The following is a 72,089-nucleotide window of genomic DNA, read 5'->3' as shown; positions in this document are numbered from 1 at the left end:
TTATGGATGAAGCTATAGGAATGATTAAAACGAGAAGGTGAAGAGTGAGAACCAAGGATAGAATATCGAGATAACCTACCATTAATCACCCACAGTCACATACAAATAGGTGTTGGAAGCAAAATATGAAACCTGATTCTGATTTCTAGGTCTATGTACTTTTCACTGAAAAGGAGAGAGTGTTATCAACATTTCAATAGTTCAAGTACCCTACAATGGTCAAATAAAATGAGGAGTGAAATACGTTCACTGAATTAGTAACTTGACATTTGTGACTTGGAAATAGCTATAGAGAGATGGAAAGAGTTGGAAAGCTTAGGTGTGAATGGTGTTTAAGGAACTGGATACCCAAAAAAAGGAAATTCAGAGTAGTGAACTAACTAGCCTCACTCTTCCTATAAGAAAGCCCAAAATGATTTTCTAACCAAATCTCTTAAATTCTTCCCAACCCTAAGTGTCCTGGGGTATAGAGATTCCAGGGGTGAAAGCTGGGAAAACAGTTTGCAGGAGATAATTTTTGAGAATGAAGCAGGGACCAGATCATGTAGCATCTTGAAACTCACAGTAAGAAGGCTGGATTTCTTTTAATTGGAATAAAAACACATACATAAAATTTGTCATTTTATCCATTTTTAAGGACACAGTTCAGTAGTATACAGTGTACTCACATTATTGTGCAACCAATCTCCAAGACTTTTTCATCTTGCAAAACTGAAGCTCTATACTCATTAAACAATAACCCCCTATTTCCCCTTCCCCCAGCATTTAGCAATCACCATTCTACCTTCTGTTTCTATTAATTTGACTACTTGGGATACTTCATAAAGAATCATAGAGTATTTGTCTTTTTGTGACTGGCTTATTTCCCTCATCACAATGTCCTCAAGGCTCATCCATATTGTAGCATGTGTCAGAATCTCCTCCGTTTTTAAGGCTAAATAATACTCCATTGTATGAATATACCACATTTTATTTATTCATTCCTCTATGGATACTTGGTTCGCTTATATTTTTTGGGTTTTTTTTTTTCTACCTTTTGGCTATTTAGAAGAATGTTGCTATGAACATGGGTGTGCAAATACCTCTGTGAGATCCTGCTTTGATTCTTTTGGCTACATACCTAGAAGTAGAATTGCTGGATCATACAGCAATTTTATTTTTAATTTTCTAAGGAACCACAATACTATTTTCCATAGCAGCTATATTATTTTACATTCCCACCAATAGTGCACAAAGATTCCAATTTGTCTACATCCTCACCCACATTTGTTATTTTCTGTTATTTCCATAGTAGCTACGTTCCCTGCTCCTTAGAGTGCTTGGTGCATCAGGGAGTGTTTTTGGTGTGTGCTGTGTGCCCTCTGCTGCTGCGTTTGGGCTGTTCTTTCCGTCAGGTCAGTCCCCTGCAGAGTTTCTCTTTGCGTGTCGTGGATAGTGCTTGGACTTTGTCTAGTGTGTGGTGAGTTTTAACTAGGTGTGCTCTGGTCTGCTTGTTAAAAGAGGCCTGATCCTACTTCCACTAGAACGGAAGCTTTTCAGCACTCATGGTCAGTGGCCTGGGTGTGTGCGGTCCGTGCTGGCCTTCTGAGGGAAGGACCCACTGCCTCTCTGGCTCTCAGGCACACTTGCCCTCGCTCAGAAGGACCTGCAGAGAGGGATTGATGTGAGTGGCTCAAGCCTCCACCGTGAGCCCGTGCTGCTCACAGAAGTCAATCTGGGAAGGTGGGGAAAATAGCGCCAGCACTCCGTCATCTGTGGAGAGGGGAGTCCACAGCTGCTACTGTCTGGAAAGCTCTCAAAGGAGAGTGAACAGCCTCCCCTCATTGCCCCAGGCCTCCCTCATTTCCCTGCCTCTATCCTGTGTTGGGGCCATCTGCCTGCCCTGCAGCTCAGTGCATCTGTATTTTATTTCAGGCACACTAGCTGAGTTTCGAAACTCCAAATTTTAGGTATCCAGTGCATTGTGGACCCTCGATGATCCTCATGGGGAGGGTCTCATTGGCTGTGGCTGGTGCCCATTTGTCCCAGAAGGGCAGCTGCACAAACACACAGGGGTTTGGAGTTGAGAGTCAAACACAGCAAAGCACCAGCATCCAGGTTAGACGCCCTCAGCGGGTGTCTCTGTCCCTATGCTAATGAACAGGGCAGCACAATGGCAGCCCCTGGCTCTTTTGTCTCTTGAGAGGCAGTGCCACCTCTCCCAAACGCACTCCAAGAAGGGAGAACCTTCTCTCCTGGTGCAACTCAGGGGTTCCTCAGACCATGCTATGTGCTCTAGGGCCTCTGCTCTCCTCCATGGGAGCCCCGCTGTGCCTGCCTGCTGGTCTCTACATCCTCTGTGGCGTGGACTTCTGGACTCCAGTCTTTGAGCTCCACTGATTGTAAACACTCACAATCATCAGACCCTCTCACTCCCAGTCAAGTGTTTCTCTTGTGCAATCCCCTGTGTGCCTTCCCTCTACCAACCCCCCAGGTCTATGATCAGGTCTCCCTCCCCCCACAGCACCCGAGATTCTTTTCTCCTGCAAATCACATCTCTGCAGCTCCTATCTTCCCTGATGTGACAATTTTTCTACCTCTAGACATGCAGTTTTGTTCTCTCAGTCCTAGATCGACTTCTTGGGCATTCAGAATGACTTGATATTTACCTAGCTGTCTCGAGGGATGAGGCAAGCCTAGGGTCCCCCTGCCACTCTGTCACCTTAATTCCTCCATCTTCTGACAGGAAAAACCAACAGAGGGTTTTAAACAGAGAAGTCACATGATTAGATCTGTATTTTATTTTTTTATCTTTATTTATTTTTGAGAGAGAGACAGCATGAGTGGTGAGAGAAGCAGAGAGAGAGGGAGACACAGAATCCGAAGCAGGCTCCAGGCTCTGAGCTGTCAGCACAGAGCCCAACACAGGGCTCGAACTCACGAGCTGTGAGATGGTGAGCTGACCTGAAGTCAGATGCTTAACTGACCAAGCCACCAAGGAGCCCCTAGATCTGCATTTCAAAAGATCATTTTCATGGCAAGACAGGAAGGGGGTGACATCCCTGGCAAGCCCAGCTAGGAGACTGCTGCAGTATCTGGTTAGTAAGAGCAAAGCAGTACGGAGTGTCAAAGACATGACGGAGATAAAATCGATAGGATTCAGGGCAGATAGAAGATAGTGACCGTGCAGGAGGAAAGAGTCATGGGTAATCTGCCAGATTTCTGGACTGGATTTCTAAGTGGACAGAGCACGTCTGAGGTGGAAAAGCAATGGTTTTATAAATGAATGCACTAAGACTTTTTAAAAAAATTTTTAATGTTTATTTATTTTTGAGACAGAGAGAGACAGAGCATGAGTGGGGGAGGGGCAGAGAGAAAGGGAAACACAGAATCTGAAGTAGGCTCCAGGCTCTGAGCTAGCTGTCAGCACAGAGCCCAACGCGGGGCTCAAACCCACAAACCGTGAAATCATGACCTGAGCTGAAGTCAGAAGCTTAACCGATTGAGCCACCCAGGTGCCCCTCTCTAAGACTTTTAAAGTTGAATCACATGTCAATCAAAGAACATATCTCTTCACAACTGTAAGTTAAGGCGTCTGTGGATTAGCATCTTCTGGTAACTTGAGAAATAAGATTTCCATCCCCTGGCTAGGCTGATACCAGCCTGTACATTTACACCCCTCATGCCCTCTAACCAAAGGCAGCCTCACTTATTTAGATCATCTACCTGCCTAATTCCTTCTCTGATCTGATCCCTTTAGGTTCCCGTGAGGCCTAAAGCACAGTGAAGCTCCCCTTACCACTGCCAACCCCCATTTCACTCCACAGTCACACAGGGAAACCTGAAATCATTTAAGAATAAACTGGTACCAAAAGGAACATGAGGTGGGCCTTTCCATGATGGTCTAAAGAGGCTGCAGATTATCTCACACTGGATCGCTCACACATTCTGAGATGCCTGGTAGTATAAAATGCCAAGAGGGAATCGGAGTGGGATTAGGAGGAGGAAAACAAAAAACAGCTCCTGGATTAGCTGCTCTTCCAGGTCTTAAACTAAAGGGCTAAAAGGAATTCATGAAGTTCTCCTTGGTCACAGAGTTCATCTGGATAAGACAGCAGACAGGGTTTGAGGCTGAACCTTGAGGAGTATGCATTTCTCCTGTGTGTATCCTTGGGTATCTATCTTCCTGGAATAGTGTTCATAAGGTGTTAGCTGTGAGAGATAAGTCAATTTTCACATTAAATCCTTTATGAAGAATTCTCAAAAGAAAGCGTAAGAAAAGAACTATATTTCCAGGGGTAAAACACATGCACCCTGTGGCAGATCTTAAATGGCTACAAATTATTTAACATTCCTGGTATCAACAGGTAAAGTCTATGTCCTCTCTTCTCAGTCTAGGCTGTCCTGTGACTGCTCGGGCCAACAGAGGTAAATTGCAAGTGACTTATGCCATTTCCAGGCCTAGTCTTTAAAAAGACTGGCAGTTTCTACCTTCATCCAGACAATGGCCAGACCATCTATAAAAACAGATCTCTGGGGCACCTGGGTGGCTCAGGTGGTTTCCGCTCAGGTCATGATCCCAGGATCATGGGATTGGGCCCCATATCAGGTTCTACACTGAGCATGGAACCTGCTTAAGATTCTCTTTCCCTCTGCCCCTCCCCCACTCATGCACTCTGGCTTGCTCTTTCTCATGCTCTTTCTGTCTCTCAAAATAAAAAAATAATAAAACTCTGAACCTGAAAAAACCTGACCAGGAAACCAACCCCTTATCTACATAAACCACCCAGAAAGCCAGCCTGCTATAAGTTAGATTTGTAGGAAGTCAGACAAATATCTCTAGTAACAATCCACTTGCAAATCTAACACATGAAGAAAACTGAAGAAAAAGCTGAAAATCAAGTTACTAACAGGGAGAAAAGGCTTAAAATAATCCTACTGAAAGTGCAGAAAAGTGACAGAGAGATTAAAGTTACTAATGAGAAGTTTAAAGATAGGAAGACAGTAGATAAACCTTTGGCGAGAACCAAATAAATGGACTAGAGAAAGTGTTCAGAGATATACAAAAAAGAAAACTTCCCAGAATGAAAAAATTGCTAGATACCAAGAAAGGGCCCATCATACAGCCAGAAAAAATATCGATATAAAATGACCAACATGGAGACATATCTCAATTAAATTACTAGACTTAGGGAAACCTGGATGGGTAAGTCAGTTAAGCGTCTGACTCAATTTTGGCTTAGGTCATGACCTCACAATTTTGTGAGTTCGAGCCCCATGTCCAGCTCTGTGATGACCCTGCAGAGCCTGCTTGGGATTCTCTCTCTCTCTTTCTCTCTCTCTCTGTCTTTCTCTTTCTCTCCCCCCCACCCCTCCCTTGCTTGTACTCTGTCTCTCTCAAAATAAATAAATAAACTTAAAAGAAATTACTAAACTCAAAAGTTAAAGAATTTTCCAAACCTTGAAGAAGAAAAAGAATATTTTCCCAAGGTACAAAGTCAGACTCAAGTTTTGCTACCCAAAATTCAAGGCCAGCTGACAGCAAAAGCAGCATTTGAAGGAAAGTGTGATAAAGAACGTAGTGCCTCGCCAAAGTCCTTCAAGTGGCAGATGGTCTCAAATGTCACAGAGCTCAGAGTAATGGCATCCGTGAAGCTATCAAACATATAAACCTAAAATATGAATTCCAAAGAATTAAAAAATGGAGACAGTTTAATAAAAGGCTAACAATTATGAGAATTATTTTTGTCAATAGAATATAAATATTAAAAAATCTTAACACCTAATATAATTATATATAAAAATAGAAAAAGAATAAAAATGTGTACAGATTCAGACGACAGCATATAAAACAAAACAACATATATGTGTATATACACACATGCTGTTATCTAAATCTGTGGACAATTTTACCTTGCTCTTTCATTGGAAAGAATAGGAAGGAGGAGAAAGCTAGGTGACAGGAAGTAGAAAATTGCTCACAATTAATCAAGCCAATTAATACGGTCAAAACTTGAAACACGTAGTGCTTTAAAACATAAACTGCCGCATCTCAAGATTTTTCATGATTCTTTTTCTTAACAGTAAAATATTATTCAAAAAACTATGATCCCTTGTGATAAAGAAATATTTATCAGGAGGCCAGAAATTATTCCATTTCACTTCATTTTCTTTTCTTCTGGAAATTTATGTAAAATTAAATTTAATAACTTTATTTTAAATAGTATGAATATAAGATCTCATCTTTCTCATATTTGCCTATATGTCTATTTGTCTATTATCTATCAATGCATCCATTTTGTATATAAGCAAAGAAATATGCCTAGAATGATAACACTAGTTATTTCTATGTCGTGGAATGTGAAGTAATGTATTAATTTCTTTTTCATAGTTTTCTTCACTGCTTGAACATTTTGTAATATCCTTCTTAATAAGTAAGTAGGCAAGTCACTATTCCTCCCTATAACAAAAACAGCATATTAGTACATTTTTTAAAAGCACAGAAAGGCTCTAGACCAGACAGGATATGGTGGAGGGGGCATAAAGATAGGGAAAAGGAAAATTTTCTGGAGCTATAGCTAAACAGTGTTAAACACTAAAGTCCCCTGAACTCTCGTTGAGAGTCCCCAGCAAAGACTATAATTACTGTTACTGTGAGTTCATGCTAAGACTGGACAAACTGGAGCAATAAAATGTTGTTGTTTTAGACTGGTAGCCAGCAATTCCAGACCAACAATGACACATCTAACACTGGTAACAGAAAGCTGTACCATTAGCATCGAGGTCAAAGCCAAGTATTATTCATTAGTAACAAGAGAAAAGGAGTGAAAAGCATAAAAGTCATCCCCCTCTTGGTGAAGAGAGTGCAGAAGAGGAGGAATGGAGACAGCGGGGTCACTCCAGGGAACACAAAGGGATCAGGTGAGGAACAGCACCGGTCAAGCCCAGGTCATTCACGGAACAGAGAGAGTGAGTGAAACCAAGTTTAGTGCAGCTTGTTGAAAGTCAAATCCTCTTCCTTCAGGCGGTTTAGGAGAGAAGAGCATGGAACTGGCTGTCTGGCTTCTAGGAGTGGCGAAGGGAAGAACTCTAGTGTCCTGTCTGGACTGGACATCAAGGGACATGAGCCGAACTTTCCTCAGTCGGGGATGTTGAGGACAGAAGAGTTTAGCCTATCTCCAATCATTCACTGGTGATTACAGCCATTCTCCACAGTAGAATAAATAGATGAGAAAGAGATGGTGATCCAGGATTTACAGAGGACAAAAAATAATTTTTTTTTTTTTAAATAAGAGAGGATTACTCAGTCACCAAGCTATGGTCAACATAAGTTTCTTGGCAAATAAAATTCTCAATTGCAGCCTTTCTTATTAAGCCATTTCCATGTTCTCCTAACTAGAAACAAAACTAGTCCAGTTTAGGTTGGCACTCTCAATAGAGCATGCATGCAGGAAGGTTGTCTCCAGTTCTGAGTTAAAAAAGAAAGGCTTCATAGAAAACAAAAAACAAAAAAAAAAACATTGGCTCTGATGATTCTGGCAGAACAAAAAGGAGGTGAAACTAACTCTGTTTTTAGTTCATAAACAAGTATTTTATTAAGCTCCAATTATTTGCAAAGAGAATTTGGCTAGCCTTTCTAATGTAATTTTATTCTAAGGGATTAGGTATTTTGTAAGTACCTGAGCTTCCTGGGTGAAAATAGTGGGGGGAAATGAGAGAAAAATTGTGGTAAAACTAAAATTTGCCAGCCTACCATTTGCCAAGCACTGGACACAGAGTCAAGACGCTCATTTCTCTTGTCAACTACTTTCTGAACAGCTGAATCATACCACTTTATCTTTTTTAATTTTTAAATAATTTAACTTTAATCTGTACATCTGATGTGGGGCTCAAACTCACATGCTCTACTGACCGAGCCAGCCAGTGCCCCTTAACACACTTATTTCATTTGAGATTCAACCAAAAATCTGTCTAGTCTCCAAGCTAAAATTTCTGACTTTTTGAAGTGTTATAAATTAATCTTATAATAGCTGGTCACAATTCTCCAAGGACTTAGAGCTACAGGTCTCGATTTCTGATTCCAGAGTCCAAAGCTGCACCTGTAACACCCCGTAGCACATTCCATTACAGTGTTTTATGATATGTTGACTGCTTGCTATATGCCAAGCACCCTGCTGAGGGTTATACATGGATTAACTCATTTAATCTTCATAATAACCTTGAGGTAGGTGCTGTTATTATCTGTATTTCAGAGACAATTAGAACATAATAAGGTAACTGACTTGCCCAAGGACATACAGGAAGTAAGGCTGGGACTAGATTTTACTCCCTGGCGGTAAAACTCCAAGACTTCTATTCCTGGCAATGTGTAATACCGCATCCCTACACAACCCAGGAGCTGGGTCAGGAATAGAGACTGTCTACAATCATTGTCTGGCCTTCAGGACTCAAAGGCTCTCGAACTCACTGACATGTCCTATGGGCCCCTGAGTTCAAATGAGTAGGCTGAAAAAATATTCAAATTAAACAACCAATGGTGAATATTGTGACTTACTGCTTCTCTGCCTTAACTTCATTCTTTCCACATCTTCTTTTGGAAACATAATAGGTTACTTGCCAATAACCAAATAATCATTTATTGTTATGACGAAACAATATGCACTGTGGTTAAATTCAACATGCACTGTGGTTAAAAACTCTCAGCAAACTATGAAGAGGACAGACTTGCATACCTATATTAAGCAAAACACATGTACAGAAATGTACGCGGATAGTATCACCATTTGCAACAGTCAAAAACTGGAAGCCAACCAAATATCCATCAGCAGAAACAATACATAATTTGTGACGGGTTCATATAATGCGATAAAACAGAATGATGAAAATGAATAACCATGGCTATGTACAAAAACAGGCAAAATTAATCTACAGTGTTAGAAGTTAGCATAATAGTCTCCTGGGGAGTCAGGAGCATCTGGAGGGGGATACAACTGGGGGCTTTCTGGGGGTGCTGGTAATGTTCTGTTTCCTAATCTGGGTGTTGGTTACATGGATGGTTCACTTTGAGAAAATTCATTAATTTATACACTTACTGATTTGTGTATCTTTCTGTACATGTATTATGCTTCAATAAAAGGCTCATGGAAAAAAATAGGAGCTTAGGCTGCAGAGCACAGGTCAAGAGGTAGAATCCCTTGCTCCTCCTCCTTGCTGTCCCTATCCTTCCCCCAAAGGCTAACTTGTATCCCTCCTCTCTGCTTCCTCTCTGAGGCATTCTCTGACCATCTGAGAACTCCTTGATAATTACTTTCTAATTCTGCCTTCAATTAGATTAGATTTCAGTGCCCTGAATGCTGAGGACATCAAGATGCCAAAAGGTTTGAGGCACAAAATAAAGTGGACACAGAAAGATCATGAAGTAATCTTAGGGTGAAAGAGAACACTCCAGGATGGTGGGAAAGCTTAAAGGGAGACAAAAAGCACCTGGGAATTAGGTTTGGGACGCTGACCTCTGAGGGTCTTGACAGAGAAGGAAAGAATAACCAGAGATTGAGACCAGAAAGAAGGAAGATTAGTGCTCATGGAGCAGAGCGGGCTGCAGGTGCAGGCTAGAGCTGGACTCAGAGGCTCCAGGACCTATAGATACACATTCTCCTGCTAAAAAGTTCCTACACACAGGCCTGCAAAACCCCAGCCAGGTACTTAACTGTGCCCCCCCACCCACCCATGAAGTCTTGCTGAATATGTATAATGTGACTTTAGATAGCAGATCATCTTTCATTTGGAGGAAAGAAAACACAGGCCATCTGAAATCAGGGACAAAAAGAAGGAACAAATGCAAATTTTTAGTAGCATAGTCATGCCCACCTTCCTCTCATTTCTCTACTACTATTCCTCCTTACTATGTTCTTGGCTCTCTTGCTATGTTTTTCCAGTAAGGCCTTCATTCATTTGCATCTGAAAATACAGAGGAAATCAGATTAAAAGCAAAAAGCACTACTTAGAGGAACTCAACTCAGAAGCCACAATTGCCCTGAAGCTGTGCTCCGAGAGACAGAGAGACCCATGGTGATCTCTGAAGTTTAGAGAGGGGAAAGGATGGGACCCAGATCACATTGTGTCCCTGCGCCATTCCTCACGGGGACTCCAGAAAAATAACCTTCAAAGGGAGAAATGCCTTGAAAAAGGCATTTACATTCTCAGATCCCCTCTTACTGGAAACACACACACGTACACAGGTGCACACAGTTAACACAGCCAACATCAGGTTGGCACCTGAACTCTGATATTAGAGAACAATAGTATCTATGAGTTTTAATATAACTGAAATGTTAGGTAATGTGCCAGATATCTGACATAATTAGCTTATTTAATACTCAACAGCCCTTTAAAACAGGCACTTTAGCCTGATATTAATGATGAGGAAATAGACTGAGAGAGGCTAAGTAGCTGCCTGAAGTCACACAGAAGGGAAGGAAAGAGCTAAGAGCAAACCCAGATAGGGCCGACCCCAGAACCTCTTATGGTCCAGGCCGGCTCGTGGCCAGGTCCACACAAGACGGGCTCCACTGTGGTCCAGGCCGGCTTATGACTGGGTCCATGCAAGAGGGGCTCTGCTGTGGTCCAGGCTGGCTCGTGGCCGGGTCCACAAAAGATGGGCTCCAATGCAGCGACAGGTATGTTAAGTCAATTCCATCATAAAAACCTTCCTCAAAAGGCTCCTTATGAACAGGAATTACATAAAGAAAATTAAAATATTAAATGAAATACAGCTGTAAGATATACAAATTATGTGTAACTCAGCAAAAAATATTTTGGGGGACAGAAATATACTGTGTATGAGCACTAATAGATCCAAGAGAGAAAAGGTAAGAAAAAAGTGGGAGCAAAGCTGGGTTCCAGGGAACGGGTCAAACGTTTTGAACAAAGGGAGGGAGCAAAGACCATCCCAACTCCCTTGAGGAGTACCCCAGGAAGGAAGGGAATTCACCCTCAAGCAGTCAAGAGTCAAAGACCTGGGTCCCACACCGTTGCCCTGATATGCTTCTCGCCACTGAGCACACCACTAAAAATGTCAGCTCTGGCCTCAAGAGATTTTTCCCAGGTTGCTTAGGACACTCTAAAATAGAGAAGATGTCCTAAAATAGAGAGGGGTCCCTGGGAGATGACAGGACACTGGGCAAGCAACCACCATGAAGAGAGGAGGATAAGAGAATCAGAAAATCCTGACAGAGAGACTGAGCCAGGCTTCCCCATGACAAGACCTGCACTAGTTGATCAATCTACAGCTTCAGCCTAAACATGCCCTGTTGTTGATGTAAGGCCATCCTCGAAGGACTTCCAGAACTCCATCTCCGTAGTACTCGGGCTGTAGAGTGATTCACAGCTCGGGATACTTTTTGATACTTATTGTCATTGTCTCCTGAATACTCTCCCCCAAGTTATACGTGGGCTGGCAAAAAACAAATAATATGCTGGTGACTCCGTATAATCGTCACAAACTTTATCCTCCTCTCTCCACCTATTTCAGGCCTCCTGACTAACCCTATCAACCCGGGTGAGAACAGCAGACTTTGTCTGGCAGAGACAGAGTCCTAGCAAGGCCAGACCCATAATGCTGATGATCAGGGATGAAACATCTGGCAGAGTCCAGAGAATGGCTGGGGTAAAAGGCTGTAGAGGATAATGGATGAGAAAATGGTAAACTACCAAGAGGCCAACAAGAGTTCACCAGAAAACCATGGTTCAAAGTGTGAAGATTCTTACAAGGAGAGATAGGCGGGGTGGCGGAAAGGGTGCTAGCAATGAAAGCAGAACAAAACAACACCCCCCACCCCCAGTCACCTCAGACAGCATGGCACACCCACATGGAATACTAACCAGCATAAAAAGAAATGAAGACATTCTTTATGTGCTAGTACAATTTCCAAAAAGTATTATCAAGTGAGAAAAGTTAAGTTCTAGAAAAGGATATATGCCATCATTTATAGGGGGTAATGGAAAAATATTTTCATGTAAGTATTTACTTGGGTGTCCACAGACTATCTCTGGAAAGTTACAGATAAAACAGTATCACTGATTGCCTCTGGGTAAGTAAAATCCAGCAGTGACAGGCAGGAGTAGGAATGAAATTCATCTCTGTATATCCTTTTATGCCTTTCATAGATATTACCTATTCAAAAAAATTTAGCTTCATTTAATTTTAAAAACATTTCAAGTCCTGTTTCACTCTGTGAGGTACCAGATAACCTTAAAATTCCTTAGGATGATGTCTGAGACCTTTCTCATGTGGCCTTGCCTGCACATTTCCCACATTCTTTCCCACACCGTCAACAGCCTCACTCCACTGGGCTACCAACAGTCACCAACACTGTGAGAATCACTGCCCTTCTTAGGATGCTCCCCCTGCCTGGAATGCACGATCAATAGTTAATTATTGAATACTTCTACATGTCCAGCATTCTTCAAAGCACTGAGAACACAGTGAGGAGTGGAAGAATCTAGCAAACAAGGGTCTGCTTCTGCAGCACCTCTTGGGAGATGTTCCATGATCTTTCTGAGAAGAGCGAGTTACTCCCTCATCTGTCATTCCACAGCAATTTGGAAACACCTGGATTAGATTCATTGCCTCATATTCCAGGTGGTTGCTGCATGTCTACACCCTGCATTAGATTATGAACTACTTGAGGGCAGAGGCCATGTCTTCTTCACACATATAACCAACCCAATGACTAGCCTGGTGCCCTACATGAGGTAGGCCCTCAAAAAATGCTTATGTTTTTTTTTAATATTTTTTTATTTATTTCTAGGAGAGAGAGAGAGACAGCGTGAGCAGGGGAGGGTCAGAGAGAGAGGGAGACACAGACTCCGATACAGGCTCCAGGCTCTGAGCTGGCAGTCAGCACAGAGCCCGACGCGGGGCTCGAACCCACGAACCGCGAGATCATGACCTAAGCGAAAGTCGGACACTTAACCGACTAAGCCACCCAGGTGCCCCAAAAAATGCTTATGAATGAAATAAATGATGACCTCTGGATACTGAGATTCTTCTCCTAGATTGCACTTCCCTAAGTTACACAGAACTAAATTCACCCTTCCAGAACATGGTTCCTCCAGGGTTTGTGAGGGAGGCAGGAGAGTCCTTCATGAGGTCTAATTCTTCTTTGTACTCTTCCCACCTGCCTCAATAGCCACAAGGAGGTATCTGATATTTAGCCATAGAGACGTCCTCCCAAAGTACCACTTTCCAGTCTTTCCAACCATTCCTGGTAAGAACAGTCAAATCACATTCCATGGTCTCCTTCCATGTCTCAAGTGATGGGGCAGTGAAGAAAAATATTGAATGTGTTGAGTGTTTTGCCAGCTTATGAAATCTCCTTGCCCTAACCGGCTCATTTTCACCTTGTAGAGCAGAGCACCACCTAGCAAATCAATACTTACGAACGCAGAGGGCAAAGACACCAGAGACAACTTTCAGTGTGGGGACATCATCCTGCCCAGACTAAGACACACTCTGACCTGGGTTATTTTTTAACAGACACTGCAGCCAGTAGTCCTGATGGGTGAGCAGGACTATGGGCTTCAGCTGTGAAATGCCAAAAAGTATTTCACCTGGAATACCAACTTCAAAATCATTCCTCCTTAAATGGTAACAAATAGCTTCTTCAGGAAACCACTCAACAAAAACCGCAACTCTCCTTCAGTCCTATGATTATGGTTACACATCTCAAAGGGCATTTCCCATGACCAACCATGACTGGCCTATGTCAGCATCACAGAGAACTTACAGAAGCAGAATGGATATTACCTTTCCAGCTCATCAAGCAGGAAGACTACAGAATTGCTAATGGGATGACCACTGTCTGAAATTATATAAATTATTATTTGTCACTGACCTCTGCCTTTGGAGAGTTTGCTCCCTTTCACCTCTTACTAAATCTTGGCCTCACTGTGCAAGTCAATGTGACTAAGGCACACCTGTGCCACTCTGTCTGGTTACAGTGGGAAGAGAAAATCTTCTCAGTTCACTACTCCAGGATTCAGTCATTTAAATATCTAAGTAAAAGGGTGCCTTTTACTTAGCTCGGTCGATTAAGCTCGGTCGATTAAGCGTCCGACTCTTGATTTCAGATCAGGTCAGAATCTCATGGCTTGTGAGCTCGAGCCATGCACACTGCACTGCTTATTATAATACAGTCACTCTCTTGACCTTCAGTATCCTGCCTGCTCCTTCGGTCCATACCCTACCTGCATCTTTGGTAAACTAGGTAAGAGGGAATCCATCCAACTATTCCTACTCAGTATAAACCAAAGTAGAAATCTAAAAATGTGCTCTAAGGCATAACATAAATCCATGCTTAGATTATTTTTATTTACTCTGTTATCATAAGAGCCTGTATAGAGGAAATTGGGGACAGAAATGTGCCTTCTCTGAGATTGTTCTACACTCTCTTTGCATTGCTGCATTATATAGCCCTAAAATGTGGTAGGCCAAAAAGGGTCAGCATTGTTGATTTCTAGAGAGTTTTATGTAAATATCATATAGCTATTACTGTGGAACACATGAGTCATACTGCCTCCTGCACTATCAAATCTAAAGATACAGGAAATTCTTGTGACCGCCTACTCCTTTTGGCTATATGATAATTTAGACAAGTCTTCAGTGAGCTAGAAGCTGATCTAAGGAGACCAATTCCACGATTCTCTATTATCGAGATAAGCAATGACTAAATTCTAATCCAATGATTCATCTAATTCTAATTTAATGATCCCATTATTCAGGTAATATTTACTGAGTTCTACCATTAAGTGAGTACTTTGATACATGCTGGAGATCCAAAGATCAAAAAGCTGTGGAGATATAGAAAAAAATATATTGCCTTCACAAAGATCACTCATCACATGAGATAATCCCATAAGTGGCAACTATAATTTGGTATATTACCTCCTATATATAGAACAATATGCTAAGCATGCAAAGGAAACAAGTGAACAATGTGCTAAGGAATATCCAAGAAGACTCTACATAGATAAAAATATTCATTTGTTCATTCATGCAACAGATATTGGTAAGTGCCTACCCATTATAAGCAAGGCTCTATTCTAGCTTCTGAGTTTATAGTAGAGGATGAGACAGACAAAATCTCTCTCTCAGAGAGCTTATACATTCTGTAGGGGGAGACAGACACTAAACAAATTTCAAATGGTAATAAATGCTATAAAGTTGGGGCACCTTGGTGGCTCAGTCAGTTAAGTGTCCAACTTCAGCTCAGGTCATGATCTCATGGATCGTGAGTTCGAGCCCTGCGTTGGGCTCTGTGCTGACAGCTCAGAAGCTCAGAGCCTGGAGCCTGCTTCAGATTCTGTGTCTTCCTCTTTCTTTGCCCCTCCTTCATTCATGCTCTGTCTTTCTATCTCTTAAAAATAAACATTAAATGGAGGAGGGCACTTGTGGGGATGAGCACTGGGTGTTATATGGAAACCAACGTGACAATAAACTATTTGTAAAAAAATAAAATAAAATAAAATAAACACTAAAAAATTTTTTAATTAAAAAATAATAAAAAGAAAAAAAAGGTTTCAGAGTATCTAGTTAGGTAGGAAAGTTACTTATATGAGGCATCATTTGAGCAGAGACCAGAATTACAAACAGAAGTCAGCAATGCAGGGGCACCTGGGTGGCTCAGTGAGTTGAGCATCCGACTTCAGCTCAGGTCATGATCTCATGGCTCATGAGTTTGAGCAACACATCAAGCTTTGTGGTGACAGCTCAGAGCCTGGAACCTGCTTCAGATGCTGTGTCTCCCTCACTCTGCATCTCCCCTGCTCGTGTACTGCCTCTCTCTCTCTCACGCTCTCTCACTCTTGCTCTTGCTCTCTCAAATATAAATAAACATTTTTTTAAAAGTTAGCAATGCAGAAAACAAAGAACCAACAATCAAATCAAAGGGCAAGGTCCTTGGGAGTGTACAGGCTGAACAATCTTGGAATTCTGTTGAGCTGAAAAGTCAGTATGTTTACAGAATGATCAACTAGGGGGATAAAGGTACAAAATAAGATCAAAAGGTTGATGACAGTCAAATCACAAAGAGAATAATAGCAAGGAGTTTGTCTACTATTCTAACTATGATGGAGAGTTCCTGGAGAGTTTTAAGCAGGAAAGTAACACTCTTGATTTGCGTGTATAAAACTTTTCATAAACTGATTTAAAAGGCTGATTGCTGTGTGGACAGCAGATTGTGAGACAAAGCAAGAGGTAAGAGGGAGACTAACTGCAATAGTCTTGACACTCAGGGTCTCATGAAAGGCAGGAGACTGTGGAGAGTCTGATTCTGTGGACCATCAAGATCAAGTATAAGAGGAAGACAAAGATCTTTCTATAAACACACAGGATAGAGCTCTAGAGACTCAGCCCAGACACAGATTTTCATCTGGATACAAGCCAAGCAGATATCAAAGATCCAGTTTTGTGTATCCAATCAGTTCAGGAAAAGTGAAGGACAAGGAGAAGATTCAGAGACAGTATCAGCACCAACTCATGGACAGTCTGGACGTAGACATTTGAAATATGAGTACAGCACAGAGGAAGACAAGGAGATAGGACCATACAGTCTGAATTGCACTGGGGCCAAAGAGCCACTCATGGGCCGCCAGGATTCAACCCAACAAGAAGGCAAGCCTCTCACTAGGAATAGGCAGGAAAGTATAATAGATATTCAAGGTCTCATCATGACCAGACACCCACTAATGGAGTTTGGGTCTACCCATAAGGAATTTAGGTCTGGCACAATAGGAAGATGTGTGTCAAGCCACCCACAATCAGAATATAGCTCCAGACACACGGGTCAGCTTACAGACAAATTTCATCTACATAGTTTTATCCTAGTAAAAATAGACAGTGTAGATATAGTTACTGTCAGTTCAGAGGTGGTGAAGAAGACTCAAATAGAGAGTCAATATCAACCTATGGACAGTATGAGGAGGGCCATGGACAATTGGAACTCAATAAGATAAGCCAAAAAGGATCCATCCATGAATATTCTGAAAACAATGCAAGAAATTCAGGGTCTAGTCATAAATAGACAATGTCAACCCATAAGTAGTCAGAATCCAGGAAGTTCTTTCCAGGAACAAATTAGTCATAATTATAATCAGGAATGAGATAACACATTCAGAAGCCAAACATGTCAAACCCAAGATTAATTTGGGTCCAATAATATATAGACAATACTGTAAATAAAAGCAAGGATTGGTTTATAGCTACAAACACATCAACTATGAAAGCACAGGATATGACTATGGATAGTATGAAAACAATAGAAACTCAGCCTTGATTCCAATCCACTGAAATCTGGGAAGAGAAGTACAAACAAGCTTAGTCTTGAACAGTCAGTGTCTACCTCTGATCATTCAGGGTCTGGAGCAAAGATTTAACTTCGAATATTCAAGGATAAGCTATAAACTTAATTTGACACTGATGGTCAGTCTAAATGTAACATAAGTAGAAGACCACCAACTACTTGCAGCCCGTCCCCTGAAGGACACAGAATCCTGTCATTTTTTTAAATCAATCTACATCTACTTACCCTCATGGTCCATCATCCATTTCTACTAGAAAACAAGCACCCAGCAATGGACATTCTAGTGACTGTGAAGTTCAGTCAGGATATTCAAATAGAAAACACTTATCTACTAGTGGACAGATGACTTCTGGCCATGAAGGATGAGGAATTCAACTCGGTGACACTGGAAGACAGAAACACAGTAATACACATTTAAGTGAGCTATATCCACAATCAGCTCAAGTCCAGTACAAATAGAAAGCAGCATCATAATATCCAGTTCTCCAGGTGATGTTGGTATAAACAGAGAGCAATCAAGTTTACAAAAGTAGAGCTTGGATCTCCAGTTCTTACTGATCTGGTAACAGCAAAGGCCCAAAAAGGATAGGAAAGTACAACTATTACTCATTTAGTAATAGGGGCTTAATGGAAGGCATAACAGGAATCTGGACATAGTCAGCTGAGGGACAGTGGAAGGTACAGACAGGGTGAGGATATTTATCAAAATGGCAGCTCTGAGACAACAGGTGACAAGGGAAGAAAATAAACCAAGTGTGTGTTTGTACCAACACTCTATAAGTAGAACAAAAGGAACATTATCTTAAGTAAAACATCAGCAGAAGAGGAACTAAGTGAAGACATGAGAAGAAAATATAAAGCACAGGAATTTATTGTAAAAACTTCTTTTTGAGAACAGTTACGTCTCTCCCTTTCTTTAAAAATGTAAATCTATTTGGGGCACCTGGGTAGCTCAGTCAGTTAAGTGGCCAACTCTTGATTTCAGCTTAGGTTATGATCTCAAGGGTTTGTGAGTTCAAGCCCCACACCAGGCTCCATGCTGGCAGTGTGGAGCCTGCTTGGGATTCTCTCTCTCCCTCTGTCTCTTCCCCTTCCTGCCTCCCCATCTCGACAAATAAACTTTAAAAAATCCTTTAAAAAATGGAAATCTACTTTAATCCTTCTTAATGTTAACCTTCTTTTGAAGGATAATGTATATTTGGCATACTCGGCATATGTTGGCAATGTAAGTTTAAATTTTAATAATATTACAAAAAATTTTGTTCCATGGGGTTCATTAGAGTATTAAGCATGGGAGACTGAGATCTAACATCACTGCAAATGTCAATATTATGCACCACCCTTTACAGAAGTGCATTGGGTGTCACAGCATCATCACATCACTGTGACTGCAGTTCCCTTGAGTTTACAGATTGAACTTCCAAGCTTCCAGTTCATACTCTGCAGATGCATACAAAATTCCCAATAAACATTTACTAACAGTATGTCTTGCCTCTTTTGTTCTCCACGACCTGACTTTTTAAGTTGTGAGGCTGGAAACTGACCCAAACATGCAGAGAAATCAGTGATGTAGCTCTGGAGAACAAAAGCATTGAAGCACCGGCCAAGCAGAGGAGCCCTCAGGAAGGCCTGAAAGAGGATGCGAAAATCAGCTTGTAAAGTGTTGACGAGTAAACGGAAAGTGAGAGACAGGGAGCGCCATGAAGTTAGGCTACAAAGGGGCAGAAAGAATGATGGGTATAAATTAGATGACAACTCATCATCACTCCCCTCATTTCAAGCCTTCTCTTTCTCCACGATTGCTTTTCCTAGTATGCACATCACCATACACACAGTCCTCCAAGCCGGAGCCCAGATTACGTCCATTCCCTTACCTCTCACCTGACTGATCTTCCTTGTTCTACCTCAGCTCCCTACAGTCAAGCATCACTACAGCAGTGAGTCAGGTCACGTCTCTCCTCTGCTCAAACCCCCTCATAATAAATAAGCCAACCATACAACATGTTAGGAGTATGTGCCAAACGGAGTGGTCAGGGCAGGCCTTGTTGTGAAGGTGACACTTGAGCAAGCACTTGAAGGAAATAAAGGAAAAAACCAGGTGGATATTCAGGGTGAAGGCACTCCTGAAGACAATCCTGAGGAAAGAGAATGCCTGCAGGCTTTGGAGATGAGCAAGGAAGCAGTTCAGCTTCAGCAGTCCCTGAGGAAAGAGGGCTGGAGGGAAGTCAGAGAGGAAAAGGGGCCTAATAAGTGCCATACTCATCACAGTCACACTAAAGTATCCTTCCCTCTTGAAAAGAGAGAGGGACAGAGAGAGAAACCAGGAAACAGTTGATGAATGTAAGCGTGCAAAGCACTGTGCTTAGCGTAAAGGGGACCATAATTTTCTTTCTTCTGCCAAAACATGGAGGCATAAAGAACAGACTGATGGTTACCAGAGCGGAGATGGGTGAAATAGGTGATGAGGATTAAGACTGCACCTCTCAGGGGCGCCTGGGTGCCTCAGTCAGTTGAGCGTCCGACTTTGGCTCAGGTCATGATCTCACAGTTCATGGGTTCAAGCCTCGCATCGGGCTCTGTGCTGACAGCCAGCTCAGAGCCTAGAGCCTGTTTCAGATTCTGTGTCTCCCTCTCTCTCTGACCCTCCCCTGCTCATGCTCTCTCAGAAATAAATAAAACATTAAAAAAAAAAAAAAAAAAGAGTGCACCTCTCATGATGAGCACCAGGTGTTGTATGGAAGTGTTGAATCACTATATTGTATACCTGAAATTAATATTACACTGTATGTTCACTAGCTTGAAATTAAATAAAAATTTAAAAAGTATATCCCTCCTCTATCTGTCTCTCTGTCTCTCTGTCTGTCTCTGTCTGTCTGTCTCTCTCTCTCTTTCTCTCTCTCTCTCTCACACACACACACACACAAACACACACACAGGCAAAGGCTCTGTGTCTGACTCCCAACACCCAAGGGCTCTCTATGTATGTCTTGGCTTTTCCCTTCCCATTCCTGAAGCTTGGCTGTCCCTCCACCCCCAATATCCCGCATGCTAACAGGTGTTTTGTGTCTCCTACATATAACACTTGGAGGCTCCCAAGGAGCACTTCCATCACTCCTCCATCTGCCTGCTGTGATCGGCCAAGCCTGCATGCAGAAAGCCTGAGATAGCAGCAACAAGGGATGCAGGCTCTAAGTGGTCATTCCAATCAAAGCAGCAGACAGCACGTTATGGAGATGAACACACACTAGAGAAAGATCCTGACAGAATAAATAAGAGGATACGGGTAAGAACGAGCTCTGGGTTCCCAGCATCTGGAGCAGCTTTTAGAGCCTGGAGGAGAAAAGGGAAAATACCATCAGGAGAGAGAAACAGCTGAAGAGGAAGATCAATACTCAAGCAGACTGTTCCAGGGCCTGGGGCTGGAGCTAAAAGACAGACCACTGTGCCGGCCCAACTCCCTAGAGAATAGACGCTAAGCTGTAAGATTATATCAGGTTTATTTTTAATAAACTCTTGTACCTAGAAAGAAGAACACCTGTTGACCAGTTTTAATTTATAGTTAACTTTTGACTCCCCTTAACCCAAAGTCATGAGTACCAGTATCCTCTGCTTGTTATGTCCCTGGTTTTTGCATAGTCTCCTCATTCATAAACACTAAGCTATGAGGAATCACCAGGAATTGCATAGGGGGTGTGAGTGGAGAGGAAGAAAGCGCAGGCAGAAGACTTTCTGTAGACTTTTCCTAAGACCCAGCAGATGGTGCTGTAAGAACATTGCCTTACGGACGAGGGCAGAGCAAGTGCACTGGGACGGGAAGAGAACTCCACCCGCTGATCTTCACCAGTTTTATCTGTTTGTTGGCTGATTGTTGTGGGTTGTTTTCTTTTCTTTTCTTTTCTTTTCTTTCTTTTTTTTAGGTCGAACACTCCATTCCTCAGGAGCTGCCCCCCGATCCCTGCCTTTTGTAAGACACAAATAGTCCTCTACTCCCTGACTATTCCTAGGAAGAAGCAGATTTGAGTTTGACTCCTGTCTTCTCCACTTAATAGCTTAGTGTCTTAAAACAAGTTACATATTTTCTCTGAGCGTCAGTTTTATCATCTGCAAAACAGAGGTAATAATACCTACGTCATGTGGTTGTTGTGAGGACTAATAAAATGATGAATGTAAGCGTGCAAAGCACTGTGCTTGGCATAAAGGGGACCACAATTTTCTTTCTTCTGCCAAAAGGAGGTACTAAAAAACCTAGAACGTGACACATACCATAAGAAATGTCTTCTCCTGAACTCTGTCATCTCCAAGGGGAAAACCATGAACCAAACTTGTGAGGAGGAACCTTCATGCCCACCCTTTTACTGTGGAGCACAGGCTCCAGTAAAATAATGACTCTCAGGGCATGTGGGTGGCTCAGTCAGTTAAGCATCTGACTTGAATTCAGGTCATGATCTCACACTTTGTGGGTTCGAGCCCCACATTGGGCTCTGTGCTGACAGCTAGCTCAGAGCCTGGGGCCTGCTACGGATTCTGTATCTCCCTCTCTCTCTGACCCTCCCCTGCTCACGCTGCCTCTCTCTCTCTCTCAGAAATTAAAAAAAAAAAAAAACTTTTTAAAATGTTTTTAATAGTGACTCTCTGTGTGGGAAAGGATTTTTGTGATAATCTAGTCCAACTCTTACATAAGTAATGCTCAAAAGGGAGCAAAGAGGCCAAAATGCACATTCAATATGCCTCTTGTTTTCACTCACATTAACCAGGAAATAAAGCTCAACAAAACTCTGGTTGATGATGTTAGAGTATATTCAGAAAATATAGCCCTGAAAGGATTAAAACTGCTTATATAATACATGAAAATTCCATTAATGCCCCTAGCAATGAATTTAATTACATTACAAAGAGTTCATTGCATTTTTAGTCAATGTAGATGTTAAAATTTTTGCCTTACATCAACTCAAAACATACCTCCCTTTTATTAGCACCCAAAGGTCCCCTGTTCTGGTCCCTTTCCCTACCACCACACACGCTGACATTCACAGACAGCTATGCACACTTTTCTCCCTCAATGGAACTCACGGTTCTGATGTCCCACCCCTCCCAGCCCTTCTCTTTTCTCTGAGACTCTCCTCTCCTGGGGAATCTTCCTGACGAGCAAATATAGAAGAGGGTCAGGAATGCCATATCCAGCATGTCACCAACTTTTTGTATGGGCCACAAGCTAAGAATGCTTTCTACATTTTTAAGTGGCTGTGACCTGTGAAATTATGAAATTTAAATCATCGACAGGTCAGCGTCGATAAATAAGTTCTACTGAAACACAGGCATGCTCATTCGTTTACATATCATCTGTGGGTGCTTTCATGCTACCAGAGCATAGCTGGATAGCTGCAAAAGACTGTCCGGCCCTCACAGCCTAAACTATATACTATCTGACCCTTTACAGGAGAAGTTTGCCAACCCCTTGTGTAGGAGAACACTGCCACCGAGAGCATGATTCACCTGGACAGTCTCTACCAGCAACTCCTTGGCCCTCTGTGGCAACAGCTGGCTCCTGCAGGAAATTAATCTTCATTCAACAAACCCGACCTCCTCTGCACCCCCCACAGTCTTAGTCACACCTGCAGAAAGCTCACTGCTCTGATGGAGCCATGACCACGTGGCCCAAATCAGGCATCCAGAGGAAAAGCAGCCACAGAATGGGTCCTGACTCTGCAGCCCTCTGGGTAGCTCTTAGAAGAAAACAGAGAGCATCATAATGGTTGCATTTGGAATATGTAACTTATCATTCACCAATAGTTGCTACCACTCCTCCCAAATCCTGATGATTGTATTGCACAAGTTTTAAGTCTATGTGACTTGACCCAACCTCAGTGGCATTCGTGCTATATGCTTAGTTCAGAATGGATGAAATGCAGAGCAAGTTCGCAGGGATAAGCAGAAGCCACATGTTGATTCCCAATGCTAGGACTCAGCTTATATTTAGGTGAAATCGTGTCCTCTGAGGTAAAGATGGCAAGAGGGAGGGCAGCCCCCAATCCTGTGAAGAAGTGGAAGTTGATTGATGCAGAGCACTATAGTCATGACCCTCAATGCTCTTTCAATTCAATTCAACATTTATTTGTTAGGGACTTTGATGGGCCAAGGTATGTGCTAAGTCTCCAGGTGGCACAGGTGATATTAATGCCCATCTCCTAGTCTCTCAAGGAGCTCATAGTCTAGAAGTGATATAAATACACAGACACATACATAAGGGTGTGTGTCCATATGTGTACGCATGCAAACATGAGAAAGAATGTACACCAAACAATTAACAGTAGCTATTTCTGGGATCCCTTGCTAAGGAGCATGGATTTCTTCCTAAGGTTAACAGTAGTTCAAATGAAAGCTACACTGATGCATGACCACTAAGGTCTGGTAAACGGAGTTACGTAAAGAGACAAGAAGGCCTCTGCAGTCATTACTGATTCAAAAGAAATGGTAATAATATCATGGGTAACAATATCCTGGATGAGGCTCTGGCTGGAAATCCATATAAGAAAATTTAGCTCAAAATGAGAGTCTGACTGGATGATCCTTAAGGCTCCTTTTAAACATCAGATTCCATGATTGTTGGACATTCAGTCCGTGATGTCCCTGCACACATTCCATTCACTTCAATTAAAGTCCACATAATTGGTTATCAATGCATTATGCTAGATACTTTGTTGAATACACAAAGAGGCTTTTCTGCAGTGTCCAGAGACTCTGGTGGGTGGGGCTGATACTAGCTCAGATTTGGGAACTGCTAGTGCAATCTCAGGTGAACATGTAAGGAAGTAAGAAGGCAATCGCCTGGAAGGTGGAGATGGAGGTGGAGGTGGAGGTGGAGCTGGGCTTATTTGTGAGTGAATCAGGACATCTCAGGACAGCTCCTCCCTAAGACAGACCATTATCCCCTCTATAAAAAGGCCACTATTCCCAAATAGCAGCACCCTGTAAGCTGCTCCAGTCTCCATCCTACTTGTTCCTCTGGTGAACTAGGTAAGTGAACAGGAGTCCTTAGGGCCATAAATTATGAAAATCTAGTATGTGCTCTAAGGCAAAGAGGCACTGGACACCAGCTTTCTTTTTAATGTACGTTAGGGACTTTGATATAATTTTAACTTTATTGAGAAGGAAATGAAGAGATGTCTTTGGGGTCATTTCCTTAAAGATCATGGGGCTCTAATCATCCACTAGACAGGTTGCTCCTGGACTACTGAGATTTTTCTCTCTGCTATGTGATCAGCAAAGCCTGAGGGTCTGTCGCTGTTTGGAGAATGAAAACAAAAGTGGGCCTGATAGCAGCTGCCCCCAGCTCTGTATCATGTAGGTCTGTGGTCGCCCACTTTGTCTACTTCCTCTACCTACAAGTATTGACGGTTGGAGTCAGGCATGCCATGTGGATGAAGGACCTGTCCCTCCATAGTAATGGATGGCACCTAGAGAGGAATTGAGGAAGTAGGTGAATTGGCACACCCATGATTTCTATGGCTCCAGAGCAATGTTCATAAAATTATCCTTGGTAGAAGCAGGGAGCTCAAAACAGAAAGTCATTACTCCCACAATCAGTCAGGAATGAAAATAAGAGATATAGATTATGTTCCTCATTTCATCACTCTCTTGCTACATGGCTTAAACAAGTCTGTCAACTTGGATTGGTTCTTGATTTCAACAGGATAAAATTAATCATGCCCAATTAATTCTGAACAAATACTACAAATAGCTGGAACTATTTATGTATTTAAGCAAGTAAAAAGAGTAATAAAAGGTGGGTCTCTCTTCTTTTTTTTTTCCCCTTTAGAAAAGATGCCTAAACTCCTACAAGGCATTGTCACTGTCATTGATCTTTTCTACCAATATGCCACCCAGGATGGGGAGTGTGACATGTTGAATAAGGCAGAACTGAAAGAACTTCTGGAAAATGAGTTTCGACAAATTATGAAGGTAAGAACCCAGCTCAGGATTGAAAACAGCTACAATTCTCTTCTTCACCCCTTCCTAACTTTTTGTCACATCTGTCAGACTCCTACAGGACTCTCTACTTGGTGATAGATATTAGAGTTCAATAAAGGCTTGAAATACAATCGAAAGTTGACCCACAATTGTTTCCATAACATGACCAAGGGAAGTGATCCTACTGAACAGACAAAATCCATAGATTATATAATATCCTATATATGTGAATAATTCTTATGGACCTAAAAACTAAGATAGTTTTCAGAAAAGGTAGGTGAAATGCATCTTCTTCCCTTTATTTGTCTTTCTTCAGCCCAGAACACCCTGACTGACCACTGCCCAGTTTCAAGACTCTGACACTATAAGGCCCTGAGTTCAGGAAGTTAGCTTCTTACTCCTAAATCCTAAAACATGGTGACCACCATCCTAAAATGTCAGCCCTGAAAATAAATATTTGGGAGCTTAGATCTAGCTCTTAATCATCAATTCATTATATCCAACCACCTACTAAATATTTATTTGGATTCCTGTGGGTGTCTTAAATTCAGTGTGTCACATATGAAACTCATCATTTTCCCTCTAAACTTTCTCCTCTTATTTGCCCAAGGCAGAAATCTGGTTCCATCATGGCTTCTGCTCTCAGCAAGCACCTCCACCCTCCATGTAATTCATCAACAGTCTCTCAAAATAGTTCATTTTTCTCCATCACTATTGCTAGTCCTTTGGCTCAGGCCACCTTCTACTTCCAATCTCAGACAAGTGCAAATCTAATCATTTCACAGCACAATTCAAAATCTTTCAGCTTTTAAAATAAAGTCCAAAGTTGCTTCACATAACTTAAAAGGCATGATCTGATCCCTATTTGTTTCTCTTGCAATATCTCTTGACTATTGAGACTCAAAATTTAATCTGGAATTTCTTCCTCATATTAGCCATGTGTCTTCTAATCTCCAGCTCTGTTCATATCATTCTCTCTGCCTGAAAAGCTCTTGTCCCCTCTCCTTTCTTTCCTACCCCTTCATTTGGCTAAATCCAACGAATACTTCAAAAGACATCTCTTCCTCTCATTAACCTTCCCCAAACCCTCACTGGTTCCCCTCTGGTGTACTCTCAGAAACATTATTATAATACACTGTAGTTTTAAGTTTGTGTGTCTGAGCCACTAAACTTTAATTTCCATTTTGGCAGACAACAAACATTTTCACTGCTTCATCCCCTGCACCTAACTCAATGCTAAGCAGACAGTAGGTGCAAAATAAATCTTTGTTTTGAATGAGTTCATGAATTAATATCTGGGCAAATAAAGAAAATACATATATAATTATGCTAATCATTCATATTTGACCTATTGCTCACAAAATATAATTGACTTCCTTGTTCACTAACATCTTCCAGTTGCACCCTCTTCTAGCAAATTCTCACTTCATTGTTTATTACATATTCCTTTCTTTCTTTCTGCCCAGGATAGAGCATTCCAGCCTACAGGACTAGGCTGAGCTCCTCCTAAGTAAGCCAAGTATTCACATTTCTACAGTCTTCTTTCAAATGGTTGGCTGGGTGTGTATTATCCACAGTGACACAGCTGTCCCTTGTACCTTGTTCCTATACAGAATCCAGATGATCCAGACACTGTAGATATCATCATGCAAAATCTGGATCAAGACCATGACAAGAAAGTGAATTTTACTGAGTATCTTCTGATGATATTCAAACTGGCTCAGGCTTGTAATAAAATCATTGGCAAAGATTACTGCCAAGCTTCAGGGTCAAAGCAGAGAGATCACAGTCACCAGCACCAAGAGGAACAGAATGAAACAGAAGAGGAGGACAGAAGGCAAGGTCATTCAGTGTCAAGTACAGAAGAGAATAATTCCTATTCCAGGGGTTCCAGGAGAAGCATTAAACACAGGCCTGGGTCCAGCTCCAGAAGAATGAGTCATCAAGGAGGCTTATCCAGTTCAGAGCACAGGCAAAGCCCTGGGGAAAGACGAGAGTCAAGTTCAGGCCACTTCAAGGATAGTAAGAAAAACAATCATGGCTCTCTTCAGCAAGAGAGATCTGAGAGTCATTCTTCTGGTCGGAGGCAACATAGATCCAATTCAACTGGTCAATCAGGACTTAGTAGACAACAAAAACATGGTTCTGAATCAAGAGAGTCTTCAAGCTATGAGGGATATGGGTCTGAATCAGGCCAGTCCATAAGCAATGGCAAAACTCACTCAAGCTCTTATGAGTCCTCTACTCAGAGAAAACATAGCAGCAGCTCTAGTCATCAATCAGAAGGGTATGGAAGACAAAAGCATGGGTCTGGCTCAGGACAGTCTTCTAACCATAGTAACCAAGAATGTGGATCTGGACAGTCTTCTAGCTATGGACAATATGGTTCTGGCTCCAGTCATTCTTCTAGGCAAAAATACCATGAATCCAACTCAGGTGGTTATTCAGGGAGTTGTGGAAGACAAAATCAAGGGTCTTGGTCAGGCCAATCCTCTAATTATGGAAAATACGAATCTAGTTCTAATCAACCTTCTAATCATAAATACCATGAGTCTAGCTCAAGATCCAGTTTAGGTGAGTCATCAAGCTGTGGACAACATGGACCTGGATCAGGTCAATCATCTGGCTTTGGGCAACATGGGTCTGGCTTAGGTCAATCCTCTAGTTATGGACAAAATAGTTCTACTTCAGAACAGTCATCAAGCTGTGGACACTACGGATATGGCTCAGGTGAGTCTTCTAGCCATAGGAGACAAAGGTCTGGTTCAGGAGAGTCTTCTAGCTATGAACGACACAGGTCTCGCCCAAGTCGGTCTTCTAGCCACAGCCAACATAGGTCTGGGTCAAGAGAGTCTTCTAGCTATGGACGACATAGGTCTGGCTCAAGTCGATCTTCTAACCACAGCCAACATGGATCTGGAACAAGTCAATCTTCTGGATTCGGGCAACATGGGTCAGGATTAAGTCAGTCTTCTAGCCACAGCCAACACAAATCTGGATCAGGCCAGTCACCTAGCTATGGCCAACACAGATCTGGCTCAAGTCAGTCCTCTAGATATGGCCATCATGGGTCTGGCTCAGGTCAATCTTCTTGCTTTGGCCATCATGGGTCTGGATCAGGTCAATCTTCTGGCTTTGGGCAACATGAATGTAGCTCAGGAGAGTCTTCTGGCACTGTGCATGGATCTGGCTTAGGTCAATCATCAAGCTCTGGAGAGCATGAATCTGGATATGGTCAGTCCTCTAACTATGGACAACATGCTTCCTCTTCTGGACAGTCATCAAGCTGTGGGCAACACGCATCTGGATCAGGTCAGTCTTCTGGCTTGGGGCACCACGGGTCAGGATCTTGTCAGTCTTCTAGTTATAGTCAGCATAGGTCTGGATCAGGACAGTCTTCTGGCTATGGTCAGTATGGTTCTGGCTCAAGTCAATCTTCTGGCTATGGACAATATGGTTCTGCTTCAAGACAGTCATCAAGCTGTGTGGCTTGGGGCACCACGGGTCAGGATCTTGTCAGTCTTCTAGTTATAGTCAGCATAGGTCTGGATCAGGACAGTCTTCTGGCTATGGTCAGTATGGTTCTGGCTCAAGTCAATCTTCTGGCTATGGACAATATGGTTCTGCTTCTAGACAGTCATCAAGCTGTGGGCAACATGCATCTGGATCAGGACAGTCTTCTAGCCATGGCCAACACAGATCTGGCTCAAGTCAGTCCTCTAGATATGGCCATCATGAGTCTGGATCAGGTCAATCTTCTAGCCTGGGGCACCATAGGTCTGGATCTGGTCAGTCTTCTAGCTATGGTCAGCATGGGTCTGGATCTCGTCAGTCTTCCAGCTATGGTCAGTATGGGTCTGGATCAGGTCAGTCTTCTAGCTACAGCCAACATGGGTTTGGATCAAGCCAGTCTTCTGGCTCTGGGAGACACAGGTCTGGATCAGGTCAGTCTTCTAGCTTTGGTCATCATGAGTCTGGATCAGGACAGTCTTCTGGCTATGGCCAACACAGATCTGGCTCAAGTCAGACCTCTAGATATGGCCATCATGGGTCTGGATTGGGTCAATCTTCTGGTTTGGGGCATTATGGGTCTAGCTCAAGTCAGTCTTTTGGATTTGGGCAACATGAATATAGCTCAGGAGAGTCTTCTGGCACTGAGCATGGATCTGGCTTAGGTCAGTCATCAAGCTCTGGACAGCATGAATCTGGATATGGTCAGTCCTCTAGCTATGGACAACATGCTTCTGCTTCTAGACAGTCATCAAGCTGTGGGCAACACGCATCTGGATCAGGTCAGTCTTCTGGCTTTGGGCAACATGGGTATGAATCAGGTCAATCTTCTGGCTCTCATCAACACAGGTCTGGATCAGCACAGTTTTCTGGCCATGGTCAACATGGTTCTGGCTCAAGTCAGTCTTCTAGCTATGGACAATATGGTTCTACTTCTGGACAATCATCAAGCTGTGGGCAACATGCATCTGGATCACGACAGTCTTCTGGCTATGGTCAGTATGGTTCTGGCTCAAGTCAGTCCTCTAGATATGGCCATCATGGTTCTGGATCAGGTCAGTCTTCTAGCCTGGGGCACCATAGGTCTGGATTTGGTCAGTCTTCTAGCTATGGTCAGCATGGGTCTGGATCAGGTCAATCTTCTAGCTATGGCCAACATGGGTTTGGATCAAGCCAGTCTTCTGGCTCTGGGCAACACATGTCTGGATCAGGTCAATCTTCTAGCTTTGGTCATCATGAGTCTGGATCAGGACAGTCTTCTGGCTATGGTCAGTATGGTTCTGGCTCAGGTCAATTCTCTAGCTATGGACAACATGGTTCTACTTCAGGACAGTCATCAAGCTGTGGGCAACATGCATCTGGATCAGGACAGTCTTCTAGCCATGGCCAACACAGATCTGGATCAAGTCAGTCCTCTAGATATGGCCATCATGGGTCTGAATCAGGTCAATCTTCTGGCCTGGGGCATCATAGGTCTGGATCTGGTCAGTCTTCTAGCTATGGTCAGCATGAGTCTGGATCAGGTCAATCTTCTGGCTTTGGGCAACATGAATGTAGCTCAGGAGAGTCTTCTGGCACTGTGCATGGATCTGGCTTAGGTCAGTCATCAAGCTCTGGACAGCATGAATCTGGATATGGTCAGTCCTCTAGCTATGGACAACATGCTTCCTCTTCTGGACAGTCATCAAGCTGTGGGCAACATGGATCTGGATCAGGACAGTCTTCTAGCCATGGCCAACAAAGATCTGGCTCAGGTCAGTCCTCTAGATGTGGTTACCATGAGTCTGCATCAGGGCAATCATCTGGCTTTGGGCAATATGGGTCTGGATCTAGTCAATCTTCTAGCTATGGTCAGCATGGGTCTGGAATATGTCAGTCTTCTGGCTCTGGACATTGGTCTGGATCAGGTCAATCTTCTAGCTGTAGCCGACATGGATCTAGCTCAGGTCAGTGCTCTAGTTCTGAACAATATGGGTCTGGCCCATGTCACTCATCTAGCTCTGAGCAGTGTGGTTCTAGATCTGGTCAGTGTTCTAGCTCTGAGCAATATAGGTATGGCTCATGTCACTCATCTACCTCTGGACAATGTGGTTCTGGATCTGGTCAGTGTTCTAGCTATGAACAGCAAGGGAGATGTAGGTCAAGTTCAAGTGGAGCTCATAATGAGTACAACAGACCCCAAATGGGCTCAATCCCAACTCAATCAAGAAGAAATAGCCAGGAGTGGTCAGGGTGTGGCCAAAAAGAAAGAAGTAGGAGTTATAGCCTATCAGGTAGTGGGCCTGGTGGATATGAGAGTATTCATGGACAATCAAGAACATGTACCCAACAAAGCCAAGGATGGAGCCAAGGTCCATGGGCATCTGGCTGTATCCAATCAAATTGTAATGAAGGGCAATCAAGGAGCAGCTGTAGACAAGTAGAAAGCTCCTCGAATTGTAGCTCTGGACAATTTATACCCTCTTTTGGACAGTCTAGATCCAATACTACCAATACATTGTTAATTTGCAAGGAAGATAACAGACAAGGTGACTATTGTTATAAGAGAGGAGGAGATAATTGTGCAGGAGGAAGTACTGGCCCAAGTTCCCACAATTTCCATAGCAGCACGCCACTCTATGAATATATCCAAGAGCAGCGTGCCAATTCTAAGGATGAATAATAAACAGAAGTGAAATTAATTCAAGTAACCATTTAAGAAATACAAAACTGTTACAGATAAGCAATTCATTATAAAACTTCATTTAAAAGTGGGTTTCTCTGTTTCTTCTTCTAAACATGTAACTGTACTCTATTCCTTGTTACTAAGGTTCCCTCAAAGAATGTAGGGTATGTGAACAGTCTATTAGGAAATACTGAGTTGAACAAATTATGTGTGGGACTAACTTTGAAAGAATAATACAAAGTATATGAGGAGCATGGGGCTTAGTTGAGATATCATTTTGGGAGCTCATTACTCATTTCAAGATGCCAAAGCCAAACTTTCACCCCTAAAGAACAACATATTAGAAATGCATTACCAGTTCTGGAACCAAAGCCTCTCTTACAGCAACATGGATCATAATTTGTGGTGCTCCCCACATTGGATGATGACAGAATGGAGAAGATCCTAAAAGCTAAAGCACAGCATTGATAGTTTCTTTACCCATCAAAACCACCAAGATCCTATTCTTGGGTAAATCTTTAATCAATAAGCTAACAAATGGCATTAAAAAGTGGTACCAAGAGCTTCTCCCTCACTGGTAAATGAAAGCATTCTTTCTTAAAGAGCAGTCATGGATATCTTCAGGATTAAAGGATCCAAATATGGACTCTAATAACTTGGTTTCAGCAATAAAGCTCTTGCCCCCTACTCCTAAGAATTTGCTCCAGGTTAAAAAAAAAAGAAGAGCAATAGCATGGAAATACAATGTCTCCAACCTACTTTTGTAGTTCATTGGTCTTCTGCATAAGAAAGTATGATTTATGCCTAGATGGAAAGGAAGACTCTCTGCCACTGCTATATAGCTCCTTGATTTGACTATATTTGTTTCAAGTATTTGTATTCAAATAACTGGATTTCATTAAAATTGACAACAAAGTACGGTGATCATATAGTGAAGTTTGTGTCATTTCTGCTTTGTTTCACTTCTCATCCACAGATGGTCAAACTAGAAACTAACTCAAATACCTATTTTCCAAGGTCCTGTCCTTCACAAACAACCCAGAATATATAAAGAACTTCAAAATTTGTTAATAAGACAAAACAACTCAATTTAAGAATGAGCAAAAGACCTGAATGGACATTTCACCAAAAAAGATGTACAAATGGCCAATAAGCACATAAAAAGATACTCAATGTTATTAGTCATCAAGGAAATGCATCTTATAACATAATGGGGGCACCTGGGTTGCTCAGCTGGTTAAGCATCTAACTCTTGATTTCAGCTCAGGTGATGATTCACGGTTCATTAGACTGAGCCCCAAGTCAGGCTCCCTGACAGCACAGAGCCTGCTTGGGATCCTCTCTTTCCTTCTCTCTCTGCCTCTCCCCTGCTCATGTTCTCTTTCTCAAAATGAATGAATGAATGAATAGTGAGATGCTACTGAACACCTATTAGAATGGCCAAAATTAAAAATACTGCCAACACCAAATATAGATATAACAAGTAGAAAAATAAAATGACACAGTCACTTTGGAAAATAGTGTGGCAATTTCTTACAAGGTTAAATATACCTGACTATATCACCCAACAATTCTGATCTTAGGTGGAATGAAAATATATGTCCACATGAAGATTTTTACATGAATGCTCATAGCTTTACTAGCAAGAGCCCAAAATTTGAAATAACCCAAATATTCACCAAGTCTTTAACAAGAAACATAGGAGGAGTTAAGATGGAGAAGTAAGGGGACCTTGGGTCTTTCTCATATCTCAAACACAGCTGTATTGAGGTCCGACCACTTGGAACACACAGAAAATAGATCTGCGGAGCAGCAGAAGGATCTCCACAGCTGGAGAGAGACAGCCTGGCAGATGCAAGGTGCACAGATATGAATCGGGAGAGAGAAAATGCTGGAGCTATGGAAGGGAGGGAACACTTTCTGTGGAGTGACAAAAGGGAGAGAAAAAGAGAGGGGTGGAGAGAAAAAGAGAGGGGTTGAGAAAGTGCAGCATTGAGTTAGCACAAGAGGAAAACTCTGGACCACGGAGTGGGGAGTGGGAAATACTGAGTGTCCCAGTTCCTTTTTGTAAACAGCTTCTGGAGCTCAATCCCTGAGGCTTTGGAAGTGTGCTTCTCTGGAGCGGAGCCATGGCGTGCACTCCTGGGGAGGAGGGAGCTGGCCAGAGTGCATAGTGTGGTGTAATGATCTCCAGGATGCACAGGGAGAGAACAGTCCTCTTCCTGGAGTACTTTTGGAAGACAGTTTATTGCCTTCCCAAGGACAAAAGAACCTGTAGGTGCCAGCCAAAGGCCTTTCATCAGCAGGGCAGAGAGGCTCTACTCCAGAGGAGGGGAGTAGATCCATGCTATGCCTGTCCTTTAGGACATTGGGTTTTGAATCCCAGCTGCGCACCAAGTGCTGGGTCATTAAGATTTTAGGTTTTGAATCCCACACATGCATCAAAGAAAAAATGCAAGAGAGTTTTGGCACAGGGTGAGGTGACTTCTCCCACTAATCCTTGAGGGAGTCTGAACAGCAGGGGTTGAACAGCCTGAACATCCCCAGCTGATGACTAGACATCAGGGTGGAGACATTTCCCTCCAACGCCAACGCAGTGGGACTTCAGAGAGCAACACAGCAGCCCCAGTGGAAATGGGACCCACTTATACCAAGCCCCGCCCCGCCATGTCTGGCAACTGCTTGTCTATTAGGGCAAGACTGACACTGAGCCAGCACAGCCACCACCCCACAGGCACCAACAGAAAACTCTTTTTTCTTTCTTTTTTTGTTCTGTTTGTTTGCTTGTTTGTTTGTTTTAACCATCTTCTTTTTATCTTTTGGAATCAGGCTTATAGTCTCTGATTTGGTCTTTGTAATTTCCTTCTATTATTTTTTTAAATCATGTTTTTTTATCCTTTCCTTTTTCCTTCTCTTTTCTCCTGCTTTCCCCCACTCTTTTTCCTTGAAATCGGCCTTATAGTTTTTTAATTATCTGTTTGGTTTTTTCTGTTCCTGTACCTAATGGAATCAGACTACCCCTTTCTTTTCCCAGGGTCACTTCAACAAACAATTCAAAGCACACCTGCTTAAAGGTCCAAACACTTCAGCGCCACAAGCAAGGAAGAGCTCTGCAGAGGACTGACCAGTGGGAAAGAGCAGCCAAATTGTAACAACACAGTGCACACAGCATATACCAGAAACACTTCCTGGAATGCTAGTCCTAGACAGTGTATGACCTCTTTCTAACATAGTAGTACTTTCAGGTGCAGGACATATAGCAAGCTTTTAAAACATGCAAAGACAAAAGAAACAAAGCCAATCGACAAGACAGAGGAATTCTCCCCAAAAGACAGGCCAAGAAGAAATCATAGCCAGGGACTTGCTCAAACAGATACATAATATATCTGAACAAGAATTTAGAACAACAATCCTAAGACTACTAGCTGGGTTTGAAAAAAAGCATAGAAGGTACCAGAGAAACCCTAGCTGCAGAGATCAAAGACCTACAATCAAGATGAATTTTTTAAAATGCTATAACTGAAATTGAAAATAAAGGAATGAAGAACCATCTATGATGCTAATGGAGATCAAAGTCAAAAGAAAGCTGGAGTAGCCATACTTATATCAGACAAACTAGATTCTAAAACAAAGTCTGTAATAAGAGACAAAGAAGGGCATTATATCATAATTAAGGCATCTATCCATGAAGATCTAACAATTGTAAATATTTATGCCTCCAACAGGAAAACACCCAAATATATAAATTAATTACAAAGAAAATCATTGATAATAATACCATAATAGTTAAAGACTTTAATACCCTACTTAGAGCATCTAAGCAGAAGATCAATAAGGAAACAATGGCTTTGAATGACACATTGGACCAAATGGACTTAACAGATATATTCAGGAAACTTCATCCTAAAGCAGCAGAATACACATTCTTCTTGAGTGCACATGGAACATTCTCCAGAACAGATCACATACTATGTCACAAATCAGCCCTCAACAGGTATAAGAAGACCAAGATCATACCATGCATATCTTCAGATCACAATGCTATAAAACTTGCAATTAACCACACGAAAAAAATTTGGAAAGCTCTCAAAAACATGGAGGTTAAAGAACATCCTACTAAAGAATGAATGGATCAACCAGGAAATTAAAGAAGAAATTTAAAAAATACATGGAAGGAAATGAAAATGAAAACACGACAGTCCAAACCCTTTGGGATGCAGCAAAGGCGGTCCTAAGACGAAAACACATTGCAATTCAGGCCCAGCTCAAGAAGCAGAAAGGTCCCAAATACACAAACTAACATTCCAACCTCAACGAGCTACAAGAGGAGTGGCAAATAAAGCCCAAAGCATAAGAAAGGAAATTTTAAAGATTAGAGCAGAAATAAATAATAAACAAAAAAAAAATAAACAAACAAAAAAAAAACACAGAACAGACTGTTGAAACTAAAAGCTGGTTTTTTGAAAGAATAAACAAAATAGATAAACTCTGAGCCAAACTTCTCAAAAAGAAAAGAGATAGATAGATAAAGGCATGAATGAAAGAGATCACAACCTACACCCCAGAAATACAATTGTAAGAGAATACTGAAAAATTACATGCCAACACTGGACAATGGACAAAACAGACAGACTCCAGAAGCTTACATACTACCAATGAAACAGGAAGAAATAAAAAAATTTGAATAGGCCCCTCACCAGCAAAGAAATTGATTCAGGTATCAAATCTCCCAACAAATAAGAGTCCTGGGCCAAAACGCTTCCCAGGGAAATTCTACCAGACACTTAAGGAAGAGTTAATACTTATCCTTCTCAAATTGTTCCAAAAAATAGAAATGGAAGGAAAGCTTCCAAACTCATTCTATGAGGCCAGCATTACCTTGGTTCCAAAACCAAAGACTCCACTAATAAGGAGAATTACAGGCCGATTTCCCTGATGAATCTGGACACAAAAATTCCCAACAAGATACTAGCAAACCGAATTCAACAGTACATTAGAAGAGTTATTCACCATGATCATGTGGGATTCATTCCTGGGCTGCAAGGCTGGTTCAATATTTACAAATCAATCAATGTGATACACCAATTAATAATAAAAGAAAGGACAAGAACCACATGATCCTCTCAATAGATGCAGAAAAAGCATTTGAAAAAATACAGCATTCTTTGTAATAAAAACAAAACCTCAAGAAAGTAGAAAGAGAAGGAACAATACCTCAACATCATAAAACCCATATATGAAAGGCCCACAGCTAATATCACCATCAATGGGGAAAAATGGAGAGCTTTCCTCCTAAAGTCAGGAATATGACAGGATGTCCACCTTCACCACTGTTGTTCAACACAGTTCAATCCCTATCAAAATAACACTAGTATTCTTTGCAGACCTAGAACACAGTACTTAAAGTGCTAGCCTCAGCAATCAAACAAAAAAAATAAAATGCATACAAATTGGCAAGGAAGAAGTCAAACTGTCACTCTTTGCAAATGACATGACACTCTACATGGAAAACCCAAAAGGTTCCACCAAAAAACTGCTAAAACTGCTACATGAAGTTAGCAAAGTCACAGGCTATAAAATCAATGTACAGACATCTGTTGCATTTCTATACACCAATAATGAAGCAGCAGAAAAAGAAATCAAGGAATCAATCGAATTTAAAATTCCACCAAAAACCATAAGTTACCAAAGAATAAACCCAACCAAAGAGGTAAAAGATCTGCACGCTGAAAACTACAGAAAGTTTATGGAAGAAATTGGACAAGATACAAAGAAATTGAAAAACATTCCATGCTCATAGGCTGGATGATAAAATATTTTTAAAATATTGATACTACCCAAAACAACCTACACATTCAATGCAATCCCTATCAAAATAACACCAGTATTCTTGAAGACCTAGAACAAACAACCCTAAAATCTGTATGGAAGTAGAAAAGACCCCGAATGGCCAAAGTATTGTTGAAAAAGAAAACCAAAGCTGGAGGCATCACCTTTCTGATCTTCAAAAATCATCAAGACAGTATAGTACTGGAACAAAAACAGATACATAGACCAATGAAATAGAATAGAGAATCCAGAAATAGACCCAAAAATGCATGTCCAACTAATCTTTGACAAAGGAGGAAAGTATCCAATGGAAAAAAGACAGTCTCCTCAGTAGATGGTGCTGGGAGACTGGACAGCAACATGCAGAAGAATGAAACTGGACCACTTCCTTACACCATACACAAAAATAAATTCAAAATGGATAAAAACCCTAAATGTGAAACAAGAAATCACCAAAATCCTACAGGAGAAAACAGGCAGCAACCTCTTTGACCTTGGCTGCAGCAAATTCTTACTAGACATGTCTCCAGAGACAAGGGAAATAAAAGCAAAAATTTGGGACTTCGTCAAGATAAAAAAAAACTTCTATACAGTTAAGGAAACAATCAACAAAACTAAAAGGCAACAAACAGATTGGGAGAAGATATTTGCAAATGACCTATCTGAGAAAGGGTTAGTATCCAAAATCTATAAAGAACTCATCAAACTCAACACCCAGAAAACAAATAATCCAGTAAAAAAAATTGGCAGAAGACATGAATAGACGCTTTTCTAAAGAAGACATCCAGATCGCAAACAGACACATAAAAAGATGCCCAACATCAGTCTTCATCAAAGAAATACAAATCAAAGCCACAGTAGGATACTACCTCATGCCCGTCAGGATGGTTAAAATTAACAACTCAGGCAACAACAGATGTTGGCAACGATGTGGAAAAAGAGGAACTCTTTTGCATGGCTGGTGGGAATGCAAACTGGTGCAGCCACTCTGGAAAACAGTGAAAGCTTCCTCTAAAAATTAAAAATAGAACTCCCCTCCAATCCAGCAATTGCACTACTGGTATTTATCCAAAGGAGACAAAAATGTTGATTCGAAGGGGCACACACACCCCAATGTTTATAGCAGCGCTATCAACAATAGCCAAATTATGGAAAGAGCCCAAATTTTCATCAACTGATGAATGGGTAAAGAAAACATGGTATTCCATATATAATGGAGTGATCAAAAAGAATGAAATCTTGCCATCTGCAACAACGTGGATGGAACTAGAGAGTATTGGGCTAAGTGAAATAAGTCAGTCAGAGAAAAACAAATATCATATGACTTCACTCATATGTGGAATTTAAGAAATAAAATAGATGAACATAGGGGAAGGGAAGGAAAAATAAAAACGGGGAGGTAAACCATAAGAGACTCTTAAATACAGAGAACATGGGCACCTGTGTGGCTCAGTCAGGAGAGCAGTTGACTTCAGCTCAGGTCATGATCTCATAGCTCGTGAGTTCAAGCCTCATATCAGGCTCTTGCTGACAGCTCAGAGCCTGGAACCTGCTTCAGATTCTGTCTGTATGTCTCTCTCTCCACCCCTCAAATATAAATAGATATAAATATTTTTTTAAAGAAATACAGAGAACAGACTGAGGGTTGCTGGAGGGGATGTAGTCGGGGGGGGATGGGCTAGGTGGGTGAGGGGGATTGAGAAGGGCACATGTTGGGATGAGCACCAGGTTCTATTCCTGAAACCAGCACTGTACTGTATGTTGACTAACTTGAATTTTTAAAAAATAAATTTAAAACAAGTCAAGTACATTATAGATAATTAAGTAATCCAATATTCTGCTATTCCTGCATTGCACTAAATAAGATCACTTAACAAAAATGCTTTTTAAAGATAATCTAGCTTTGCTCATGCATTCTTATCCTGAATAAAGAGTAGACATAAGTTTATATATATGACACAAAGAAAAACTCATGAATTTTACTAAAATTAAATTCTAAATGTCTGTAAAGCAAGAGACATTCTCAAAACATACAAAAGACACAGACTAGGATAAAACTTTTGCAATGCCTATAGACAAGTGACTAATAGCCAGATTGTAAATATCAAATTAGGGAAAAAAGTGGCAGAACTCATAAAAAGAATATTCTCCAAAAGAGAAATCTGAATGGCCAAGTGCCATTTTTAAAATGATGCTCAGGGTAACAGAAAAGTCAAAACATAACGAAATACCATTTCATAACCATCAGATTAGAAAAAACCTAAGCTCTGACAATATCTAGCATCGGGGATAACATGAAACAAAAAGATCTAAACTGGTAACCTCTTAGGAAGCAAGCAGGCAACCACACAAGGGTCACTAAAATGCTGCAAACAACTTATAAGTTCAACAGAACAACACAGAAATATCTACATACTAGAATGCTCTACAGCAGTTAAAACTGATGGTATATATATATATATATATATATATATATATGGAGAGAGCAGAATACACACCCCCTAATATGCCACGTTGGCACTTTGGTTAATTGGGGCTGTAGGCAATCAAGCCCTGGCAGACTCAGGAAGAGATTTTTTGTACTTCTCCCTTAACTGACTGAAAGAATTTAGATAGGAGCCTGTCCCAGGAGGCAGCTACTACCAGAGACAACTTCTTATACCAGAAAAACTTGACCTGCATGCCATGATATTTGCTCTTCTCATCTTCCTGTGAATTGTCTTCCTCCCTGCAGAAGTCCCAGACCCATGTCTCCTTAGCTCAGGATGATGTATAAGCCTCAACTGCCTGACTGCTTTTGAGTCTTATATTTTTACGGGGCTCCCGTACATATGAAATTAAAATTTTTCCCCCTTACTTTGTCTTCTGTCAATTTAATTAGTAGGGCAGCCCAAGAATCTAGAGGGGAAAAAGGGAAACATTTTCTGCCTCTACTTGATATATGTATCAACATGGACAAGTCCACACAATAGGCTATTGAGTGAAATAGTTGTAAAACATATGTGTATTGTATACCATTTACTTAGCTTTACAACATATATAATAATCCCATATATTTTTTGTAGTTAATACATAACTGGTAAATATAAAAATCCTTTTGGATTTTTGTTAAACACCAAATTTAGGATGGTGGTTACCTCTGGAGACAGGGGTGACAGGTATTGAGGAAGGCACTCATGATGAGCACTGGGTGTTATATGTAAGTGATGAATCATTGAATTCTACTCCTGAAATCAATACTACACTGTATGATAACTAATTAGAATTTAAATAGAAATTTGAGAACAATCTGAAGGTTGATGGAAGGTGGGGAAGAAGGGAAAGTAGGTGATGGGCATTGAGGAGGGCCTTTGTTGGGATAAGCACTGGGCGTTGTTTGTAAGCCAAGGTGACAATAAATTATATTATATTAAATAAATAAATAGAAAGAAAAAGAAAAAAGAAAAAAGAAATAAAACCACTTTCAACTTAAAAAGCTTAACTGCTTTTCTTGTTTTTTAATTTTTTTGAATGTTTTGTTTTTTTCTGAGAGAGAGAACATGAGCAGGAGAGGGTCAGAGAGAGAGGGTGACACAGAATCTGAAACAGGCTCCAGGCTCTGAGTTAGCTGTCAACACAGAGCCCAACGCAGGACTCGAACCCATGGACTGTGAGATCATGACCTGAACCGAAGTCAGATGCTTAACCAACTGAGCCACCCAGGCACTTCACTTAACTGCTTTTCAATTAAAAAAAAAAAAAAAAAAAGAAGAGTAAACAAGGCCAAAACTTTTCTTAAGCAAGATGATGTTGATTATATTATCCCTTCCCTCACTTACTTGTAAACCTCAAATTATTTCCCAAGAAAAAGGAGAACCCAAAGATCAGTGTTAGAATGGCCCATCACGGACTGCTCAAGGGAGAAAGTGCTCTGACAAGCTAGTCCACAGACCTATCTGCTCCAACACGTCCCAGCTGCTGAAATATATGTATCAGTACATCAGTGCCTGATGATACTCATCATCTGAATCATACAACCAACTTTCTGGCTCGACTTAAAACTCAGCAGGGAGCTTTCTGAAAAATCTGGCTTCCTATAATTTTCCCAAAAAGAGAAAGCATTCACTATCCACTCACTAATATAGACACCTAGTGTTTCTGGCAGTGCATTTCCAACTTTCTGGCTCTCTCTTGGCCTTCCGGTTTTCATACTTTGGTCCCTGGTGAGTTTAGTCATGAAGAAACAGCTTTCCTGAGTCTAATCAATTCTGCAACATGAATGCATCGTACCTGAGCCTACGGGGATGATGGCCAAACCTTTACCCCTTTTCCAGGCAACAGCTCAATCTTGTTCTTTGCCTCTTCCAAATTTCAAGAGTTCAGAAGCAAAAACATTATTCTAGTAAGAGAAAACAAATGAATTTCATGTAAATACCTAGTTGTATAGCTAAGTCCATTTTTCATGTGTTTCTCTTCTCTTTGTTATGACTATGGAATCTAAAGGGTAGAAAAGGATGAGGTAATTGTTTGAGGCAGGATCTAATAGGGTCTCAATACCTTGTCCAGGGTCTAGACCGCACTTTTGAAGATGAAGAAAGTTTATTTTTTTTCTGTACACTCAAATGTACCCAAGCTCTGAGAGGCAAATTCATACTAAGTGAAGCCTTAGGATCTAATTCACTAAGTACCAAATACACATGCACTGAGAACAGGAAGCAGCTGTCCACCAGGGGAGAGTCCCTCCCACTGGATAGATTCATTTAAGAGATATCAGAGTTTGTTAAATGAGCGTGAGAGCAAAAGAGTTTTATTCTCAAAAGGCTGCTCTATCATGCTATGGTGACCTGGTGATTTTAACAATGTGTCCTAAAAGGGAAAGAGTATGAAACTAACATCTTTATTGAGTATCATGTAAGCTGGGGATATTAAAGTATGTGTTTTACATATATTATTAAATATATTATTTATTCCTTAGTTTCATTCTCATAACAACCTTATGACTAGAGGTGTTTTATATTCATTTTACTGAAGAGGAAAATCAGACTCCGAAAGGTCAAGTGAGTTCCTTACCTTAGTAGAGCCAGATCTGTCTCAAACCCAGATCTGTCTGACAAACACACATCTTCCACTCTAGTAATATTTCTCTTTAAACAACCACAGTTAATCCCTGAACCACCAGCAGGTTAGGCACACGAACCTTCCCCCAACATGTACAGCTGAAACCTGCATATAACTTCTGAATCCTCCAAAAACTTAATTACTAATAGCCTACTGTTGACTGGAAGGCTTACGAATAACTTAAACATTCAAGTAACACGTATTTTGTATGTTATATGTATTATATGACAAAATTCTTACAATAAACTAGAGAAAATGTTAAGAAGATCATTAAAAATAGACAATGCATTTAACATTACTGCACTATATGTATCCCCAAAAAAGGACGTATAAGTGGAGCATATAAGTGGAGTTCAAACCCATGTTGTTCAAGGTCCAACCTTACAGTCAGATACCTCAAACCAGAGCAGCTCCCCCTTCTGGGCACTGTGGGAGACAAACCAGCTCATAATACTCATCCCCTGACTCCCCTTCTCTTGTCCTCAATACAACACTTAATGTCCTTGCGGGACACTTGAGAAATACCCTCACTCATTAGCAACACACTTAAGAACAATTTCCAAGGGAGGTTCCCTCTTGCAGATAACTCATGTCCTCACATTTATTTATCTCATCACATTTAATGGTCCTCATTAAGTTCAATTCCAGAGGGTGGCATTTCTGACCTAGTCCTCCTTAGTGTGTGCTTTGTTTGAAGTTCGCTGTGGACTCATTAGAGAAAAACCACCCACAGTCTTGCACTCTTTAAAAGACAAGGATCTTATATCCACTGCCCCCAACACCCAGAATTCCCTGCCCCATTACCTACTCCCGAGCTATCTAACTCCTCCACCCTGTGTGCTCCACCCATAGATGGAAGATCCCAGAGCAGCCTTCCTGGCTGCTGCTTGGTCCTTATCTACAAAGCTTGGGCATTCCAAGTGCTGAAGATCTTAAATCAGCAGGTACTCTGAGGCATACAGCTGGGACAAATCCACCGCTGCCATACTGCCAGGGCTTCACAGCAGAGAAGGGGAACTCCCTGTGCACAGTTATGGAGGAAATAGTGTGCTTGGGGACCAAAAAGCAGGTGTCTCTGGTTGAGGGCAAAGAAAGAGTATTCGGAACGATGGCTGGAATATCAGGTTGGAGGCAAGCTCCAAAGGGCTTTAAATGGAGTTGAAGTAAGCAGAAAAGTCAGTGATAAAGACGAATTAAAGTAGGGAGAAAAGCAGAATAAAGCGCTGCTCCAGAATCCGAAATGGGAATTCCAGTAAGTAATGGGCATGAACATGAAATGTAGTTAATAAAGTTATGATAAATAGCACAGTAGGGTATTGGTAGAAGAGTACATAATGCAGAGCAATATAACCGAATAAATAGTCCAGAAGTATTTTTTAACTGAAATGTGGAATATCAACTACAAAGTCAATATATGTAAAGCAATTAGAAGAGTATCTGGTCCAGAGACACCTGGGTGGCTCAGTCGGTTAAGCATCTGACCCTTGGTTTCAGCTCAGGGCATAATCTCATGGTTCATGAGTTCAAGCCTGGTATCAGGCTCCATCCTGGCAATGCAGAGCCTGCTTGGGATTCTCTCTTTCTCCCTCTCCCTCTCTCTCTGTCTCTGTCTCTCTGTCTCTCTCTCTCTCTCTCTCTCTCTGCCCCTCCTCCATGCATGTGCATGTGTGTACTTTCTCTCAAAATAAATAAACTTAAAAAAAAAAAAAAACAGAGAGAAAAGTGTCCAGTCCATAGTAATCAACCAGCAAACGGTAGTGGCTATCCTTATTACTATTTGCTGTTATGGTGGTTGTAATTATTATTAAAAACCAGTATGGAAAGGAAAGATTCCTTCAAGACATTCAGTGGTAAAGAGAAGGAGGAGAGTAGACAGGAGGAAAGGAGCAGCAAAGAAGGCAATTAACCTGTATGCTGGATACTGAATAAAAATTTACTAGAGGAGTGAATAATATATATATGAGCCAAAGGGATGGAGATTGTGAGATAATCGGTACCAGAGCAAGGGATTCACTGCTGGCCCGGGGACCAAGAAGTGACAAAATGGAATCAAAAGCACATGCGCAGAAATTAGTCTTGAAAAGGAATAGGGTACCTCACACTTTTGAGGCAAAAAGGAGGTAAAAATGAGTGAAGACATAAGTATGCTGTGTTCTAAAAAGGGGGCCTAGGATGAGCTGCATCAGAATCAGCTGAGGGAAAGCCTTGGACTCCACCCCACACCCATGGGGGTCAAAACTCCTAGGAGATGAGGCCCAGCAACATGCATTTGAATTGTTTTATGGTCTGTGACCCAGTGGTTTCCTTCTGGAAGGAAGGGCATTCGGAATTCATATCCATTGGCTCCTATGGAGAAAGAAAACCGACTCCTTAACCAGCCACAATTATGACTAAGCTGACCAGGTCTCACAGCTGGAGAAGAAAAAGGGTCTTCACACCCTGAGATAAGCTAAGAGTAGGGAAGAAGATTCTACCTAGAATTAGTCTCTCAAAATCAATGAAGCCTTGAGCCCTTTCCTGTAAATTACTAACTCCCTAACATAAAAAACGTCTTGACGTCTGCAGCACTATATCTACAAGTATGAAAATCATGTGGGGAAACTACTGTTTTACCCACATAAACACACGAACTGTAGCCTTGGTGATTTGTGATTTTTTTTTTCCTTTAAATGTCTACGGTGTCATTTATTCAAGGAAACATTCTTCTCCAGATTGGACTCCTAATGTTTATTCAATTAATCCACCACCTTAAGAAAGGAAGAGGTGAAGTGATCTAAAAGGAAGATGGGGGAGGGAGAGAGGCTTGAAAAAAGCAGAAAAGGTGTGAAATACCTGTTGAGGGTCTGAAAAAGGGCACCAACTAGGAACCAGAAAAGAGACTGTCAGGCAGGTTTCAGAGCTTAAATAAGGCCGCACATCCTAAATGTGCAGAGAGAAGCTCGTGAGTCTGTGACATCCGCCGCCACTCAACAGCCGGGCGGAAGAGCAGAGAAAATGAAGTTGGGTTTTAACTGCGGGTTTGGAATTGGCAGGGCAGGTTCAAGGAAGAGTGAAGGCTTCTGTCACGGACGCTTCGTGATCCCTGGTGAGGGTCACAGGTATGGGAGGAAAGGAAAGACAGCTGTACAGAACTGCTCCTCGGCCCAAACAGTGTATGTGTGAAGAAAGGGGTAAAGGTACAGCCAAATTTTCCTCTACATTCCAATTACTGTAGTAAAGACAGGCTTGCTCATAGTAGCAGCTTTTCAGGTAAAAGTAACAGTATGGAATATACTAGAAGCCGTGTATCAGTGTGAGGTCACTTATCCCTTTTCAACCTCAAAACTCTTTGGAGCAGAGATCCTTAAACCAAGGTTTGCAAACTGAGCTTTTTATAAATTATCATCAGGCCAAGGACACACAGGTCCTTGCCCATGATGTAGTTCAGGTTCGAAGTCAAGTGTGACTGACCGCAAAACTCACTCTCCATCCACCCACTGGCCCACAGTGACCTCGCAGGGACCAGCTGGGCTCCACTTTGCAGAGTGAGGGGTAACAGTATCATCAAAGGGAAACCAGAGTTCTGGTAGAAAAAGGGGCAGCAGGGAATATTCTAAGAAAGAATTAAGAATATAGGGGTATTTTTTGGCAACAAAACTAAAGAAAATGAGAGAAGCACGAGGTGGGAAAATATGCAGCGAGAGGAAAGCAAGTAACAGGCAATAAGCAGCTGGTAATAACAGATTGATAGCTGTTAATAAGTGTGTATCAGACTGCTGGCTGGCTGCGTGTGTGCGTGAGGGGAAGGAAGTTAGAGGAAGAAAATGAGCTCAGCCCACTCACCACTCTTATCTGCGACCTCTCTCTAAGGGGGAGGAGCCCTCTCTAAGGGGGAGGAGGCCACTCTCGCAGCCCTTAATCTAACCCTTTCCTTCCGCTCACTCTGGGGAGTGGCCTGCGGGGCTTGGCTTGCTCCTCTCTGGGACACTTTCCCATCGCTGAGAACAATCCCAATGCACTATAACATGACAGAGGCCCACAGTCTCAGAAGCGTGATTTACATCCAGGCTGAATATAAAAGAAACCAAGACTGAAAAAATAGAGATGGAATAAAGAACAGGTGAATTCAAAAAAGCACATTCCCTCCCAACCTACAGCTGTACTCCCGCCGTTACACCTTAAAGGGATGGTACCCAACATTTATGTAACACTTACTATATGCTAAATACGACTATATAGGACCCTTTTGATTACCATTACTATAACCCATGAGAGACAGAATTCCATAGTCCCAGTTTACTGATGGGCACAGTAAGGCACAGAGATTAAGTAGTTTGCTACAGTCGCAATAGCTAACACGTTTTTATTTATTTGAGAGAGTGAGAGAGAGAGGGGTTGGAAGGACACACATGAGTGCAGGAGAAGCAGAAGAGAGGATCCCAAGCAGGCTCTGTGCTGTCAGCACAGAGCCCAGTGTGGGGCTTGAACTCCTGAACCTCAAGATCATGACCTGAGCCAAAACCAAGAGTCGTACACTTAATTGACTGAGCCACCCAGGTGCCCCCTCAACAGCTAACATTTAAATTCATGCAGTTTTTGTTCTTTATCTTTAATGTTTGTTTGTTTATTGAGAGAGAGAGAGAGAGAGAGAGAGAGAGAGAGAGAATCCCAAGCAGGCTCCATGCTGGCAGAGTACAGAGCCCAACACGGAGCTCAAACCCATGAACTGTGAGACCATGACCTGAGCCGAAATCAAGAATCAGATGCTTAACTGAGCCACCCAGGCACCCCTCTAAAGTTTTTGTTCTTAACGCAAGGCACCAAAGATGGCTGTGCGATCTATCCCATCTAAAGGTGCCCACAGGGAGCAAGTCCAAGAAACTCAGTCCACATCCCCTTAATAATCCACGCATCCTGAGCACAAAGCCACATCCACCCGCAAACTCTTCTCTTTGCCCGGGCCCTTCCACCTGACAAGCTGTGTGTCCAGGGGACGAGGTCCATGCAAAGGGAAAGCCTTTCTGATGCACGCATTGGTGCCGAATTGCCATAGCACCACACTGACTGCTCTGTGCAGGGAGCCATTTACAGGGATGTTGCTCCAGCACTCTTCATAAGGATGACTTTGGAAAATGGATAAGCTGCACTATATTCTCACACTGGGATGCTATGGAGCACTGAGGGGGAACGGACTGTTCATTATGTACAAGCAGATTTTCAAGACACAACATTGAGTGAAAACCAAGTTACACCTTATGTACAGGAACAAAAACAATATTACATTTGATACACATACACACACATTCACCGAATTCATGACATTTCTGAGGAGGAGGAGAGTTAGAAGCTGGGAGAAGATCCCCAGGAAAGACTTAGATGTACCTTTAATGTTTTATTCGTTTGAATAAGACCTGAAGCAAATATGACAAAATGCTTATTAGTGTTAATTCTGGGAGGCAAGCATGCAATTACTCAAAGTAAAAATACAGATCACTTTTTAAGAACACACTTAGTGGGAACCTAGGAGTCACAGTTAGAAAGCTATGCTGTGAGGGGCACCCAGGTGGCTCAGTCAGTTAAGCCTCCGATTCTTAATTTCAGCTCAGGTCATGGTCTCAGGGTTCGTGAGATCGAGCCCCATGTTGGGCTCTGTGCTGACAGCACGGGGCCTGCTTGTGATTCTCTCTCTGCCCCTCCTCCATTCGTGTGTGTGTGTGTGTGTGTGTGTGTGTGTGTGTGTATGCACACAGGCTCTCAGTCCTCAAAATAAGTAAATAAACATTTTTTTAAAAAGAAAGCTGTGCTGTAAGATCAATAATTGGAATTTCACGGTTCACGGCTTCAGAGGTGGACCAACTGTGGGTGGTGGCAAGGTCTGAGGCGTGGCCGTTTGAATGGGTGGCTGACACGGAGTGGAGGTGGGAATCAATGAGGTGTAAGAAATCAATGAGGTGTAAGAAAAGAAAAGAAATGGATTCAGATGCGTCACCAATGTGCTTGTTGAAGTTTTCCAGAATGATGACAAAATCCAAGGAGGCAAGAGAGAGGTGCCAACGTTCTCATTGAATATGGTTATAGGGCAAAGAGATTACTTGAGCCAAAAATGAGGATGGTAAGAGGGTGGAGTGTGTGTGCATCAGTGGAGGTGTGGCTGTTGAGAGAAGCCACACAGTGAGCAGAAAGCTCAGCCCACCACCGGGCCACACACAGTGGAGGGAGAGGAGTGCACCACACGGGAGCAGCTAGACAGCACTGTCATTCAGGAAAAGCCTGGTTTCAGCCAGGAGAGGAGATAGTTACCTCAAAACTCCCAGTGAGGGGCGTCCTGGATGGCTCAGTCAGTTAATCGTCCAACTTCAGCTCAGGTCATGATCTCATGGTTCTTGATTTCAAGCCCCACATCGGGCTCTGTGCTGATGGCTCTGAGCCTGCAGCCTGATTCTGACCCTCGGTCTCCCTCTCTCTCTGTCTCACTGCTCACTCTGTCTCTCAAAAAATGATTAAATGTTAAAAATTTTTTGAAAAAAAATCCCAGTGAAATTCCATAATCCAAAACTATGGGTTCAATCAAGAGAAGTGGTAGGTCTTACCTGCAAACAAACAAAGAACTGGGGACGTCATGTGTTGGACATAAAGCTGTGAGCACTCCAAGGAGGAGGGTAGCTGTAGGAAATTACCACAGAGCCAGAGGCCAGACGATCAGTCAGGAAACCGGGCCAACCCTGAGTAAGTGAAAAGACTTGAGGGAGCAGGCAGAGTGATTCCAGAACATCGTAGGTGAAGAGCTGTTGGGTTCGGGAAACGACCGGGACCCTGGAATCAGCTCTGTGGAAGTGTCAAGGAACGAATGGAGAGAGGGGCCACCTAAGAAGAAACGTGCGGTTTAGAGTTCAGAATGGACCACATGACAGCGGAAAACCAATATGCGAGACTTAAATCCTCTTGGAGCTAGAATTAGAAAAGCGACTGGACCAGGGTGGTGAATAGGAAGACAGGCAAGAGCCCAGGAAGGGGACAGGGGTCACTAGACTTTCACAAATGCCTTCTCAGTCCACTTTCAGGCTAAGGCAAACTTGGGGGCTGAGTTTCTCCAATACTCATGCCAAGACATGCCTTCTAGTTCACAGCGTCAGAATGCCTCCACCAGAAAGTCCCGTGGGGGCACTAAGACGAGACAGGGAGGCACATGTCCTCTCAGCCCTGGTGTGCTCACCCAAAGTGGACTGTTCGCTGATACTGGAAATACTCATTTACAGAGACTTCTTTACTTACGGGCAGCACAGAAGGTGCTAGAAAGAGGGCTGGCCACGCTGATCAAGGCCTTACTCAGAAAATACATCGATCCCTGCATAGGAGGACACGTACCCCAATGTTCATAGCATCACTCTCCACAATAGCTAAAACATGGAAAGAGCCTAAGAGTCCATCAACGGACGAATGGATCAAGAAGATGTGGTTTATCTATACCATGGAATACTACATGGCAATGAGAAAGAATGAAATCTGGCCATGTGTAGCAACATGGATGGACCTTGAGGGTGTTATGCTGAGCGAAATAAGTCAGGTAGAGAAGGACAAATATCATATGTTTGCACGCATAGGAGGATTAGCAGGAACTTAACTGAGGAGCAAGGGGGAGAAGAAGGGGGGAAATGGTGGGGGAAAGGGAGAGAGGCAAACCCATGAGAGATTCTTGAATGCTGAGAAACATACTGAGGACTGATGGATGTGGGGGGGAGGGGGGAGATGGGCATGGAGGAGGGCACTTGTGGGGATGAGCACTGGGTGTTATATGGAAACCAATTTGACAATAAACTATTTGTAAAAAATAAATAAATAAATAAATTCAGGTATGATCCATTTCAAAAAAAAAAAAGAAAATATATCGATCCCCTTCTGACACACAAAACAATCACCATCCCTCATGCTCAGTCTAGGCAATGGAAGAACTAAGTCTCACACTCTATATCCTACCCTTTATTTCTTCTCCAAACTCCCCTCCATCTGTGTTCTGGTGATCTTTTTTCTATTCTAGATGGAAGTGGGATAGAAAAAAGCACAGGTTCTGTCCCACATCAGTGTCTCACAAGTTCTGTATCTCACACCTGCAAACTGCCTTTGGCATTTAGAAGGGAAGAATGCAGATGTCTGCACGCTCTGGCCCCTCGCTTGAACGGATAGGCCCCCAGGGGACACCTGTGGGAAGCCCAGAAGGCCCAAGGAAGACCTCGTCAATACCCAATACCGCACAGATCTGCCACCATTGTTTCTGTAGCTCTAAAATGTTTCACTTCCCAGTATCTCAAAATTCAGCAAAAGAAAATCACTGTAAAGTGTAAAATAATCGATCATCAAATCCACTGTTGTTCTGTTTGTCAGAGGGAGATGGTGAGAATACGGAGTGCCTGAAATGATGGGGCACAGGGACCCAGGGGAGAAAAGGAATTTTTAGGGGTAAATAAAAGTTTAGTAAAATCTCCAAACCATCCTGTCCTACCTCTGCACCACCAGGATTCTTGGAATGAAACTTCCAGTTGTGGTCACTGAGCAGCAGGAGAATCGTAGTGATGAAGGAGAGACTAAGAGTGTAAAGCAGGGCTTGGACAAGGCACCAACCACCATGATCATCATCGGTCTGGCTTCAGACACCGCTGCCTTCTCCCCCTACAAAGCAAAAACAGGGTAGAAGCAGGGATCGTTTAGATTTCTGTGCAGTTCCGCATATAGAGAGCTAAGTGGTACCATTTCCTTCACTGTGTTGGAGAATTCATGTGCACATTCTGTCTGAAATAATCCCACCCAGACCTGGCACCTCTCTCCGTGGCCACCGCCTCTCCTGCAGAAACTCCATCCTCACTCAACAAATTCCAACTTCCCTTCACTCCATCCTTGGTCACATTTTGCGAAGGTCATTCCCTGAGGAGATGTGCCTGCCTATGTCAGATCAGCGGTTCAAAATGGCAACAGGACATAAAGTTATCTCAATGGCCCATTGAGTAACAATAGCTCATAATACCTATCTCTCGTTGACCATTTACTATGTGCTAGCACTGCTCTAAGAAATTTATCACAATAATTCTGTGAGGTATTATTCTTATCCATATTTTGCAGATGAGAAAACAGAGCCACAGAGAGGTTAAGCCCCTTTCCCAAAGACACAGAGCTAGTAAGTGGCAGAACCAAGAACTGAGACCAGGCAATCTAATATGATTATTAACCACTAATGCTATTATTAGTACCATTACTAACCACTATGTAATTCTGCCCCTTGGAAGAGATCATAATAGTTAATATCACAGTTAGAAATATGTAATTTGCGCCCTGCCTACAGCCCTGCTTCCCAATGATTTCTAACTCCTTTTCCCTCGATGCTTACATTTGATATTTTCAGCCTTCACATCTAAAATGCAACAGGGTACATTGTATTATCTTCTCATAACAGAGTATAAAACAAGGTCTCAGTGGGAGTATAGCCCATGTTAAGTTCAAGAGCAATTTCTGTGTTCATGTCCACATCAAGGTTGACCTCAGGATCTCAACCGTTCAGACCAGACAGATGGTGTTAGCACTAACAGAAGTCAAGTATTCAGGGGTGCCTGGGTGGCTCAGTCGGTTAAGCGTCCAGCTTCGGCTCAGGTTATGAGCTCGAGGTTCACGGGTTCAAACTCCGTGTCGGGCTCTGTGACGACAGCTAGCTCAGAGCCTGGAGACTGTCTTCAGATTCTGTGTCTCCCTCTTTCTGTCCCTCTCCTGCTCATGCTGTCTCTCTCTCTCTCAAAAATAAATTTTTAAAAATAACATAAAAAAAAAAGAAGTCAAGCATCCAGAAGGTAGAGCACAGTTAGAGGCACAGGTCTTTAGAGTGTTCATTCAAGAGCCTTTAGCAGCTGATACTGTTACATTCCGGGGGACCAAATGGAGTCCTTGCCATTTGATAGCACTCACATTAGGACACACTTGAGGAGACGGAATAAACACGCAAAGAGAAACAAACAGAACACCGTGGGGGCGCCTGGGTGGCTCAGTCAGTTAAGTGGCCGACTCTTGATTTAGGCTCAGGTCATGGTCTCATGGTTTGTGAGTCTGAGCCCTGCATCGGGCTTTGTGCTCACAGTGCAGAGCCTGCTTCTGATCTTGTCTCTTTCTGCCTCTCCCCGCCCCTCTCAAAAATAAATAAACCTTAAAATTGTTTTTCTCAAATAAAAAAAAAGAAATAGGGCACTGTGACAAAATAACCAAGGGAGCTTCTTTCAGATGGGGCATTCAGGAACGTAGTCGATTTGAGATGCTCAAAGACAGGCAGGTGGATATACAGGTCCTAATGACATGCTGTCCTTAATGCCTTTATGCCGGCTTCCCGCGAGCTTCATTTGAGAACAGTTTAGGATGCCGTAATGCAGACTTCTTGACCTGGTGTTCCCGGCCGTGCTCCAGCCCCGCCTGGCCTATCTACAGTCTTCCCACAGCACTCCCAAACACACCCTCTCTCTTCTACTCAGGTTAATCTCTCATTGTCCCACAACACCCCAAGTTCACCCCCACCCTGTTCTGTCCCCTACACCTACTAATTCTAGCCATCCTTCAACACCACGCTTCCTCATTCTTATCCACTACAAGCTTACCAAGCTCATCTCTCCTCTAAACTACTAGCTCTCAATTATTTACCGAAATACAGCCTTCCGTCCTTCTCTGCTGCTCCACAGGCATCATAACCCAGGACTTTAACACAAGGTGCCATAATCTCCTCCCAGCAAATGTGGCCAGGAAGGCAACTCGGCACACGTCCTGAGTTCTCAGGGCCAGAGGCTGAAAGAGGTGACTCAGGCACAAAAAGGCAGCTCAAGGGGACTAAGAAGAATGCCCAAGGAGCACAATTTCCAAGGAGGAAGAGACAGAGCCTCCAATCAAGTGGAGAGATCTCAACAATTGTGAATACAAGTGACAAAGGGCAGCTAACCAAAGCCTAGGAGTAGAGGGCAAATCATAAGCCTAGTCTCATAGATGGGTCCAACACAGTGCGGAAGGGGTGCAGAATTGCGACCTGGGGATAACCAGGGGCACCGCGTATCAACTGGCAGCAAAAGGACTCTGGGGAGACTCCAGGAACCTAGAAACTAACGATGGGTGACCAAGTTTGAGAACTGACTCAATACCAAGCTGTAGGTAGAGATTATCAGTGGACTCGTTTGGGGGGAAGTAGACTAAAGAAGAAACAAAGACCCAAATGTTTATGGGTAGATTATTGGTCCCTTAGGTGCAAGGGCCATGCCACGTTTCTAGCCTCCACAGCACTCAGCAAACTAAATATTTACTCATTATGTTAAAAAAAAAAAAAAAAAGACCACAGGCAGTTTTAGGATTACCCAAGAGGGGCAAACACACCCGGCTCACGTGAGTCATCGCGTAGGCGGGCTACATAGTGTGCAGCTTTACGAGAAGGTGCCATCACCTTGGCAAACAGAGTGGAAATGTGACCCAGTGCGTGACCGCGGGGCTGGAATGAGGTGGTAAAGCTATGCCAACTTTGCCAGAAACCCTCTGTAAGACCCTAAACGAGTCATTTCACTTCTCTGAGCCTCAGTTACCTCATCTACAAAAGGGGTGCCTAATGTAATTGCTGTAAATTTTTCATAGTCTCAAGAACGCTCTCCCCAGATCTCTGCTTGGCTAACTTCATTCCTTTTGAAACGCTGCTCAAATTTTGCTTTCCTAATGAGGGCTATCAGCCATCCTCTTCAAAACCTGCCCACACTCAGGTTTACACTTTTCTTTCTCATACACTTCTAACAAACTATTTCATTTATTTCCTTATCATCCTCATTGCTGCCGACTCGAATGTAAGCTCCGTGAGGGCAAGGATCTTTGTTCTAGTTCACTGGTGCACATCAAGTCTTTGAGAAGCATTTGGAACAGAGTAGGCATCCAATAAATATTTGTTGAATGACTATAGGAATGAATCTAATCAAGGCCAAAATCTTGTGAAAGAAAAAGACCAGAATAACAAATCATTTATATTCTCCCGGAGGCCAGGGCTCCTGCCCACACCTTCATCCAACCCTATACCCACACCTCCAAACCCTGTACCAGAGTGTGGGGCAGATGTTGAATACACCCTAGTGAATCCGTAGAACCAAAAAGCACAAACACACCCACGGTGCTCTGGGGCCAACTGCTGACAACTCTACTTAGTGGTGAATGGAACTGCAGGGACTATCTCCCTTCAGAAGTGAGGGCCACCACCCTACACATAAAAACGGGGAGGCAGGAGGCTGGATTGGAAGTCAGGAGTTTCCCAAAGCTCCTGGAAAGTTCAAGTCTCTCTGAAGGACCGCACATGTGAGAGTGTTTCCCTGAACTCATTTTCCACCTACAGTTATAACAGCAACACCGTGCACTTCTGGTATTATTTCATTTACTCAATCTTTTGATGCTGGTACCATGGTCACCATTTTATAGATGAAGAAAGTTTCCTTTAAAAATAGATGTTTTCAAGAGGCGCCCACCTGGCTCAGTCTGCATGGAGAGCCTGGGACCTCAGGGTTGTGAGTTCAAGCCCCACACTGGATGTGGAGCCTACTTAAAACAAATAAATTTAAAAATAAAAATAAAAAAGAGTTGCCTGGGTGGCGCAGCAAGTTAAGTATCTGACTTTGGCTCAGGTCATGATCTCACACTTGGTGGATTGGAGCTGTCTATGCTGACAGCTCAGAGCCTGGAGCCTGCCTAGGATTCTGTGTCTCCCTCTCTCTCTCTCTCTCTCTCTGCTCCTCCCCTGCTTCTGCTCACTCGCTCTCTCTCTCTCAAAAAAAAACACTTAAAATTTTTTTAATTAAAAAAAAAAATAAACAAATAGGGGCACCTGGGTGTCTCAGTCGGTTGAACCTCCGACTCTTGATTTCTGCTAGTCATGGTCCCAGGGTCATGAGATCAAGCCCGGAGTCCGTGCAGCCTGCTTGGGACTTCCTCTCTCTCCCTCTGCCCCTGCCCTGCTGGCACGCCAACTCTTTCTCTGTCTAGAAAAAGAATAAAAATATAAACAGTCATTTTTAAAAAATAAACAAAGGCTTCCATTTAAGTAAGGTAGGGAAACCGTTCAGGTTAAAGTATCACTAGGAGCCAGACGGACAAGGTGCGCCCGGGAGGATTACGGCGGGCTCGCGCACACGCGCTGGGTGGCCCGCCGGCACCGCGGGGAGCCCACAAAATGTGCGGGGTCGCAGCCACCCGACGTGGCGGCGGGTGGGGACGCCCCACTGCTTTCTGAGCACCTGAGAACCGGGGCCGCCTCCCGGGCGCCTGCGCTCCCACGGCCCTTGCCGACTGAGAGTGCGGGGGACCGACCGGTCCTTCCCGGAAGGGCAGCCCTGGACCCCTGGCGCCGCGGCCGGGCCCCACGCGCAGCCGGCGCCGCGCGTCCCCCGCCCGCGCTGCCCTCGCGCAGCCCCGCCCTTACCTCCCCGGGGCGGGGCTCGGCTCCGGGCCTCCCGGCAGCCCTCGGGCGGGTGACGCCCCCGGCCTCTAACCGCCCCGCCCCGCGCCTCCGCTCGCCGCATCTGGGGGCCTCGGGGACGGCGGGCGATGGCGCCTCCTGGTGGCCGGTAGGAGCCGCGGCGCCTTCCCCTCAGCCTTGGTTTAAAACACTTTCCCAAATGTGTGCGAGAGGGTGCAGGTGTTAACCTGCACTTTTAACAGTGTTCGAGTGATTCTTGCCTGTGCTAGAAAAAGATTACAACTAGTACAACTAACACCACTTATCTCAACTAGCATTTTAGTACAAGGGTAAGGTGTGTGTGTATGAAATCTGATTTTATTTTTATGATCTTAGAGAGGAAATAATCCAGGCATAAATAAAGGGGTACCTCCTACCTCTGGCAATGGAACAGTCCTGCTTAGTAGCTTTTTTTTTAGTTTTAAGTGTTTATTTTAATTCATTAGTTAACATACAGGGTTATATTAGCTTCAGGTGTACAATAGTGATTCAACATTTCCATACATAGCCCAGTGCTCATCACAAGCGCACGCACTCCTTAATCCTCATCACCTAGTTCCCCCATCCCTGCACTCCCCACCCTCTGGTAACCACCACCTTGTCCTCTATAATTAAGTCTGTTTCTTGCTTTGTTTCTTTCTAATTTTTTTCTTGTTTGCTTTCTTAAATTCCACATATGAGTGAAATCATATAGTATTTGTCTTTCTCTGACTGACATATTTCACTTAGCATTATATTCTCTAGCTCCATCTATGTTATAAAAAGTGAGTAGTTAACATTGTTTTAAAGAAAATATTATATAAATAATACACAGATGTTGCAAAAAAATCATGAAAGGGATACTCAAATAACTAATGTAAAGGAAAACGAACAGCCCAACAAGGACAATCAAGGGAACTGATTGTCACTTGATGATTACTTTTATGTGTCAACTTGAGGGGGGGGCGTTTTTGGATGAAATTAACTTTTAAAAAGTTTTTTTAATGTTTATTCATTTTTGAGAGAAAGAGACAGAGTGTGAGCAGGAGATGGGGCAGAGAGAAACAGAGACATGGAATCTGAAACAGGCTCCAGCTTCTGTACTGTCAGCTCTGAGCCAACGCAGGGCTTGAACTCACAAGCGGGGAGATCAAGACCTGAGCTGAAGTCAGATGCTGAAGAGCCACCCAGGCTCCCTGGATGAAATTAACATTTAAATGAATGGACCGAATGAGGCAGGTTTAGCTCCATAGTGTAGGTGGGTCCCATCCAATCAGCTAAAGGTCTGAACAGAAGAAAAAGACCCACAGCCCTGAGCAAGAGAAAATTCTCCAGCATATTGCCTTTAGATTCCACCTCCACCATTGATTGGCTCACTTGGGGCTCCAGCCTCCTGGCTCACAATGCAGATTTTGAACTTGCCATAATCATGTGAACCAGTCCCATATAATAAATACAAATATTAAATATATATATATTTGTATATATATATGTATGTATGTATACACACACACACACACACACACACACACACACATTTCTGTTGTTTCTCCAGAGAACCCTGGTAATCAAACGGCTGATCTCAAATAGGCCTTTCTGCTCTGACTCTTGGTGAGGGTGTAAGGATGTAAGGAGATCAGCAGGAGAGAAAGGGCTTGACACCAGTAACTGATGCTCCCAAGTGCTAAAGGGGCCACCCTATGCTCTGTTTACTGGGCTCAGCTACTCTGGCTTCAGGGCCTCTGTCCTCCTTCCCCTTGCTATTCCCACTGCTCCCTCTTTCTGGAGGAGAACGGTGTGGTGCGATGTAGATGGAGCTCTGGACCCAAGTCAGGATGTCTGGTGTCCTGGTTCATCTCCCTCATGAGCTTGCCACACCCACTTATCAAAACCCTTTCTCCTGCCTGGAATTCTACTGCACCTGCACAATGACGCAATGTATCTGTGCAGCTAGATGGCATTAAGGTTTCTGACGTGAGCACCTTTTCCCTGCTCCTAGCCTCTTTCCACCCTGTTTTTCTCTTTATCTCTGAGATGATAGAGGGACTTCATAGGCTGCCTACACCTTTAAAAGAACTATAAAAAGAATATACCATGCAGAAAAGACAGTCTTTTCCAGACTCCACCAGAAGCCTACTAGAACTGATCCAAGAATTCAGCCAAGTTGCAGGGTACAAAATCAACGTACAGAAATCGGTTGCATTTTTATACACCAACGATGAAGCAACAGAAAGAGAAATCAAGAAACTGATCCCATTCACAATTGCACAAAAAACCATAAAATACCTCGGAATAAACCTAACCAAGGATACAAGAGATCTGTATGATGAAAACTATAGAAAACTTATGAAGGAAATTGAAGAAGACACAAAGAAATGGAAAAACATTCCATGCTCATGGATAGGAAGAATAAATATAGTTAAGATGTCATTACTACCTAAAGCACTCTACACATTCAATGCAATTCCAATCAAAATTGCACCAGCATACTTCTCAAAACTAGAACAAACTATCCAAAAATTTGTATGGAACCACAAAAGACCCCGAATAGCCAAAGTAATACTGAAAAATAAAACCAAAACGGGAGGTATCACCATCCCAGACTTCAGCCTCTACTACAAAGCTGTCATCCTCAAGACAGTATGGTATTGGCACAAAAACAGACACATAGACCAATGGAACAGAATTGAGAACTCAGAAGTGGACCCAAAAGTATACAGCCAACTGATCTTTGACAAAGCAGGAAAGAATATCCAATGGAAAAAAGACAGCCTTTTTAACAGATGGTGTTGGGAGAACTGGACAGCAACATGCAGAAGAATGAAACTAGATCATTTTCTCACACCATGCACAAAAATCAACTCAAAATGGATAAAGGACCTGAACGTGAGACAGGAAACTATCAACACCCTAGAGGAGAAAGCAGGAAACAACCTCCTTGACCTCCACCGCAGCAACTTCTTACTTGACACATCCCCAAAAGCAAGGGAATCAAGAGCAAAAATAAACTGTTGGGACCTCATCAAGATTAAAAGCTTCTGCACAGCCAAGGAAACAACCCAGAAAATTAATAGGCAACCAACGGAATGGGAAAAGATAGTTGCAAATGACATATCAGATAAAGGGTTAATATCCAGAATCTATAAGGAACTCACCAAACTACACGCCCGAAAAACAAACAACCCAGTGAAGAAATGGGCAGAAGACATGAACAGACACTTCTCCAAAGAGGACATCCAGATGGCCAACAGACACATGAAACGATGCTCAGCATCCCTCCTCATCAGGGAAATACAAATCAAAACCACACTGAGATACCACCTCACGCCAGTCAGAGTGGCTAAAATGAGCAAATCAGAGAACTCTAGATGCTGGCGAGGATGTGGAGAAACGGGCACCCTCCTACACTGTTGGTGGGAATGTAAACTGGTACAGCCCCTCTGGAAAACAGTGTGGAGGTTCCTCAGGAAACTAACAATAGAACTCCCTTATGACCCAGCAATAGCACTGCTAGGAATTTACCCAAGGGATACAGAAATGCTGAGGCATAGGAGCACATGTACCCCAATGTTCATAGCAGCACTCTCCACAATAGCTAAAACATGGAAAGAGCCTAAGTGTCCATCAACAGATGAATGGATCAAGAAGATGTGGTTTATCTATACCATGGAATACTACATGGCAATGAGAAACAATGAAATCTGGCCATGTGTAGCAACATGGATGGACCTTGAGGGTGTTATGCTGAGCGAAATAAGTCAGGCAGAGAAGGACAAATATCATATGTTTGCACGTATAGGAGGATTAGGAGGAACTTGACGGAGGAACAAGGGGGAGAAGAAGGGGGGAAATGGTGGGGGAAAGGGAGAGAGGCAAACCATGAGAGACTGTTGAATGCTGACCAAAACTGAGGACTGATGGACGTGGGGGGGAGGGGGGATGGGCATGGAGGAGGACACTTGTGGGGATGAGCACTGAGTGTTATGTGGAAACTAATTTGACAATAAACTATTTGTAAAAAAAAAAAAAGACAAAAGAGGAAAGGAAGAAGAGGGAAAAAAAAAAAAGAAAAGACAGTCTTTTCAACAAATGGTGTGGGGGAACTGGACAGCAACGTGGCAAAAGAATGAAACTGAACCACTTTCTTACACCATACACAAAACTAAACTCAAATGGATTATAGACCTAAATGTGTGACCTGAAACCATAAAAATCCCAAAAGAAAACACAGGCAGTAATTTCTTTGACATTGGCCATAGAAACATTTTTCAATATACGTCTCCTAAGGCAAGGGAAACAAAAGCAAAATTAAACTATTGGGACTACACCAAAATAAAAAGCTTTTACACAGTGAAGGAAACCATCAAAAAAAAAAAAATGAACAACAAGGCAACTTACTAAATGGCAGAAGATATTTGCAAATGATATATCTGATAAGGGGTTAATATCCAAAATATGTAAAGGATTTAAACAACTCTACACCAAAACAAATAAACAAACATTCCAAGTAAAAAATGAACAGAGGACCAGAAAAGATATTTTTCCAAAGAAGACATACAGATGGCCAACAGATACATGAAAAGATGTTCAACATCAGAGAAATGCAAACCCACAATGAGATCTCACTTAATACCTGTCAGAATGGATACAATCAAAAACACAGGAAATATCAAATGTTGGCAAGAATGTGAAGGAAAATGAACACTTGTGCATTGTTAGTGAGCATGCAAGCTGGGTGCAAGAGAATGCAATGCAGCCACTTTCGAAAACACTATGGAAGTTCCTCAAATAGTTAAAGAAAATGAAAACACTAATTTGAAAAGATATATGCAACCCAGTGTTTACTGCAGCATTATTTACAATAGCCAAGATATGGAACCACCCTAAGTATCCATCCATAGATGAATGGATAAAGAAGATGTGGTGTATATATGCAATGGAGTTTTATTCAGCCTTAAAAAAGATCATGCTATTTGCAACAACATGGATAGAGTTAGAGAATACAATGCTAAGTGAAATAAGTCAGTCAGAGAAAGACAAATATCATGATTTCACTTATATGTGGAATTTGAGGAACAAATGAACAAAGAAAAAAGACAAAAAAACAGACTCTTAGATAACAAACTCGTGGTTGCCAGAGGGGAGGTGAAGAGGGAATAGGTGAAATTGATAAGGGGATTAAGAGTTACACTTACTGCCATGAGCACTTTTCACCTGAAAGTAATATAACACTATGTTAATTATACTTGAATAAAAAAGATAATTTAAAAACATTACAAAAAGTCATTATAAGAAACCCTGAAAATGGTAATGCTTGATGGTAAATATATGACTCTACCCCTTTGGTGGAAAGTATTTTGAAGTGAGACCTTTATCAGGGTTTCTCAAGTAATAAACATGTATATCAGTCAGTCTCTTATTAAAAGTAGAGATTATGGGGGCACCTGGGTGGCTCAGTCAGTCGAGTGTACGACTTTGGCTCAGGTCATGATCTCACAGTTCATGGATTCGAGCCCTGTGTCGGGCTCTGTGGTGACAGCTTGGAAACTGAAGCCTATTTTGGATTCTGTCTGTCTGTCTGTCTCTCTCTCTCTCTCTCTCTCTGCCTCTCCCCAGCTTATGCTCTCTCTCTCTCAAAAAAAAAAGTAAATAAACTCAAAAAACATTTTTCAGTAGAGGTTATGGAGTTAAGACATCCTGGGTTCAAACCCTGTCTCTTTCCCTAGCTCTGTGACCTTGGGTAAGTTATATCACCTCTCTGTGCCTCAGTTTTTTCATCTATAAAATGAGGACAATAGTAGGACTGTGAAAGACACTTGGCAAGCACAAGAGAACTTCAGCTACCTTTTAGACTCTTTGTTAGTTCTAGATCCACACGCATTTTACCTCTGGAATAAAATCTATGGAACTAAGAAAGGAAGCTCATTGCAGATTGTAGGAATAGTAAAAATTAAGCCAAATGTGAACACTTGAGCCAGGAACAAGGATGAATTTCTAGACAAACCTGACTTAGAAAACAGTCCCATCTTGGGGCACCTGGGTTGCTTAGTCGGTTAAGCGTCCGACTTTCGCTTAGGTCATGATCTCGCGGTTCGTGGGTTCAAGCCCCGCTTCGGGCTCTGTGCTGACTGCCAGCTCAGAGCCTGGAGCCTGTTTCAGAGTCTGTGACTCCCTCTCTCTCTGACCCTCCCTTGCTCACGCTGTCTCTCTCTCTCTCTCTCTCCTAGAAATAAATAAAAAAAAAGAAAGAAAGAAAGAAAGAAAACAGTCCCATCTTCCCAGGATGGACCCCTCAAATTGAATAACTTAGCCTTCAAACCCCAGAAGTGTTTTTGGACACCTGAGACACACCTGAGCAACCTACAGGGCTTTGTTCTGATAATACTGACTTCAATGCCTGTGAACTGCCACCAGGTGTCGACAGACGCTCACACTTCCCCTGTTTGGCTCCAGAGTCAACAAAATGTGTAAGCTGGAACTGAGAGGGAAGTAACTAATTCAAGGACACAAGTTTTGTCTGTGGTGTGGGCTCTGCCCTAGAGCCCAGGTTTGCGTGGCTGGTTAGGGCTTTGGCCCCAGTTCCGAAGTGCTCCAGGGCTAGGAATGAGAAACAGATTGCAAAGAAAGAATCATAGGAGGTCATCAAATCACCCCTTCCACTATCTCTTCACAAAATAGCACTTACATCATCCCAACCAAAGAAGAATCCTCTAGTCCACCGGAAAAGAGATTTAAATCGCCCCTCCGTCTCCCTGGGCCTCTACCTCAGGCTCTGACACTTTTCACAGCTGAGAAGTTATTCTTGGCTGCGCCCCCAGATGCCTTCAGTTCAGCACTGAAAGGTCTAGCTTGCATTTGTCTGTCGAGCCCAGGAGCACATTAGCATTGTTCAGTGTGGAGCAGGGGTCCCCTGCTGCAAAATTCTACCTCTCTTCCCCCTGTCAGTTGTAGCTGTTGACAAACCTAGAGGTAGATATGTACTGTTTTCCCCTGTAAACCCTTGGTACCTGTATTCAGGGGCCCTCAGTAGCCATCCAACATGTTTGGGCTTCACCACAGCTCTTCTATGCATTTGCCCTGTTTATACAAGTCCACACCACCACCACCACCGCCACCACCACCAGATCCGAAGTCCTTGGCTTTCTATTATGCCCAGCACTACGTAAGGTAACTTAACGTGAAGTGACAGTGCTCTGTGAATATTGGTTGCATTGGCCCCAATGCTGACAAACTTGAAAGATTTGCGTGGATTCTAGATGTGGGATTTTATGTCCATGTGGGATGGTTGCCTCTCTACCCTAAGGAATGGCTTCTCTGGAAAATGGCAGACATCTACCCCAATGGCCACAGTGGTTCTGTCTGGAGACCCATGTGGGTAGTACAGTGCCTGATACGGCAGCACGACATGGGATGGGGCTCAGGCTGGGCAATCTGAGGAGGCCAAGGGTCATAGGCACACAGACCTCCATGGCCTGGGTGCTCCGGCTCTCTACAGCTGCCCCAGGGGAGCACCAGCCATCTTTCTCACCTCTTCTCTCCCCTCCTTCTGTCTCCTCATCTCTCAATTCTCACCATCCTTTTTCATTCCCTCCTCCTTTCCACCTCCCTGCATTGCAGAAACAACACAAGAACTCCATTCCTAAGACTCAGGGCCCTGGCTAGAGGGACTCCAGTAACCAGGTCAACGTCAGCTCAAGCACAGCTCAAATGCAGTGGAATTTGGACTCACCTGTCCTAAAGAGTTCTGCACCAGGGAGGACTCCGGTGGAAAACCCTTCACTACTTCCTGTACCCCCATCTGGCATTTCTTGTATATGTTGTTCAATCAATCACTTGTCCCCCAGCTGCTGGCTTCCTTTCACCAAGCCCACCGGAAGAGAGCTGATCTATGGAAGCCCACCTTGCCATGTGCAGGCCAGTCCACTTGCTGCGGTCCCCCAATTCCTATAGAGAGCACTCAGAGGACCATCAGGCCTCCTGTAGGAGCCCAGGATGTGCCTCCTCCACACCCGGGGATGGGAGGCAGGACAGCAGCTTTGCCACCAGTCAGGGAGAAGCAAGCATCCGAGCCCAGCTCCCACCCAGGAGCACACATTATCGTGGTTACACTGCCCTGATCCCAACTCAGCACTTTTCCACTAAGCCCTGAGCAAGGTGCTGGACCACTCTCTATGCTAGCAGAACTGACACACATCCTGTCCCATCTGGGGATTCAGTTAATCTGGTGCCAACTGTGCCAGCTCAGTGCCACCTCACCCCTACCCAGGGGCTCTTCCCTCTCCACCCCCTTCATACCTCGGGCCTTGATCTGAGAACTACTTTCATCCCATGCACACCTGCAAAGGGTCTCTCGGGACCTAGTGAGAAACTATGAGTTTTCATTGATTTTGTTTTATTTCTAGTCATAATTGGAGGAGATGAAAACTGGCAGAAAAGGAAGACCATAGGGATGGGGCCCAGAGGGAGACACGTAGGAAATGCCAGATTCCAGAACAACTCCATGAGCTCATGCTGCTGATCGGTGTGGAGGAGTGGGTACCACTCTTAGACTCCAGATGCATTGCCAGGACCACGTCGGGCACGTCTTAGAGCCAGGACTGAGAGGTGAACCAGACCAATGCACTTCTTATTCCTTCCCACTCTCAGCTGTTTTGTACATGAGAAAACTACGGAACACACAGGCAAAGTGACTGGCCAATACCCCATGGCTCGTCGATGAGAGTCAGGATGCAAGCCCAGTTACTCTGACTCTTATTAGAAAGCCTGCTTCTATAACAAGAAACTACAAATGCCAAATCTAACGGTGAACTTGTAGCAGCTGGGATCAGGCCAGCCAGAAAGCTGCAAAGCCAACACGCAAAGTAGCAGCCACCCCGGGGGTAATAATCTGAAGCGTCTTCCACCTGGAGTCCGATGGCCGAGGAGCCAGCTCATGGGTTCGCCCTGGGGCCTTGAGGCGCCAGGAGTCTGATTCACGTGAATCACAGGCAGATTTCCTGACTGAGGAGCCAAATGCCAGTAGCCATGAGTATTGATGAGACTCCAGGCTTCATACTCAAGCCAGGTACCGGGACATGCTTATCGCGTGTGCAAGACCACTAACGAGTCTGATGTCACATATCACAAGTTTACAGAACAGGGAGTCAGGATATAAAATATTTTCACCTTGAGAGAGATTTTAAGTTTTTATTTATTTATTTTTGAGAGAGAGAGAGAGAGTAGGGGAGGGGCAGAGAGAGAGGGACCAAGAGAGAATCCCAAGCAGGCTCCACATTGTCAGTGCAGAGCCCGATGCAGGGCTTGAACTCACAAACTGTGAGATCATGACCTGAGCTGAAACCAAGAGTCAGATGCTTAACCGACTGGTTCCAGGTGCCCCAAGGAAATCTAACAATTCAAACTTCTTCCACTCTGCTTTTTTTTTTTTTAAAAAAAAAAAACAACATAATAACCTCCTTGTTAGCCTTTGTTACACCAACGTCCCTCTGTGCCAGGTTCACAACTACTTAGAAGACAATTTCCAAGCCCACGGAATAGTCTGCCTTGATTTCTCTTCAGGGTGGTTGTTTCCAGGCGCTTCCTTACAGAGGCATGTCAACTTGCCCAACTGTCCCCAAAGCGTAGCTGGATAAAATTACTTCCAGGAAAGCTGTTGTTGGAGCAAGGAGCTGACCTCGCCCCGTAACTCGTGACTTCAGGTTAACCCCAAAGAGGACTGACGTGGGCTTTCCCGTTTTCTTCCAGACCTTTTCCTTCTGTTTTGCCTTCAGCTCTTTGGGCCTTATAACCTTCGTCCCTTCTAATAACTAGGTCCCACCCCAAATCCAGGTCTTCAGTACTTAGGGCAAGACAGAACATTGAGAGTGGCCCCCTTGCCCCCTGACCCACTGCATATTCTGAGATTAAATTCCTTCCATCTGAACTCTAGGCATCTCCACCCTCTGTGGAAGGAGGTAGTCAAAGTGTGCCTCAGGTCCTCTGCGGAAGCCCAGGTCTTACCATCTTGAGTCAGGTCTGTGTTCTGTCTGCACAGGCCAGGAGCACCAAGAGCACCCTGAATGCTGACTTCAGCAGCCACGAATCTCCCCAAATACGCTTCACTCCTTCATACCATGCATTGCCGCTTGTTGTTTTAGGACACAGCTATCTGAGTATTAACCTAGTAGTACAAAGTCAGGAGCCCTCAGATACTTGCCCTGGGTTTGGCACAGAGGAAGCTCCATAAATATTTGTTAAATAAACAAAAATGAATGGGCACCAGCCAGTTCGGGGTGCCACGTTTTATGAGAGGAGCTGACCAAACTACAGCATATCGGGAGATGGCACGTCCAGGGTTGTGAATGTTCTGGAGACCTCATCACATGTAAAAGGTTACAAGAATGGAATCTATAGAGAGAGAGAAGAGGATGTGTCAGAGGGAGGCTGGCCAATTGTTTTGTGATTCTACGTGGAGTAAGTCTTGATGTACACTGTTCCAGAAGGTAGAATGGGAACCAAGGAGCAGAGGTCCGAAGTAGACTGCATCTTCCAGTGATGTGTCCCAAGACTGGACCTACCTGTAATGGCACAGACTACCCCCTGGGGAGGGCATCCTCCGTCAGAGGGCATGGCCACACACAGGCTGGTCACCACCATGGGCTGTACCTTTTAAAAGATTACCTGTAACCACGGACATTACCTGCAGGATTTCAATTCATGTCTCTCATACCCCAGAATAGAAGGTTAAGTGCCCGGTGATACAAGTCCTGAGAGGCCCTGAGCAAAGCAATGAAAGAGAAACAAAATCTGACTACAACATCCTTCACTCACCTTTTCACAACGTTTATTGACTCTACTCACTAAACTCCTGATACTAACTTTCCTGGCTTGGGTATGACTAATGGGGAAAAAAAGAACTTACTTAAGAGTGTTAATGCCTTACTATGTCAGTCCACATTTTGAAAGAGAATGCCTCGACTTGTCGTGATGAGCACCGGGTGTTGTATGGAGGTGCCGAACCACCCCATTGTGCACCTGAAACTAATATCACACTGTATCTTAACTAAATGGAACTTAAATTAAAACTTAAAAACAAAAAAAGCAAGTCCCTTGATAAAACGTGAGCAAGTCTAATAGTGGGTTGGCAGCTCAGTACCGTTTGAATGTGAAAGTCTTCTTGGACACCCTTCAGTTAGTCAACCAACAGGGGCTCTAAATCTCTCCTATGGCCAGCACAGTGCTATGCAGGGGTATGGACACAGGACTGAGAGGTAGAAGTCCCGAAGCTAAGTCCCAGCTCCACCTTATACTGACTAAGTTGTCTTGGTCAATTACTTAGCTTCTTGGGGGCTTTGATTTCCTCATCTGTAAAATCGAGTTAATGCCCCCCCCTTCTTGAGCACAAACACATAAAACAACAAAGAAAGGAAGTTGGGGATGGGACACAGAAGGAGAAACACGCAGCTCAGGCCCTGGGAGAAGACTGAGGCACGCCTGATCCCCACTGAGGGCCCAGGCTTTCCTATTGGTAAAGGAGGTTCCTCTGTTCTCTCTCCAGCATCCCAGGCACGCCCAAAGGCCCTTGAGCTCATTCCCCTCCACAACCACTTCAGGTGCTCCAGAGGGTGTCCTCAACCTCACCCTTCCTACTCCAAGCAGCATTTACTGGCTTCAGAGGGAAAGAGTTCCCATAAATGGAAACCAGCTTAGCAAATGCAGACAGCTAAACCCTTAAGTTTCTTTATTGCAAGTAAAGGGCTTCATTATTCTATTGCATAGAACTGACTCAGAGCAAATTAAAAGTGTGATTTCTACAATGACCTGCTGACCTTGCTCTTCACTGTGATATGCCAGATACCAAAGAAATCAGCTAAACTGCAGAGACTCAAGAATGTATTTTCTGGCAAGAAAACAAACCATAAAGGAAATGGGATCCTTTGGTGATTGTGACTGTCTGCTTGTTGGGTTGTCCCTTGGACATTTCCAAGAGAGATAAATCAGGTGTAGGTAAACTTTCTCTGTAAAGGGTCAGATAATGAATATTTTGGGCATTTGTGGCCTAAGGATATTACATTGGTACCTATATTTAACAAGAGAGAAAACAAACTCCCACGGTTTTTATTGACAAAATTCAAAATACAATATTAATAATTGAATACGTACAGGTCTACAATGAGAAAAAAATGTAATTCTCTTTTTAAGGAGTAACAGTTCATCTAATTGAGGTTCAAAGTTGTTCCCTATCATCAAAATCGACTGCAAATGTTCATCTGCTGATTCTGATGTGTAAAAAGATCTTAGCTATTCCATATTTTAAAACATGTTTTCACACATACATATTGCCAAATACTGGTGTCAATCCATAGATAGGATTTTAACTGAGCATTTTCATCACTTGGAAGGTATTTATAGAATTCTACTAGACTCATCTCTTGATATTTGCCTTTTAACATGGCATTACATTAAAGAGGAAGTCCTTCCAATTGAAGGTAAGGGGAAAGATCTTCCATTGCACAGTTAAATGCAAATGGAAATTTCCTTTGTACTTGCATCAAGGTCGCAAAAAAAAAATAAAAATAAAAACCTGCTGCCAACACAGAGTTGAACTCAGAAAATGCATCTGCTACAAATTTGTGTGGCAGTATGGATCCAGTTTTTATTCTAACTTTTAACACACAGGAAGGCACACTTTGACATTACTGGTGATTTAGCCAGTCTTAGTCATCCTGGAAATAACTTTAGCACAGTAAGAATTCCACACTTAAGAGCTTTTTTGCCTTAAAATTTTAGATTAAATTCATTAAGAAACATTATCAAATCTGTCACAAAAGCTAACTTCCAAAGCCATCTGTATTCAAAACTAGTAAATGAAGATCATTCTTCTCATTCAATAAAAACTTCAAGCTCAGCCTTGAACTCAAAAAATTACAGTAAAACTTGACCACTGCTCAGCCTTCAAACTGTTGTGCAATAGAGCAAGTGAAACTGCTTAATCTCTATTTCTGACCAAAAAGAAAAAAAGGCAGAGCTGAGGATGATTAAGTGCACAAGAGGAAGTGAAGTTCACCATTGACACTGCTGGTTCAAAAACATGAAAGACTCAAACACTTTGTCCAAAGCATTTGCTGATGAATAACACAATGATTAATCATAGGCTTTTAAAATCATAAGCTTTTCATGAGCTTTGAAAATTTTTCCAACTAAGCTCTTTTCCAATTGTGTTTTTACCATCAGTCGTAATGTATCATGGCAGATTCCACTTCAGGAAATCAGTATTTTCTCCGCTTTGAAAACATCCTTGCAGGAAGTTCTTCCACAGACTATCACAGAGGTTAATTCGTGAGGTACTTCAAAGTCAGCATTAACTATCCAAATAAACAACTGAGCCGTATCAGAAACATCTGTCAACTCATCAAAACCCAAAGAAAATCACTCAAAACTATTTGCCTTGTTTTTTATTGACAGTTGATGTTCCCAATGTCCACACTCTTTTCCAAAAGGCTAGTAATCTTAACCGAGTTTGTTTTGTCTACACACGTTTCTTCAGCTGCTGCAATCAAATGTGATTGCATTGTCTCACTTTTCCAAACTGGAAAAGTTTCCTTGCTTGGCTAACAAAAGAGCTGCTCAGAAACTTACTTTACTTGTGGTTTTGCTTAGATTTTTTTTGTAGAGAAATTCTGCTGTGATGAAATGTCTCAATTTCAGTTTGCTAATTTTTATGACCATTGCTTCCTGTGAGTTGGGCACTTTGGGGTTTTTTTTTTAACTTTTTAAAAATGTTTTTATTTTTTATTTTTGAAAGAGAGAGAGAGAGAGAGAACACGAGCAAGGGATGGGCAGAAGGGACACAGAATCTGAAGCAGGCTCCAGGTGCTGAGTTGCCAGAGCAGAGCCGGATGCAGGGCCCAAACTCACAAACTGTGAGATCATGACCTGAGCTGAAGTCAGATGCTTACCTAACTGAGCCACCCAGGCACCTGAGTAGGGAACTTTGTGATGAGTGCTTAGTTCGATGACATCAACACAGATTGTATGATCTCAGCACAGCGGCAGCATCACTACATAATAAACGTAATGCTTTGTCCTCTAACTCCACAATGAGAAGGACAGGAGACTAGGTTCCACTGTTCCTTAAGAGAAGGACATTTGAAGTCTACTTTTCTCTTCCTTTTTTCTTTTTTCTTTTTTTTTTTTTTTTTTTGACATGATCGGTGTGACTGATAACAGAAAATGAAGGAGATGTTATAGTACAATGATTATTTTGGCCCTTGACACTGTCAAGTTAGCCCCTGTGAATCACCCAGTAGCTGTGTGAAGGTGCCAGAGACAATATGCAACAAATGAGCATGGCTGTGTTCCAATAAAACTATTTATGGGCACAAACATTTGAATTTCAGATGATTTTTATGCATCACAAAATAGTGTTCTGCTTTCCATTTGTTTCATTCAGTTAAAAACGTAAAACTCTTCCGTGATTTGTGGGCCTTACAAAAACAGTCGGCAGGCATGATTTGGCCCACAGCCATAGTCTGTCAACCCCTAAATCTGATGATTGTATTTCCTTGAAAATGGTGTCGTTATAGTTTAGAGATGCTTGGAGTCAGGGAAATGGACCAGGTAGTTTCTAACCTCCCCTCCAACCAGGGAATCAGTGGCAGGTGTCACAAGCTATTATGGATGCTGCCATGTAATCATGTTAACCAGCTGGGTAAGCACCTGTATCCAGGGTCTGTTAGCCATTTGAGGGAGTGGGCAAGAAAAGCAGGGGACAAAAGAGAGGCGGGAAACATAGCGGCGGCCCTCAAGGGGCCTGGTGTCCAGGTGGGAAGGCTCACTGACACATATGGACACTGAGGAGATGAGGCAGTTGTTTGTTTCCGGTTTGTTTGTTTGTTTGTTTGTTTAAAAAGGCTCCACGCCTGTGCTGGGTGCCCCAACCCGGGGCTTGAACTCACGACCCTGAGATTAAGACCTGAGCTAAGATCAAGAGTTGTACACTTAACCAACTGAGCCACCCAGGAACCCCTAGGGATGAGGCAGTTTTAATACATACTTTTAATGGTGTTAAGGTCTCTTGAATAGAGTTAGTCCCTAATAAGTATGTGGTGAAGGAATCAGTCAGTAAGTGACACATAATATGACTCTCTCTAAACCTAATAGAAGCTAAGCGTGGTTGCAACATTAAACCCCTAGTTTATGGGGTCTGAATGCCTGGGTTCAGATCCTTCCACTGCTATTTACTACTTCCAGGACCTCAGACAAATTATTTGACATACTTTCCTATCTATAAAGGGATAGTAATAATATTACCTATTTCACAAGCTTGTTGTGAGCATCAAATGAGATAATGGATATAAAGCACTTGACAAAGAGCTCAATAAATAGTTGATAACATTGTGTTGTATAGCTAAGAGGCTAGAACTTAAATGTTCTCACACACAAAAAAGGTAATTATGTAAAAAGGATTAAAGACCTAAATGTGAAACTATAAAAATCCTATAAGAGAGCACAGGCAGTAATTTCTCTGACATTGGCCACAGCAACCTTTTTCTAGATATGTCTCCTGAGGCAAGGGAAACAAAAGCAAAAATAAACTATTGGGACTACATCAAAATAAAAAGCTGCATAGAGAATGAAACAATCAACAAAACCAAAGACAACCGACTAAAGGCAGAATAGAAGGAGATATTTGCAATTGACATATGTACTAAAGGGTTAGTATTCAAAACATAAAGAACTGATACAACTCAACATCTAAAAAACAAATAATCCAATTTAAAAATGGGCAGAAGGCATGAACAGACATTTCTTCAAAGAAGACATACAGATGGCCAACAGACACATGAAAATATGTTCATCATCACTTATGATCACGGAAATTCAAATCAAAACTACAACGAGATATCACCTCACATCCATCAGAATGGCTAAAATTAACAACACAAGAAACAACAGGTGTTTGTGAGGACACGGAGGGAGGGGAACACTTTTGGAATGTTGGTGGGAATGCAAACTGTTACAGCCACTGTGGAAAATGGTGCAGAGGTTCCTCAAACCTCTAACCTCCGTGGGTTAGAGCCAGGCAGTCCTGGTTGGTGCTAGTTTGAGGACCCTCTGTGGTGGTTGGTGGACGTTGCTCTGAACCAAAGTGCTGAGCTAGACAAGGTGTGCCAAGAAGCTCCGTTAGGGAGAGATCAAAGGGGGGCAAAAGGGGCGGTTCACGGAGGGAGGCAGATTTAAAGAAAGCGAAACG

The 72,089-nt window shown here is 42.8% G+C and overlaps 1 protein-coding gene across 1 annotated transcript; it reads left to right on the top strand.

Annotated features, from left to right (window-relative positions):
- Positions 1–25,160: 25,160 nt before the first annotated feature.
- On the top strand, positions 25,161–43,570 carry HRNR (hornerin). The gene is given in 5 exon segments (XM_039246237.1): positions 25,161–25,298; positions 26,921–28,792; positions 28,795–30,841; positions 30,933–31,236; positions 43,261–43,570. Coding segments are annotated over 5 exon segments (4,671 nt in total).
- The last annotated feature ends 28,519 nt before the right edge of the window (positions 43,571–72,089 follow it).

This window comes from Hyaena hyaena, unplaced genomic scaffold (genome assembly GCF_003009895.1).
Source record: "Hyaena hyaena isolate Hyena2069 unplaced genomic scaffold, ASM300989v1 scaffold_284, whole genome shotgun sequence".
Taxonomy (NCBI): domain Eukaryota; kingdom Metazoa; phylum Chordata; class Mammalia; order Carnivora; family Hyaenidae; genus Hyaena; species Hyaena hyaena.
This window is presented reverse-complemented; position numbering and strand designations above follow the sequence as displayed.